The sequence below is a fragment of the Solanum verrucosum genome, unplaced genomic scaffold (assembly GCF_900185275.1).
Source record: "Solanum verrucosum unplaced genomic scaffold, falcon-dt-bn FXZP01000060.1, whole genome shotgun sequence".
NCBI classification, from domain to species: domain Eukaryota; kingdom Viridiplantae; phylum Streptophyta; class Magnoliopsida; order Solanales; family Solanaceae; genus Solanum; species Solanum verrucosum.
This window is the reverse complement of record NW_026020129.1, coordinates 7,658,089-7,730,177: the sequence shown is the minus strand read 5'-3', so window position 1 is coordinate 7,730,177 and position 72,089 is coordinate 7,658,089. Positions and strand designations below refer to the sequence as shown.

Genomic DNA, 72,089 nt, shown 5'->3' with positions numbered 1-72,089 from the left:
CAAATAAATGATTATAATAAGTTTAGTTGAACTGACAGAACACGTTAGTTACCTAATATCATGGCGGCGCTAGACCAACCGCCGGAGGAGGAACGAAGAGCTGGTCGACCTTTGTAATCCCAGGCATCTGGGAGAGTTTTTGTGTCATGTTGTGTCTCAGGAAGTGACATTTTTTTTTTTGTATGTCAAAAGGTTTAAAGAAATTGGAGATATTAAGATTACAAGAGATAGATAGAAAGGTATCCAAGACTATGGTAAGATTCAATTGATTTTATTACCCTTTTATAGCCGTGGATTTGAGGCTATTCATATTGATTTTTATTATTTTAATACCTTAGTTTTATTTATTTTGTTTAGGGTCCATTATAAGTGGGAATTGTAAAGTCCACATGATTGTTTTTTATTTTCTTTTTATTTCTTTTCGGAGGAAATTTCGTGGTCCCTAGCTAGTTTCAAATGATTGATTGTGTTAAATGTTTTCCAGCAAAAAAAAAGAAATGTTAAATGTTTGAACCCATGAACATAAAAGCAAAAAAAATAAAAATAAAAGTGCCTTACTTGAAAGGGATTACATCTTTAGTTTCAGCAATTAAATTAACCATTTAAATATCCTTTTATACTTATTAAATAAAAAAGAGTACTTAAGATCGCTTAAATTAAAATTAGCCGATAAATATATGGCAAAATGTTTTACTTGGGTCAAATCTAAGATCATTTAAGTGAAAGTTTTGTCCGTATCGAAGTATGATCATATATGATAATTGTACTTGGTGAAGAATAGAGTAAGAATGTAGTGTTTGATGACAACCTTTTGAGTATTAGATATTGACAATAAAGAAAGTGATTAGAGTATGGGTTGTGATAAGATGAAGTCGGAATTAGAATTTTTAGTTTATAGGTTTTGAATTAAAATTCGCTTGTTTAATGTAGGGTTCTGAATCGATTATTTATGAATGTTAAATAAATATGAAATTTGAGCCAAAATTATTAAGTTTTGACAAATCTATGGCTCGTATCAACTAGTGTGAGTGGCACTGAAATTCAAACTGACAACCTTTGAGTGATTTTATATAATATCGAAGTATGTGATCATTTTATTTCAAAGTTTAAATTATTTAAATGAATACGTACACTTCAATTTAGCATAATAATTTTAACCTTGAGTATGGCATAGTTAAAATTCTAGATTCTTGTAAATATAGAAGTGGCAATGCAATTTGGTGCAATAATCACAAGATGTTGTATAGTTCCCGGGTGTCTTGTGAGTAAAATATAGCTTTACAAAAATGGGTGATTGATATGAAAATTTGAGGATTTTCAGTATCCATAACATTTTACCTAAAGAGCAAACAAATCATTTGTCTGGCCCAGGAATTTTACAACTTTTTTTGGTATTTTGTTTCTTAGCAACTAATAATTGGCAAAAATTGAAAAAAAAAAACTCAAAAGTCTATAGTTGTTGGTGTCCAAATAAATATTGCACGTCAAAAGATAATTCAACTCCTAAGAACTTTTATGTGGTGACCAGACATTCAAAAAGTGAAGATAGGTAAAGGGAAAGTGGTAGAATGCACCCCAACAATATGGAAAATCACGTTTCTACTTTTTCTTGAAAAGTAATCATTTTAAAATTTAAATAATATATTAATACTAAGTAGTATCTATTTTTTTTTCTTCTGATCAATCGATTTAAAACAATATATTAATAAGAGATTTTTATTTATCGATCTGAAAAGAAAAAACATGTATATATAATTTATTTATTTTCAAATATATATTTTTTTATCGATGCGACTGGTAAAAAAGAAATCATATTACAGTGTTAATAACTTTAACAAGATTCCATGTATTCAAGAAGAAGTGATGATTGATCATCTATTACGAGTTATTGGACAAATGTGAAGAACAATCTATCTTTTTCAGCTCATCTAAATATAAAAGGATGTTTTCTGGTTCATTACTCAATTTTTTTCTTGACTTTTATAATTTTGCATTACTTAAGTATTCTCATATGTAATACCATCATATAATTTATTATAAGCGATTTGATGGTCATAGAATATAATACATAATTCTCCGTAGTTTTATTTTACTAATCTTTGTTAACTAGTAGATGTTCATAACCTCATTAGGAATGATAAGATAAAGTCTAATTTCTCTTACTTATACTAATTAATTTTTATTGAGAATTTATTTTATCATTCATAAAAGACGGTTAGGCACACCATCTAATAATATAAATTCACAAAAAATTAGAGCCGATCGATATTCTCACGTTTTTTCTCCACCATTCTTTGATTAATATTTTTCAAATGTCCACCCACCACCACTTCTATAATTTACCAATGGAGAAAAGGCACATTGGCAAATAGAAAATAATCACTATAAAGCTTTTTGCCAAACTTTAGGAACTGAATAGGGACTAAAGAAAAATTTACAAATTGAAAAATGTGAAATTTCCAGATTTGGACAGCTCAAAAAAAAAGAAGAATATACAAAAAAAGGGGGGGGGGGGGGGGGGGAAAGCTAAAGACAATGGTACTTTATTGAGTGCTTTGACCTTATAAAAAAAGTTGCATTAGCAAATTATGTAACAATTAGCATGTCACACATATTGTTCTACTTTCTAATTTTACTCCAATAATTTGTTTATTGTCGGTATAATTTTGTATACTATTAGATCACTTATGAATTATTTGCAGGTTCTATCATCAATAGATATAAGAAAAATGTTATCGTCCTTTTAGTGTAACGCGGTCCATGTCCATGTCCTTCGAGGTCCAAAAAACATGACCTTTCATGTTCGATCTCTTTCATTACTGTTACTTAAAATTGATTGAAGAAAAGTATCCAATTTTAGGGTAAGCAAACTTATAGGGACACAATTATTCATACAACTCATGCAAACAAAATAATGTTGTGTCTTTATATTCTACGCATCAATTATTAGGATTGCATAATTAAAGGAACAGTAATTTTAATTTCTTGAAAGATTATTCTTAAATCTTGCTTTTTCTGGATGTTATTTATTCTTTCACAAAGGTTTAATCAAAGATTAATTATAGAATTAATGTCTAAATTGGATACTTTCAAGCAAAGGTGGCTACGCAAAGTGACTGAGTATTAAGAATTTTCTTGTTTTGCGACTATAACTTTAATTTGTTGACTAAATTACAAATCATTAATCCAATGTCTAAAATCTGTGGTTCACAACAACTCAAGATTATAAAATGGGAACTATTTTTCTTCTGTTTAATTTATATCCATCAAGCTTGCAATTTAACTAATTATTTTAAGGGGATCTTTCGCAAATCGCCACTATAACAAATTTAGTTACGCTCCATAGCTATAGTTTGCATATTTACGGACTGTAGCTACAGTTTAAGCTGCCTTATTTGTATAATTCGCAGGTTTGTATAATTCGCGGGTACATTTGTATAATTCAATTATTTTTGTATCAACTCGAAATAACGAATTTATACAATTACAAACATCAGAAGTGTAAGCAGTTATACAAATTATATCATACAAATTCCGAATGATACAAAAGTTATACAAAATATATTATACAAATTCTGAATTATACAAACGTGGGAATTATACAAAACTAAAAAAGCTGACCCCTGTAATTATAGTTAAAAGTAGGTGACGAATTGTAATTAAGGCAAACTATATCTATGTTTACTGTAATTAAATAGTATATGTTTGCTTATCCGCGTAATTTTTCCTTAATTACTATCGATGAATTAACCTCCTTAATGCATGATTAATTAAATGCTCTCAAGAGCAGATTAACTACTAATTATTATAATAAAGAAATAGCATAATCAAGTCTGTGTCTTTGGTTATATTAATTTGTTTATGAGTAAGTCGAATAAAAAAGTGTGATATATAGGCTATAGCTGTCTAATATTGATTCTAACTTGTATATTAGGCAGCTCTTGATAAGATCTCAAGAAATAGTGTTTTAGATATTTATTTTTTTAAGAATGTCAAAACGGAGACGTGAAGTTTAATAGAATCTTAGAGACATGACACCCGCTGATTGAATAAGGTATATAAATCGCTAAGAATATCATTTACACCTTTTAGTTAAAAGCTTGTCACGTACCAATCTAAAAGTCTATTAGTCCTTCTTTCTGATATGCTCTCGTCGACTTTTCTGTCATCCTGGCATTACTTATTAGTACTGCTAAAATATAGGGTTTGAAAATAAGAAATTGAATTATCTGACTTTGATAGAGTAGTAAGGCCTCCCTATAATTGTTATAGGTATGATGACAAAATTCCTCTAGAATTTTACAAAGTCTAAGATATTCAAGTCAATTCAGCGATAACTTAAGAACTAAATTGTTTTATATGATGAGTATTTTGAGATGAGGGAAAGAAATTAATGTCCAATATATATTAATTTCATTTCTAAGAAAAAATAAATCCTTTCGTTCTTAGTATAGAGGTTTATTTAGAACAAATCCAACCTTTTTCAACGGGGTATTTTTTCAAATATTAACAAATAAGACCGAACAAAACATCGAATGCACCATGATGGGCATCATGTCTATGGTTGCGATAGTCATTGACATTAGCTTTGGTCGTGATAGCCATCGCACGCTCTATTCATCATGGCATGTGACACAACTTGTTACACATCAAACTTGTCCTCATTTCAATTATTCATTCTCTCTTATACTTCCAAAACAACACTAACTATTTCAAAATTTACCATTCCAATTAAACGTAATTTTCTTCCATCACAATATATAAATAGGGTATTTACTCTAATAGTATATTTGTCAAAGCCCAAACCTATGGCATGTACACCTATGACCTATCATATGGAAAAATTGTCTTATGGTAAAACAATATTAAGAAGTAAAAAATAAAAAAAATAAATGGGAAACGACAACTGGCGCTTAGACAAACTTTATTCCTTCAACTCTGTAGTGACGTTACTATTTTTGGTTCAGTACATACTAAAAAAACACGTGTTTATCAAGTTATTTCCACTATTATCTTCAAAAGCTAACTCAAAAGAATATCACGTCATCATGATTAAATATATGAAGCGTGAATAATATAGAGCAATAAATAAATTAAAGGTTGTTTTTTTTAAAAAATAAATAAATTGAATTCACAGTTTATTCGATTTTCTGGATATTAGACATATTAGCTATACCTATTTAATGTATTTTATTTGTAATACAAATAAATAGTGTATGAACTGAAATTATTGATTTTTTGTTGAACCTGTTTGTTTTTCCGATAAACTTGTTTTTGGATATGTTAAAAATTTGTAAAATGAGTTTGATACTAATTATATAAAAATATGAACTTTCAACATAATTCAACTCAACTAAGTGAGACACTTTCCAATAATAATAAAAAAGGTTCATCATCAATACTTATGCACAAATTATTTTCTGAATTTTAGTAGTTTACTTATCTCTAGAAAGTCAAAATAGACAAACTGATGTGCAATTAAATTATTATTTTTATTAGAAAAGAAACATATTGTATGGGTTTGACTTAAAACCCCCCACTCCTCTTTTCTGTCAATTTTTTTTTTTTTTTTTGTTAGTAGCAACATTTGGTAGGGATTTAACTAACATTCACCACATTTAGGGCAGTTTTTATTTAAAATGTTTTCTAGCATTTATTTGTGGGGTTTATAAGCTTTGATTGTCCTTTAATTTTCATATACACATCTAACAAAGAAAATTACTACTCATAGATATTAGTAGTAAAACAATTAAAAATGATAAAATGAAAAGCCAGTTTATATTTGGAATTTTTACACTACACAAAACACAACAAATTAGCTTTGTAATAAAAAATAACTCTATATTTATTTTCGCTGAATATAAATCGTCGATAATTTGTGAAGATATTTTATTTTTTTATTTCTCATTTGGTATTTCATACTCGTATTGAGTGCGATATAAAGCAACACTTTCATCAGCATTATTTTCATTTCCAGAGACTTGAATCAGAAATTTCTAATTAAGAATGAAGAATCTCAATTATTTGCTACAATCCATGTCGGTAATTGCGAAGATTTGATCATCATAAATTGTAGGGATATATTACAAGTTTACATCCACATAAATCTGACTCATAATCGATTTAAATATTAGGAGTTGACTAATGAAATTTTCGATAAATGTATAAATTATTTTAGAAAAAAACAAATAAAATTAGGTTCTAAAAAGGACCTTATTGGTCGGTTTTAAGTGGGGCCTATTTCGATGTTTGAATTCATCGACCCTTTTTGCTAGTAGTATATTCTTTCTTACCAATCAAACCTATCATCAGAACCAAATAGATTAGAATATTCTTGATCATAATATTAAAAAATATTTACATAATAAAAAGCCCTTTTAAACCAAAAAAAATATATTTATATAATTATATCATGTTAAACTATGTAATCATCCTTAATACACCTCTTTATATGTAAACCTAATCATTTTTCATGGACTAAGTATGTGGATTTTTTTTTTATATGAATGACAGTGAGATTCGATCATAGACATCCGTCTGCTCTGATACCATGTTAAAGAGTATATCTAAAAATTTAAGTTCTTATAGAAAACACACTTTAGTTAATTATTTCTCAATATATCACTTACAAAATACTTATACATGACTCTATTTTATCAATAATGTAAAAACGTAATATGATTTCAAAACAGACAAAGTTAGATTTTGTGATGGACCTTATGAGTTACGATCACTTATTATGATTTTTTTTTATTTTAAAAGAAGCATTTATGTGCTTGCTTATGAAAATGAATATCATGGTATAAACATAATTAAATATTTTAAATATATTATCCCAAAATTTTAAATGAAATCATTACATCTATCAACATAAATTCATATTTTACTATATGAGCATTGTCTTGTTCTCGATTCCCATAAAAGAATCATAATTAGTGAGAATTACGTGCATAGTTCGCAATTCCTCTGAATCAACACCACAAGTCATATTTATTTATTTAAAGTTTTTGAATTATAAAAATAATTAATAGCAGATAGATTCAAAGGGGAATCAAAGATAGAGAAATAAATAAATTATTCTTTGCATATTCTTTGACGAGCTCCAAGAGCCAGCCTGCAGACAGGAAGTGCCAAATGGACGAATCATAACAATTAATTGAAATTAAATTCTTGATCATAGAAATCCACACCAATAATTCTAGTTTCTTAATTTTCATATATTTGAACGAAGTGGTGTAATGGATGAGACAGTTTTTTTTTTTTAATTATATGTCTAAGTTTTTCGAGTCTAAAATATGAAAAAATCTTTGATAATAAACATTTTCTCCTAATAGAACTTATATGGTGTGAATTTAAATTAGTCTGACTTCAATAAATATACCTGACTGATGGGAAACCAAATAAATAATAAAGTACTTATTTTAATGTATTATAGAAGAGAGAGTAGAGAGCAGAGAACTTGCCCTCATGGACCAGCTGACTATAGTTATATATATTATATAATTATTATTTTGAGATTTTTTTGTTGTTATTTATATTTCATGTTTTATCCACTAGTAATAATACATGCATGTCTCTTAGTTCATTGATGACATAAACAGAGTTAGGCACAAAGAAAAACAAAGTTTTATGTGTTAATTTTTTCTAGGATGATCTCATTAATTCTATTTATTTGATAGTCTATACATAATGCTTCCAAATTGCGCAAGCTATATTTCATTTTCAAGAAAATAGTTTATTTAATCAAGTTATCTTGGTGAAGGGTCGTTATGTTAGTTACACCATTTTTCTTTTGGAGTTATCACAATTTCAATATTTTGTTATATTTTTCATCTAACGTTTGATACTGTTTTGGGTTCAATTAGTCCAGATTTATATCGAAAAAATCACTTTTTCCTATAAAAAATGATTCAATTTTTACGATTCAAACTCAAGACTTTTGATTAAATATGAAAGAATGCTTAATCATCAGGATTTCAAAATGGACATTGTATATTAGGACACCATCATGAAATTAGGTTAAGATAAATATTAAAGATGTCATCATTAGTGAGTTGCTTATCATATTTAATTAAATTAAGGCCGCTTTGCATTTCACCACACGTAAGTCAATAACATACAAAAGAACTTTGATTTATAATTTTAATTAGTAAATTTTATTTTCTCTATTTTTTGTTTTGTTTCTGTAGGACCAATAAGAAGCCAAATCTTGTGGTTATAAAGTCATATTAGATTACTTTAAGTCAATTGCTGACGACCTACTCTTCAAGTCACTGTTAATATGTGTACTAGTTGTTAACTAAGTCATAACATTAGTTGAGTTGGCAAAATAATTCACATTTGTTTTCTAACCTCCATGACAATAGGTTACTATTATATTTAATTTTATGGTCAAAGTTAGACATATAAAATACAGGTTCAGCTACATTCAGTATTTTTTGCACAAATCTGAATATTTATATTCGGTTATAAGAACTTTAAAAATTAAACTCGTTAATTATAAATGTTAGTTTTTGCTCTTGATGGTCCGTTTTGGGACGTTTTAATCACCATTTAACTATATGTATATCACAATAATCAAGATTTTGGTTTATCAAACTAATGCACGTGAGATTTCGATAGAAGAGTTGTTTTCACGTGAGTTAGCTCGATGGTAATTATATTATAGAGAATAATTCATTAACCTTAATTAAATGACAAGTAATTAATTAATTATCAACTCCAACAATTATTAATAGACTCTATCCATTTGAGAAGCTGAAAGGGCAACCATAATATTATATTTTAATACTCTCTAGGTTTTATTTTACTTGATTCATATTAACTTGACACACAATAACAATATACTCAATATAGTCTCACAAAATAGGGTTTGAGGAACAGAATAAAATGTATTTACTTTACAGATGCATAGAGAGGTTGTTTCTAATAGACCCTCGAGAAATAATGGGAATACAAAAAAACAACAGATAGAAATAGAAAAGACACACCTCTTACGAAAATATTTATTAGATATTTACATACTAAATTAACTTTATTAATTATGTTTTGGAGTATTATTTAATAATAAGTGTAGAATTGATTAAAAATAATAATGAAGTATTAATTAATTTTGGATTTGTAAGCACAAATGTTTTGCTGTATATATGAAAGTATCATCTTAGGCAGGTCATTAGTAGAATAATTGGCTTGCACTACGCATCTTGTCTCCCTCTAATCTCATTCTGCAACACATAACTATTGTAATTTGTCTCTCCATTTATTTAATTAATTAATCTTTTTGCAACATTAATTAATCTAATAATTAACAGCTTGCTGTTATGAATTATTATTTTGACCATTTCTGATTGAGAGTTTTGTATGTATGATTAGTCTTTTTTATGTTTATTTTGGTAATCATAGAGAATCGAAAATGTGTTTTTTTTTCATCATGATCTATAATGTAATTCAATGTTTGCCTCATTGAAACATTTTCGAATTTCCTCTTCACAATTTTATATTTTCATTTCAATATTTTGATCCAAAGGTCCACTTTCCTTTTTTTAAAAAATAAAATAAAATTGTTGCTTTCCTTTTCTATTCATTGATGATCATGTTCGAGTTTTTTCTTCTTAATTAGTGGCAATTTTTAATTTTTGCTCTTCGTAAAAATATAATTAGTTACAACACTACGTACTTATGTGTTTACATAATAAATTATATAAAAGATAACAAAATTTTGATTAACTAAACTCAGTATTAATTAATGTGGTAAGTTTAGTTGAGCTCGATTCGAATAGACCCCGTACTCATCCGGATGAAAAATTCTAAGAGAGTCCAAGTAAAAGTTATTGGATTTATGTGAACTGATGATGATTGAGCTATCCGTTAGCGACAAAGTGAATCTCATTTTTACCTTTTAGAACAATGCTAAAGATAGAAATCAACAATTATTGACCAAACATTCATCCAATATTGCCTTTGGCTTGTACAATATTGTGACTAATAGAATCTTTTTAGTCAATAGTAAAAGAAGAATCATATTTTTAGAAAAAAAAATGGGTTGCAAATACTTAGTTTTCTAGGATTCTTTTTGTCCGGCTATCTATTATGGAACATCAAAGTAATTAAATTTTAGTCAAGTAGTAAAATTAAATTTCATTCAACAATTTAATGGGGTGTTTGAGTAAGCTAGCAATGTGAAATGGATAGGATATACAAAATTTTAGCAGGTTAAAATAGATTAAGTTAACAAATGATCGGCAAATCATTAATTCAAATATATATCACTTCAGTTGAAATGGACAGAATCAAGATGAACAAAATAAAGAATCATAATCCCAACTGACCCAACTCTTACCAAAATTTTAACTTCCTTTATTTATTTTCTTATAATTTATTTAATTATCAAAATAAAACAAGTTAAATAACATATATAACATCTCAACTTTTTTGTTCAAATAAGCCCAATTAATTTTTAGATGTGCTCAATTAGACATGTCAAAAAATGGATAGAGCTAATAAATAGACAAACATGTACTAATCATTTATCCGCTCAAACTTAAGTAAATTGATCGAGTCACATTTTCAAGAACTAATTTTGTTACGTCTGGATATATGAAGCTAGCATATACACATGAATTTTTTTATGCTTTAAACAGTAATGCCAAAAATATACATGTCAGAAATTTTTGGTATACAACAAGTATACTGATCACAATAGTCCCCTACTTAGGAAGATGACGTTGTCTAAGTTAATAGCAAAAAATCTAATGTGGCCCTTTGGGTTGGCTTGAATTATTGTGACTGTAAAAGAATCAGATTCCAAAATTGACATAGTCGTCTTCACTGTATTCAACTTGCATTGTAACTATAATTTCTTCATCCCCCTTTTTGTGTTTACTGACTTTGTGCCACGAGACAATATGTCGTATGCTAAATTTGTCAATTTATGTCAATTTGCATCTTACAACGTTTACTTCTACTCACTGTGGGTCTATGACAAGACAGCTTTCTTTCAACTTCACAAAAAGAAGAAGAAGCATGGAGGCCTTTCTTTTCTTGTAACTATACATGTGTTATTCTGAATTTACTGACTTGACTAATGCAAATTCACATTGTCTAGGTATTAGAGTGTGTTAAAGCAAAAAGTCTCGCATTGGTGGTTAATAAGATGGGTGGACTCCTTAAAAGGCTTGGGTAATCCTCCTCCCCTTGAGCTAGATTTTGAGGTGTGAGTAATTAGGCCTAAAACCTAATTTAACATGGTATCAGAGCAGGGCCCATCTCACCCAATGTTGAGGCCCAAAAAAATAATCAAAAATTACCTAAAATTGCCCACGCACCAGATGCTAAGCGCTAGGCGTGAGATGGGTCAAAAATTGCCCAAAATTGGTCACGCACTAGATGCTAAGCGCTGGGCATGAGGTGGGGTGTTAAAGCAAAAAGTCCCACATTGGTGGTTAATGAGATGGGTGGGCTCCTTATAAGGCTTGGACAATCCTCCTCCCTTTGAGCTAGCTTTTGGGGTGTGAGTTAGGCCTAAGACCTAATTTAACAGAGTGGGTAAAAGTTCTATATTGTTTAGGGAATGAATTGACGGCCTGCTTATATGGACTTGAGCAATCCTCTCCTCATGAGCTAGCTTTGGGGTTGAGTTAGGCCTAGGTGTCATATCTTTACATGGTATCAGAGTCGGGTTCATTCATGTTTGGGTCCACGCTCCAATTAGGCCTGGACGTGAAGGAGGGTGTTAGAGTGGGTCAAAGTCCCACATTGGCTGGGAATGGACTGTCGATCTTCTTATATGGACTTGGACAATCTTCACCTCATGAGCTCACTTTTGCGGTTGAGTTAGGCTCAGGTTCCGTATCTTTACAGTATGGCGCTATTCCATAGAGTTTATTATAAGAGGTTACTCCATTTCTAGGCTTATAAAAAATTAAATCCTTTTGCTTGAAAATACACTAAGATATTCAACCACAATTCATTTGATTTACTGAGTTTGAAATCTATTTTTCGTATTCATTTAATAGTCATAATTATTATGTTGGGACGAACTCATGATGATAGCTAATGCACTAGGTCCCCCGACTAGTGAAGAAATTCTATCCATTCCACTGTATTAATTAGTGGTGCCTCGAGATCTTTGTTTCAATTTCATGTTTATTTATATTTAGATTTTGATGTCATTCTCATGACTTTTTGATATCAACAACTAGTTCACACTTCATATATCCCTATCGACTATAGTAGCTATAGCTAAGCTATATATTGTAACAGCCAAATGGAATTATTGTCAAAGTAAACAATAAATAGAAATTTGTATTTTGTCCCAAAAGGCCAATGGAAACAACCAAGTGACAAAATAGATTAAAATCGAACTGCGATGTCACATTTTTTTTTTCAATGCCCTCTTAATTGGTTACTTGCTACATAGTTGAATCTTGCATTTTCCACGTTTAATTATGTCAAAATTAAATGAAAGAAAAGATGGCATTTATGTATTTGTTACTTTTTATTGACTAAATGTGTTAGACCTTGGTGATGGGAAAAATTCACAAATAACCATTTTTCAGTTCTTATAACTAAAAAATAACGACAATCTTGAAATTTCAAATTTAATCGAGGAAAGTCCATGTATATCGATTTTACCGTTGTCATTTAACTTGTGCTTGCTTATTGATTATTTCCTTGCATGTCTACTCATTTTGTGATTTCTTCAGACGATATATAGTGTTTGAAGTTAGTTTTAGCAAATTCCAACTTCAGATATTATGCCTAAAATTTCATATACTTGAAGTTCAGACACAAATGATTGAATCAGGCAAAAGAATTCAATCATATATAAAAAATATTTAAAATCTAGGTATGAGTTAAATGACGATATCAAAACAGATTCATGTCCCGTGAAACTTTTTCAATTTAACAAGTGGCAACTTGCACAATTTTTACAGTATAATGACAGCCAGCCTAGTGTAAGCCCAAGTTGCACCAAATTTTCTGTTCATGGGCCCTAAATGGAGTGGGCCTACACTCATGATGGGCCATCTGAAGCATGACTCCTCATCCCAAACATATTAAGATATTTTTGATACTAACTTTATAAAATAATTATGCATTATTGCATATCAAATAATTCAACAACAAATAAACACTTCTGTCGTAAAGTCAATGGTAGCATTCAAAGTAAAATATACAAGTTGAAATGAAAAATTTTAAAAAATAAATGCAAATTTTTGAAAACAAATGAAAAAAGCGCAAGTCAAACTAATTTAATTCATCGTACAAAAAAATGTTTGCTAGTCAAATATAATTATATATATATTATACATTCATCGACTAATATTTGGATTGCTACACCATAAAAATTAATAAAAAGCAAAAACTATCTTGAGGGGTTCTGTTCCCAATTACCTTGCAAATGCCATTTTACATTCCTTTAGGCATATGATGTACTTATATTGCTATATTATAAGCTTTCTTTGACCGTAGAAATAGGTAAAAAAAACCTAACAAGGGCGGATCTAGAGCGTGGCATACATGCTCAACGAAATCAAGTATACGTATAACTTTTGGATCAAAATTTGTATTTGTGTTAAAAAGTTCATTGAATATATATTTTTAATAACTTTAAAAACTAAAACTCTGAACCCATAAATTTCAAATTCTGACTACGCATTTGATAAATATATAAATATATTAGTACCAATTCAAGAAGAACGTAAAAACAAATTATGGCAGCTTTGGCACAGTCTTTAATTAATTATGTTTGTCATGAATTAAATTCAATCTAAAACTGAAAATCATGTAGTTTAGTTAACAAGTTGCTTGTACTCGTAGATAAATATGATCCACTAGAAATTAAAGATTGCAATAGGGACCAAAAAGGCCTACACATCTATGGGGAAAAGAAAAAATCATACAAATAATAGAACAAAATATTATCCATTTTGATGTAGATTCATTCACGGGGTGTGATACATACATATACATACAAAATATACATGGAGAGGGGTGGGGGTGGGAGTGGGGTTTAGGTATTATTTTACAAACCATGAGAGCCAACAGAAAGGAGGGAGGTGGTTTTTATGGATGCTACTAATTATAATTGTCTTCTTGCATTGGGTACATTTAAAGGGGAAATTAATTTAATTATTGTCATAATTAATTATATAATTAGTAAAGATGATATTATTTGACCATATACAACTCATACTTATATATGCCGTCACCATTAAGGTACTACCGACTAATTACTCCTATCTTAGCCTTATTAATATTAATTAATACTCTCTCCGTTTAAGAAAAAATAATCTACTTTGACTTGATACGAAATTTAAGAAAATAAAGAAGACATTTCAATTTTGCGATTTAAATTAAAGTTGTATTAAGTGAACCAAAATGTCTTTTATCTTGTGGCCTTAAATATATCACGTGAAAAACTAAAATAAAAATGTTGTCAAAAAAAAAAAACGAGTCATTCTTTTTTAAATGGACGACAAAAGAAGGTAGGTTTGGGAGTAATAATGAGTTGAACATACTATATATTTATAACTCTCCGTAGGAATTTAGAACATACTATATATTTATAACTCTTGGCAGGAATTTAGAATGTACTATATATTTATAACTCTCAGTAGGAATTTAAGTTATACATATTTTTGTCAAAAATATAGATTTTGACGAAAATAAATATAGGCGGAGCGCGCTAGTATTTTGAATTTTAGGAGTTCTGAATATAAAAGAATATAGTATATTAGGTTTCTTGATAAATGATTTATACAAATTATTAAAAGTGGATTCTTAAAAGCATACACAAAGTTTGAGTTAAAGCTATTGAATTTTATCGAATCCGCATAACCGATGTTCTAGTTGCATTGAATAACAGGTTATTAGATTACTTATATCTTATTTAATAGATGATTAATTAATAATTAAATCTTAGAACATACTTATAACTTATAAGAGTTCAAAATTCCACGAAAATATGTATACACCATTTAATCACTTAAAAAGTAACGACGATTAAATTTATATAGAGACATTAATTAATGGGTAACCTTACATAATTAAGTGTTGAGATGAGCTAGTTCTGTTTAAGATTTGGGTGAATAATTGCAAGTTACAATTCAAAGTTAAATGTGCAAAATCAGATAATAGAGAGGTTAAAAGTGCACGTAAAGAATAATAGACGAACCAAAACGGCAACTTTCTCATAAATATCACTATTATCGAAAAAAATGAGTTTGTTCTCCTTTTCAATCCATTAAAATGAAGTGACACAACTAACTAACCTGAGTTGTGATGCAGTGATGAGACAAATTTATCCTTAACTAGATGTTTTGAATTCAAAATTTGGGTATGAAAAAAATCATGTTGAAAGCGCCACCTTCGAATGGACACTGCAGTGCACGATCCACATTTAGTCGAGGCTTCAATATCGGCTTTGAATACCAGGTGGGAAATCACCCAAAATAATAATAACCTGATTGTGGTGTACTGGTGGATTATTCCACCTTTAATCAAAGGTTTCGAGTATGGGTATGAGGAAAATTTTGTTGGGAGTGTTACTCCTAAATGAGCCCTGCAGGGTGCGATTTGAATAAATTAATTGGAGCTTTAATGCAGACTCTAAATATCGAGTGGAAAATCAAAAAATAAAAAGAAGTGACACTACTTCAATTAAATTGTAAGAAAATACTGAAGAAATTTGAAAAGTAATAAAACGACTTGATAATATTTTTAACGTCTTTAAGGAATTTAAGTCTTTCGTTATGTTGCATAGATTATGGTCGAATTTCTTTAAAATTTATACGATGCCAGAAGAATTCGAATTCCTTTTAAAAACCTCTTCCCCAAATAGCACCTTTGAAAACAACAATCATCTACTTTAATTCAAAAAAACAAACAAACAAACTATTAAGCCCGTTTTAATAAAATAATAATAAAATGTTTTATTAAAATAAATAGACCTGGAAAAACTACATAACTAAGCAAGAATAACTACTACATAGACATAACCTATCGATACTTTTCAAAATATTATCTAACATATTACATATCTATACGTACAGGGTTTTATGAGAAATCTCTTTCCTCTCCTTTCTCACTCGTCACTCTTTACCCTCTCTCCCTCTCTTGGTTTTCTCTTTTCTTTCACATTCCCTTCTCACCCACTTTACAAATCATTGTGTGAATCTTTCTTCTTCTTAATCTCGTGAAAACCTCTTAAAACTTTACTTTTATCTACGTACACGTGTGGTTCTTGACCTTCAATAGTTTCAGGATGGTTGTTGCTTCTTGTTTCATTTTTTATACGATTTAACATTGATTTCAAAATATTCCATTATGGGTTCTTGATATGTTGATCAATGTTTGCATTCTAGATTTAAAATATGTATCAAACTCTTTTTCGCTTTTGAATCTTCTCTACTTCTTAGATTGATACAACCAATTGTATGAGTGTATCTATGTATCATAAAAACTGATACACTAATTATTCTCGCATTTATCTCTATTAGTATCTCACTAGTCTCTCTTTAGATCTCACTAGTCTCTCTACTCTCTCAAAACCGTTGCTATGAATTGTAATTAGACAAATTATAACTACTATTTTGTAATTTTGGTTCCAACTATAGCTATTTACGAAGATATAATCTTGGGCTTTCTTATTTGTTCGAGGCCCAAGTGCATTTTTTTTTTGTTAACAATAATATAGACAAACTTTAATTGCCTTCCAAAACGTTCCTCATATAATTAAACCAAGATGATAAGTGCTAAAAAGGCAAAAACACTTCTACCTTTTTGTAGTTTACCACAAACCTCCTCTCAAATACTAATCAATCAAACACTAATTATTACTCCTTCTGTCTCATTTTATATGTCATCTCTTTCTATAAATATATGAACCACAATACTTCTCATTTTATAAAATTTATGCAAAAATTACCATATTTTGACTATTATACCTTTGATAGAATAGTTAATTAATCTTGAAAATGTATTCATCATTTTTTATAAAGTTGACTTAAGAAAACATTAAATAAGGGTAGAAAGGTAAAATTACATCATTTTTTAATGCAAGTGCAAAGTAAAAATGTGACATATAAAAGGGACGGAGGGAGTAACTAATTTAACATAAATCATTAGTACATAGTTTTATTGTCTGTATTGTGGGTTCCAAGTTTTTGGTTCTGAAAACAGAAAACTTGTCCAATAATTTGGGCTCAAATAAAGCAACTTGGACCAAATACGTTCTCCATAGTTTGTGCGACCATTCATAAACATTTTACTTTTTACTTTTAATATATCAAGAAAAGATAATTATTATTATTTTCATTTTATTCTTAGCATTTGTTACTTAATTCATAAATGGTTTTTCAAGATCTAATTCTAAACATCAATTAATATGATCATTATGATAAAATCATATATATATATATTTCTTAATTAGTGATGTGCAAAGTCCAAAATGACAAGTAAAAATGGACAGAGAGAGTACTTACTAATTAAATATGTCTTCTTGTTGTCACCTACCCTATTAATCACCTAAAAATTAGAGAAGGGGGGGAGGGGGAGTGGGTATGAGTATCTAACTATTTATGGAATTCTTAATTTCAGACCACAACTATAAAAAAGTACTCTGTTCATTTAATTTGTTTGCTACTCCTTTTTCGTTCTTTCTATGTGGATGTGGTTTAAAGTTACGTCAAATCAATTAAGAATATGATTAATCATTAAAAATTTATTATTTGACTAAATTATCTTAAGTTAGAAGTTAGTTAATAACCTTAAATGAGTAATTAATTGACTATATCTCTTCTTGTAGTTAATAAAGGTGACATTAGAAAAAAGTTTAATATCGACTTAGTATATTAAAATGATAAATATCAGAAAGGATCGGGATCAATACTTTTCACCTGAGTCAAATTAATCCTCATTCGAAAATTAAATGGACTAAATCATTCAACTTTAATTTTAAAATCCTAATATTCATATCAAAATAATAAAAGGTGCAATTTTAAATGTTAATGACGATTCACTAAGTTTTAATCTTGTGATGAAAAGAAAAAAAAAAATATCGAGACAAAGGGAATATTTTCCCCGCTCCCTTGGTGACCCACAATTTTAGGTTCGAAGTTGAAGATCGAGGACTTATCATCTCAGCAAGTCTCGTCAGATATTATTACCCTTTTAAGGCCGACTAATCGAAATTCGTCTATCATGTTAGAATCATTAAAGGAGAATCGCTTTATTCTTAATTTTTTTTTTTTTTTATGACAAGGGAAATCCGCAGCCTACTACTCTTTGGGTGCGCGCACAGGGTAAACCCCACGCTCCTATGCAATAGCTCGCAAATCACATAGGAGAGGTAATCCGCACTAGGCAAGCCTGGTGCGACGAGCTCGACCCAGAAGGCAAACCCCTTGCTAGCAAGGGGTTTCGAACTTGAGACCTCCAACATGAAAGTCCTAAGCTCAAACCACTGGGCCACCCCGAAGGGTTTATTCTTACGTACTTATAAGCTGCTCAAATTAACTTAATAACCATTAGAACCTCAAGTATTGTGCACTAATCTACATATATAATCCCCAATTATTTTTAAAACTCAACAAGAAAATATATGTTAAAGAGAAATTAAAAGCAAATATTAGTGAACTAGAAATTCAAGTCAACAAAGAAAAAGAGATGCAATAACAACCCCTTCGTACAAATTAAATCATCAAGTGCTTCACGTACATGACTACAACAAATGCAACTTTAATTAGTCGCCACATAAAATGATAAAAATTCGTCACAAATGATTTTGATCGCCAAACTTAAGGGTCGTTAAGAATAGTCTAGTCGCTAAAACTTATTTTTTTTTGTCACGACCCAAAAGAGAAACATTTGTAGCTTATTAGGCACAAATAAAATCCGATGGGAGTGTTTTGCCACAAGTATTAATAAGCAAGCTTAATGCAATTGGAATATTAATGTTAATTCCAAGAATATTAGCCTTCAATGCAGTGCAAAGACAAATAGCAGCTTCAAGATCCAAAAGTCCACCTAATACCATACAACAATGCGGGTCGGGTGGGGTCCCAATGACCGCTCCGACCGGACCGTTCAACACGTTGGCACATACACCTAGTTTTAGGGCATCCCTAGGGCAATGTCCCTTGGATGGGCTTGGGTTCGGGTTCGGGTAAGGGTTAGGGTTAGGGTTTGGTTTAGGAATTGGTGGATTGGGACAACCAGTCCAGCAACCACTTACAAGGTTAAAGAAAAGAATGTTGAAGAACAAAAAGAGAGTAACTAAGTATCTCTTTGAATCCATGACAAAGTAGAGCTAACTTATGTTTTGTATTGCTACTATGTTTATGAGGTTTAGGGCATAATGAAATTGAGGTGTGTATTTATAGGCAAATTTGTGGCAAAGTTATATACATGATCAGGGTAAGAAATCAAGCTATTCTATCTTTTGAGGAGCCTTTGGATAACATATTAGTATATTATTATTTATTTTGTACAAATGGTATACAATCTATCCCAATTTTTGTAATACTGTTCAAATTTTGAGAGTCAAATTTTTATATTTTAATCGTGAATTTAGCTTGAAAATGTGCCAAACGTCTTTTGAAACAAACTCTTAACCCTCACAAGGTAGGGGTTAAGTTTACATACACATCACCATCCACAGTTCCACTTCTGAGATTACACCAGATATGTTGTTGTTGTTGAAACTAAATCGACATGGAATCTTTAAAAAAAGTTGAACAAAATTTACCTTTTTGGAATCATAATAATCGATCATTCAAAATCTTTATAATGTATTTAATAAATTGTTTGACTTTCAAAACCTAAAGTATATCACATAAATTAAGTCGGAATCGAAGAGAATATATAACTTGAATTCTATTTGAAATAATTAAGAAATGAAGGATAGAATTTTGGCATGCATGCAAAGTTGCAGACATGTGAACTAATGCTAGCCTGGAATAAAAGGTGGCTAATAATTTAAAAGCAGAGAACTATTGGCCCAAATTAATTTGGACAAGCTTTGTGTAGATCTTTTTCTTCAAAGTTGAATGTTTTAGTACTTTGGAGTTTATTTTATTGATTTTTGGGGGGGATCACAACTCTGACCAATAGGCACAATAGGTACAGAAAATACACCCGTGACTTCCCATTGGCCTTGTAGTTTGTGTCATTCTTTCTTAACTTTTGATTCGATCTACTTGTACCTATTGGACTAGGGTCGTAAAGATATGACCCTTAGGGGTCGTTTGGTGTGATGGATAAAGAGAGTTAATTTCGGAATAAATTTTGAGCACCATTTAATTCTTTGTTTGGTTGCACAACATGGGATAACTTATCTCAGGATTAATAATTAGTCCTGGGATAAGTTATCCCTATCTTTGGGTAGAATATATGGATAACTTATCCCGGTATAAGATAGATAAAATGACAAAAGTATCCCTTTAAACTCTTTTTATACCTCATTTTTTTATATCCATGTAAAATCATATATTATTTTAAATATCATGTATAATAATAGTTATGACCTTCACTACTCCTTATTTTTATTATAATAATTCTTCATATTTAAAAAAAAATTACACTATATAAATATAATTTAATTTATGAATTTATTTGACTAATTCTTATGTTTATTTATATTTTAATTTAATTTTCTTACTATCGAATTACATATTTTTAATTGTGTATTCTTTTAGCCACTTGAAAATTTATATTTTATATATCAATTAAAATGAGAGATAAAACGAAATACTACGGTACTGAATACAAGCTTCCCGTGCAGTTTTCTCTGAAATTAGTTTATATTGGTATTCTTTTTAGCTAGATCTTTTGTGTATTTTTTATTTTTTTTTATCTTCTTTTCATCTCATGTATGCTAATTTCGGGAAGAATTCTATTGTTAGTTCACATAAATTTTGAAGGAAATAGTAACATGAAAGATGATTTAAAAATGAAGATAATTACTTTAGTATTTTACAATTTAAGAATGATACGTGTTTAAATGAAGTAACATAAATAATAAATCATTTTGTACTTTTAACAAATTTAGATGAAAATTTTATTCATAAATACATTTGGTACAATTATGGAAATGCACACACAAAAATATTTAAGCTAAATAAGACAAAAGTTTTATTTTTAAGAATATAACTACTGCTTGAAAAGAAAATATATATAAAAAAAACTAAATAAATTGAAGAGTATTTTCGTAAACAAACAACTTATTCTTAGAATTTATGTAATGCATATTGTATTGTAAGCAACCAACCAAACGGTCAATAAGAAATAATCTCAGCATAACTTATCCTAGCATAACTTATCTCATCATAACTAATCCCATCATAACTTGTATTCAAACCAAACGACCCCTGATATCTAACTTAACCCTAAAAACCAACTCATGATGGGAGAATTATCCAAATCCATATAAGAAGACAACTCCAATCTCCAACCAATGTGAGACTTTAACCTACTCTAAAACCCCATTCACGTCTAAGCCCAACTGGAGCGTGGACCGAGAGTCCAAACAAGGATGAACCTGGCTCTGATAACATGTAAGATGTGACACTTGAGTCTAACTCAACCCCAAAAATTAGGTCATGAGGGGAGGATTGTCCAAGTCCATTTTCCAACCAACGTGGGGCTTTAACCCACTCTAACAAAAATGTGGCCTAGTAATCAATGAAGTGGTTGAGAGTCATGAAGTCTTAGTTTCAAAATTCAATGGAGACTATATCCTATCCTTGATGGAAAAAAAATTCACTATTCTTACAGGAGAATCATATGTAGTTTAAGTCCATTGTTGTTAGGGAATGTAAATTGTCCAGTACATGATGTATAGTTGTACATTTGACTTTGTCGACCAATATTACCTTTATGCTAAACGTGGCCCATCCCCAACTCAGAAATTTGGCCCAATAAACACTGAATGCCCAACTATCCTTTGGGAAAATTATGCAAAATAACAAACATTTAGCCTATATTATGTATTATAGCTATAGTTTAAGAAAATTATAATTCACGGCTATAATTTTCCTTATTCTTGTTGTTCGCTTGATTTGTATAAATCTAGAATTTGTATAATTCGGTTCCTGATTATACAAATTCAAAATTTTGTATATGCTTACCCTATTTGTATATGATTTATGAAAAACTCATAATAAATTATCCTATTTTTATATTTGCAAGAGAAATATACAAACGAAGTTCTGAAAAATTCTTAAATGTATACATACAGAATTTGTATATACTTACCCTATTTGTATATTCGCAAACGAAATATACAAACAGGCAAAAATATACAAACCACAACGTTCATAGCAAACATAACTATAGCGATGAAGCGCAATTATTGAAACTATAGATATAGAGCCTTATCGTGTCTAATTATGCTTGCTATTTCCAAAATTTTCTCTTATATAAATAAATTAACAAGACTAGTTTAGTAGGTATAAAACACAATGCCAACGACAATAATTTGAGCTGGGTGATCTTGGCCACATTCATGAAAAGAATATTCTTAATCTAATTAATACCGATGAAGCCCACTTGCTAGCTCCTTCTGACGCCCGTGACTAGATTATTAAACTATAAAATTCCATGATCGTACAATTTATAGATCACAAGTTTGAGTCGCGAAATCAATTATTAATATTAATATTCGTACTCCAAAAAGTGAACGTAGGATATTCTGTGCACCAAGCTTCCCTTCTAAAAATAAGAATTCCATATAAGAGAATCGGCTAGGGCTTTATTATAATTACATATTTCCTTTGCTTTCCTTTTGAGTAGAACACTTTAGTACCATGGGAATTTCCTGTCATGTTTTGAGATTCCAATTGAAATATTTAATTTACACTATGAAGTCATTAAAGTTAAATGCCAGTAATTATCTAAAGAGTTAATTGACTAGTAACCTAGAAAAAAGAAAACAACTTCTTACTATATAGTATATACTAACACTCAAAATATATTATACACTCTGCTGCAATAAATAAAGGATTCAGCGGTAATAATATAATTATCGCTATATTATATTTAGTGTCAATGATAAATATGAGGTAATATAACCAACACTCTATATAAATATCACTAAAGGTTTTAGCGACACTGAATACAAGGGAATTAACTCAATTGTTGTTAAATGTTATTGCGACAATAAATTTTGCTTGCTAAAAAGTAAATTTGTCGCCACTAAATATCTCTTTTATTGTAGTGTCAGTGTATAGATAACATTGATAGAGGCCTAGGGATGAAACAAAACAATACCTGCATAACTCTATCCAGCTACCCAACGATCGCTTAGAATTTACTAAGTTGGAATTAATTAAACAAGGAACATGTCTACCTATATTAATTTAATTCCATCTTGACATATACCTCCAAGATCTACCAGCTTAAAACTCCTTGCTTACACACATGGGGCTAAGAATGTTTTCTAATCATTCTTCTAATCTTCTTGCATATTCATGCAGCCTATAAAATCCCAACCATCATTTTAATTCTTCATCATCTCTTTAGCTAATTACAAATTAAAGTTTTAAGAGTCTAATTAAGATGGCTAAGTCACTTGCCCTATTTCTTCTCTTCAATATCCTTTTCTTCACTGTGGTGAGTGCATGCAACACTTGCCATAAGCCAAAACCAAAACCAAAGCCAAAGCCAACGCCGAAGCCATGCCCCCCTCCTCCTTATTCAAAAGAAGGCAAATGCCCCAAAGATGCCTTGAAATTAGGTGTTTGTGCTAATGTGCTTAGTGGTTTGTTAAATGTAACACTTGGCACTCCACCTGTAAAACCATGCTGTAGTCTTATTGGAAATCTTGTGGATTTGGAGGCTGCTGTTTGTCTTTGCACTGCACTTAAGGCTAATATTTTGGGGATTAACCTTAATATCCCTATTTCACTTAGCTTACTTCTTAATGTTTGTAGCAAGGATGTTCCAAAGGGATTCATTTGTGCTTAAATGGTGATATTCATTTGTTTAGCAATTTCTGATGTTCTATTTGTTTATGCACTAAACATCTTGTTAGGTGCAAGGTTGTGATTTGTTTTGGATTGCTCATTGTTGGAATGACACCTCTTTGTGTGCCCTTTGGAAATAAATAATAAATATCCTAGTATCACTTTCAGTTTGTATCCCTCTCTACTAGTGACAGAGTCAGAATTTTCATTAAAAGATTTAAAATATGAAAAACTAGATACATAAAGAAGCCAATGAGGTCTAATATCTACTATATATACTTAAAAGGTACTCCCTCAGTCCCTCATTACTTGTCCACTTTTTGAATTGACACACCTATTAAGAAAATACTTATTAACATAGTGAGTTTACCATTTTACCCCTATTAATTATGAAGTGCATGAATTAAAAACTTAAGATTTTCAAGAAGTTGTACCTTTTTCAAAGTAATTAATTGAGGGTATAATAGGTAAAAAGAAATTGTCTTTTCTTGATTTGTCAAAATGGACAAGTAATTAGAGACAACAAAAAAAAAAAAAAGTGGACAAGTAATTAGGGACAGAGAAAGATGATTGGTGAGTATAACTTTCTGCCAAATAAACCCCCTTTATAATTCTCTTAGTAGTTCGATTGGTTGGCTACTTAACTCTTTACTTTATTGGTGACAGTCGGCTTCCTTTTATAATTCTCTCCACATTTTCCCTTAACTCCCCTGCCCAGAATTTTTTATTTTAAAAAAAGGTTTACGAACTTTTTTCGATTCATCATATTGATATAGGAAGAAATAAAACTTTTTTTTTTTATATACTTTTGAATATCTATAATTTTAATTTAATTTTTTTTAATTAATCTAATCCAATTTAACTTCAAAGTTTAATCAAATTAACTCTCAGAAACGAAAAGTGTCAAAAAGAAAAGCAACTTGGACAAATTTTATTATGCGATTTTGCGCTCTCTCTATATGTGTTTTGACATTCTTAAGTAGTGTAGAATGTCTAACATTGACTCTTTTACAAATTCAAAGTATGGGTTGATAATATATTTCATTATAGTTTTATGATTCATAGTATCTTTTATACTTAAATACTTTTAATTACAAATTTATAATTCTAATTAATAGGATCTATTCATTAAAAAGAATTGATTCAATATATTTTTATGTACTTATAAGTACACTATTGGATTTGAAGTAGATTTCAGATCAATTTATATTTAGTCCCGGGAGTACCTCATTAAATTTAGTTGCTTTAGACTTTATAGAGAATTAATAGCATCTTGGGCATTTATATTTTATATTAAAATATGGAGTTATATAGAGATTTAAATGTCTTGATCATAGTATAATATAATAAAAAGCAACATGCATAGAAGAAATTTTAGCCCATCAATAGTATACTCCATGTCCTTCTAATATCAAAACATTTTAACATAAACTTCAAAAGATGATCACATTTATTTCATGAAAAGAAGGCAATAACTATTGCCTCCCATCTAAACAACTAGTATAAGCATACAAAACATCAAACACACTGAAAGAAATTAAACTCTATGAATTGGAAATTTGGCTTATTTGCATTGGAAGTTCTTGGGTGCATATTTGCCACAATTGTTGAGCAACAAGCTGAGTGAAAGTGGGATATTTAGATTAATTCCCAACACATTGGCTTTAAGAGCAGTGCAAAGGCAAACAGCAGCATCAAGGTCAACAAGTCCTTCAATTAGAGAGCAACATTTAGTCTTAGCTGGACTACTTCCTATAACAAGGTGCAATAAGTCACCCAACAAATTGGCACAAGCATTTAGCTTAAGTGTGTCCTTTGGGCACTTACCCTTTGATGATGGGGTGGAGGGGGTAGGGGTAGGGTAGTGGGGTTTGGGGTGTGGGGGTGGTGGGCATGGGACATTAGTGGAACTAACCATAGTGAAAAAAAGAATGTTCAATGTGAGAACAAGGGCAATTGAGTATGCACCAAACTTAGACATTTTTAAAAGTTAAGAAATTAGCACTCTCAACAATTTAATGTGGTTAATTAGTAGTGAAAATGTTGTTTGTTTGGTGTTTGAGATTATGAAATGAGTGGCTATTTATAGATGGAAATTCTGATTTTTTTTTTTTTTTTTTTTTTCTATTTTTCAAAAAATTGAGAAAGTCCCATGTGGATATGTAGAGAATATTGTGTAGACAAGGAGCTGGCAAATGCAACTTGAGATACTACTATTCTTTAATTATAAATCTGTATTTTGGTGGATTTTATTAGTTGTCTAATATGATCTTCTTCCTCAAAAATAAATTATTTATCCTTTATTTCCACATGCATGGGACTTAAATTATTTGAACATTGTTCTTGAATATGTTGGACCTGTGCCAAAACCTGGATCCCATCAAGATTAATTCTTACAAGTATATTTTTGTAACAAATATGGTTACAACATGCAAGATATGATAAATAATGAACGGTCAAAACAGTAAATTATATTAATCGTATAAAAGTTTTATATATCATCTTGTCATTATATATAATTTAAATTAATCTTTTTAACATAACTACATATGTTCTTATATGCAAATTAAACTTAGTTACCTAACACTAAAAGACAAAGTAATTAATTATGGCTCTAGAGCAGGATGATATATTGTAGAGAATGACATGCATGCATAATAAATAATTAAAATTAGGAAAAATTAAGCCGTGATTTCACATATTAATAATGTGCTAATGATTAATTAGCCTTAGGAACAAGTGCTATCATCATGGGTCCTGTGATCAATATTTTATGCTCGAGTTAATAACGTGATTAATACAGGAATATAGATGGTAACGTGGTACGCCATTCTATGATAACAATATAATATTATTTTATTTTTGCATATTACGGTTGACTTAGTTATTACTATATATTAATTTAAAATTATTATAAAAAAATATAAATTTTAAGTTCTAAATCCGTTATTAATTTCGAGCAATTGAGACACTTCTCATCGTCCTCCATCGTTTAGGTACACAAAATTCAAAACTATATCTCATTAATTAGGGCTCACCATTTCAAGTCAATGCATTCATTTCCATTTTATCGGAAAAAATAAATAATCTGAAATGTTGTTTTCGTAAAAAAAAATTAACTTATTTAATTTGTGCAACTAGTTGAATACTTTTTCCGTCTTAAAATACTTGTCATATTTTATTTTTTGAGAATCAAATTATATGAACCTTCATCAATACTACAAAAAAAATATTTTCATCATCATAATGAAATGAAATGTAATATTTTTTATATAGTTTTTGAATATCTAATTTTAATATCAGTATTAAATTAATTTAATTTTATCTAATGTAACTTTAAAATATGATAATTATTTTGAGACAGGAATAACTAGATAGTCTAATGTCATCACTTTTCTCTTTTGTAGAGGAGATTGTGTGGCCTATATATGTTCAAGTTTTTCATCAATATATGTGTGAAGTCAATATTAGAAGCACAATATGGAAAAAGAAAATTACTAGGAAGAACAATAATATTCTTTTTGCTACCAAAAAAATAATAATATTCTTTTGGGTCAAAGTGTGCATACTGATATTAATTAAGGTTCTCAATTAATTTTATATCTATTTTTAGCGCACACTATAATGTGTGGTATTGATAGATCGTGGCAAAAAAAATTGAAAAAATCACCGAAAATATTGACAATTTTTATCGTCAAAGATGCAAATGCAAAATTATGATTGGATAAGTATATTATTTAAATATTTTCAACCTTAACTTTTTATTTGGCGATTCATAATCATAGGAACATATATCCTTTAACACTATTCGTGTTTTTATTCGATATTCAATATTTTTCATATTCAAGGCTCTAATTTATAGAGATTCAGTCTCATCCGCTACAACATATCTATTGATGAGTGTTCATATATTGAAAGAAAACTACATAGTTGCTCGTCGGGTTTGAAAAAACATGTCGGCCTTGAACTATTACATATTCTAGAATGTACGAATTTTAGATTAAAATTTTGGAGATAGTTCCTAAAATAAAATCCTCATATAATAAGGACTTTTCTAATAGTGACAGGAATAGACACTTTTTTTTGTATTTAGTTCATTTATTCAAAGTAAACTATCATGGTTTGGAAAATAAAAATAAATTGTACTTAAATTTTGAAAATTTAATGAAAACAACTTGATCCACTATGCTATTTATTTGTTTGTTTTGTTGTTTTATGCATAAACTGCGCAATAGCTGCCTAGAAATTCAACCAATTGTGACAGGACAGCTCCCATTCTTCTTTATCCATTTTTTATTTTAATTTCCTTAATCTTTTGGTGTAGACAAGATCTAGAGATAATAATAATAATAATAATAATAATAATAATAATAATAATAATAATAATACTATTATTATTATTTTAAAAAAACTAATTACGGATAAATTATACTACTAAACAATAAAAAAATATGATAATTTTATTTATTGACGGATTATCAAGATATCATATTAGGTTCGAGCTCTTTAATGATAAAATCACAACAGATTTTAAAGCTATTTTAAAAATCTACACTATATATTAACAGTGAATTATACATGTATTAAAATTATATAGCTATAAATGATAAATATTTTCTAAATATGATGTATTTTAGGTAAGTTACCCTTAACTCATTTCCCAGCCCAAACTTGTTTTTACTTGCTTTTGGGCTTACTGGACTATTTTTCATGGGCCAATTTTAGGGTCTTCATTTAAGACATAGCCGTATGTATAAAATGTTTCATCCATTTAAATTAATGTCAGGCATTTTTTATTGTAACGGGAAAAATTACTGAAATACACGTCTTATGTTTCCCTTATTTCTAATATTTCCTTTTATTTCTAAAAATCTCTAAAATCCCTTATTTCTCTCCTAATTCTAAATTATTTTATAATGTATCCGAGTTACATATTATGTATTCAATTTATTTTATAATGTATCCGAGCTACATATTATGTATCCAGTTTATTTTACTTTTTTAGGGATTAATATAATTACAAACTAAATAGGGATAGATTGTAATTTCATATTAAAACTATGTGATTCCTAAAATTTATACAAATAATAATCGTATCTGAAATTTAGCATCAAGTTTCTTCTTTTTTTTTGCATGAATTTTTAGGGTTATTAAAAAGAAAAAGTTAGATGCCCAATATTTTCGTAGCATATTACTAATTGAGTATAGTTCATATATTTTATTAGTGTAAATGGTTTTACATTATTAGATCACTTGGATAATTTTATATGTAACCGTCGGTAAAAAGAGATTGTAAAAACTTATCCATTCGGTTGTTTACACCAAATAGTATCAATTTATCATAGTTAAGTAATTGAACGAGATAATATTTATTTATTAAAAATATATACAAACATATGACATATATATATTAATTTGATATAAACATCCTGCATAAATAATTTTTTATCAAATGAGATAAATTATTAACTAGGAAAATAAGGTAAGTTACCTACTAAAACATGTTAAAAGACCCGTTAGTGAGCGTTCTATTCCCTATCTTGTAATCTCCTCTTCCATCCTTTGCCCATTTTTTATTTTTAGTTTTTAAGAAAGTACATAAAATAAATCATTAATACTAAAAAAAAAAAAAAGATACTGATCAAGTACCATGGCATTCTGGGCAAAAATCACGGGCTAGAAAAAAAAAACAAATAAAATTCCTAGATTTTGGAACTCAACAAGAGGAACATGGCAACTTGTTTTCCTTCTTCACAAGTGCCTTGATGCTTCCAAGATGTACAAAAATATGCTACACTAATTCTTAGCCAGCCTAAATTCCTGACCTTTTTTTGTTTTGGTTCCCGTTGGTATTTGATATCTGTATTGGGGCATGACTAAATTTGAGTTCGCGCATTGATCAGTTGGATTGAGTGAATGAGGGAAGGTTGCCCCAGGGTACCGATATTGCATTTTCTGAGACTCGAATCTAAGATCTCTAAATAAGGGTGGAGCTGACACATCCAGGATAAAAGTTTTGTTGGTTCAGCATTTAAAGTTTTTATCTTTAATTTGAACTCATTATATCAGTTCATATTTACTATTTATTAAAAATCTCATTAATCTTTACTCATAAATTATATACATCGCAACCAAAAGTATTGGATTCAGATAGATGAATCCGATAACAAAGTGTTACATTCACTTCTGATGAAGGAATCTCAATCATTCCATTACAATCCATGTTGGTTAAATTTGTGACTTACACATGGTTAAAAAATGTTTTTGTTGTTATTATTTTAATCTTCCCTCCTTATACATGAACCCTATAAAAACCCAACCATATTAATACATTCTTCATCATTTCTCTAAATAGCAAATTAAATCAATTGCAAAATGGCTAAGTCACTTGCCTTTTTTCTTGTATTTAATGTCCTTTTTTTCACTATGGTCAGTGCATGCTACACTTGCCCTGGCCCAATTAAACCAAATCCAAAACCAATACCAACACCAAGTCCATCTCCTAATTCTCAAACCAAATGCCCAAAAGATGCCTTAAAATTAGGTATTTGTGCTAATGTGCTTAATGGTTTATTAAATGTAACACTTGGAACTCCACCTGTAAAACCATGTTGTAGTCTTATTGGAAATCTTGTGGATTTGGAAGCTGCTGTTTGTCTTTGCACTGCACTTAAGGCTAATATTTTGGGGATTAACCTTAATATCCCTATTTCACTAAGCTTACTTCTTAATGTTTGTAGCAAGGAGGCTCCAAAGGAATTTATTTGTCCTTAAATGACTTTTAATTAGTTGAGTTAATTGCTTCTACATTTTTCATTTGTTCCCACATTTCCCATGGGGTTAATTTATTTTCGATTTTTCGTTGGAATTAAATAGCGCGGCTTGCGCTATTAGTGTTTGTACGTCTCGTTGAATTAATATATTTCTAGTTAGTGTGACCTTATTATACTCTCTAAGTGAACTATTTTACTTGTCCAGTATTCGGAAAAAAACATTCACTTTTACTTATTTCTTTAACATATTAAAAAAAAAAAAATTATTTCCCATGATTTATCCTTAATATTCATTACTTATTCTCAAATTATTTTTTAAGATCTAATATTAAACGTCTATGATAAAATACTTACATATTAATCGTTATTTCTTAAAGAGCGTGAAAAATTTAAAATAAACAAGTAAAACTGAACGGACAAGTTTTTGTTTATTTCGTCACTTGTTTTACTTGATAAATAAGAAATTTACTAAATTGTACGCGGGAGGGAAAAAATGTTCTTGCTGCACCTGGTACGTACTTAATTACTTCAAAATCACATGGATTTATCATGGTTAAATAATAAATTAAAGTGAGAATATCTATTAATTTAATTATATAATATAATGTAACAACCTCACGGGAAGAGTTGGACGTCAATGTAAGGTTCCACTGAATCTAGAAAACGTTGATTCAAACTTTATATTTATATTAAGAAATTCACCTAATTTAAATAAAAATAAAATTTACATCCTAATAATTACTAATATATATTATCGCGCTATAAGTCTATAACAATGTCTCTTTTTAATCTGTTTTTATTGTCTGATGTAGTTTTTGGGGTTATAACATGGGTATTTATGATTATTCTTTTTTTGTAACATTCTCACAAAATCTAACAAATAGAGTTAATTAAAAAATTATTTAACAAAGATTAAAAGTATTCATTTTTGATAAATTTAAAGGACGAAAACTACTCAAAAATATATTTAAGAGACTAGTCGTACTTTTGTAGTTTTTGCCATGTGTAGATTATTGTGTTTTCAATTATCACATTATTTTTTATGTTTGTTAGTGTTCCTTTTTTGTAGAGTCGTCGTTACAACAAAAATAACTTTTAGTGGCAATAAATATACACATTAACAAAGAGAGCTAAAACATTACCGACATTAGTTAATTGTCATTGGATCCAATGTCGCTAAAGTTTTTAGGAACATTTACAAAGAGTGTTATTTGCTGCTAAAAATACATTTTTAGTGGAAATTAAATTATTGTCATGAATTAATTGTCGCTAAAGATAATTTTTTATGTAGTGAATTTTACACCGTTTTTCTTATTAATGACTATGTTTTATTCATTATTTTCTTCTTTCTTTTCTTGAATTAAATATACTTCAGCCGAAGATCTTTCAGAAACAATTTCTCTATCTCCACGATCTTCATTGTTTTATTTTACAGTGTGGGACCCTTGGTACCTTCCTATTATGTCCGTGACTCAAGAAAGTCCTTAGATTCCCACTACACCTATCAAAAGATGCAAGTTGATCCATATACTTCAACAAAGAAATGACCATATTTTCGACTAATTATATAATTATTCTATTTTCCCAGATTTAACTAACACAAAAATCCAAATATTAGAAGCATAAATTCTGCTAAACCTATTCTCATTTGTTGATCCAGATCAAGGGAATTAAATGACTAAGCATGATTTGACCTCATTTTTGCCTTTTAGGTAAAAGTGACAATCTTACAGAATTTAAGATAAGCAATTATCAATAATACAACCAGAAAAAAACAAATTAAAAAATAATTAGAGAATGCAATCATGCATCTCTTTAATTAACTTTAATCAAATGTCCCTACTCTTTATTTTAACCACTTTTGGTACTTCTAGAGGAAGAATATTGTACAAGACATAAGCAAGGAAAAATTGAACTTCATCTTACTTATGGCAAAGGCTAGAGATTAAATGAACAACGCCAAACCTAAAAATAAAATTGAAAAACTACAAAACCAATAAAAAAATATATATACATTAATTAATATCACTACACAAAGAAGAAAAATGGACAATTTTTGTCGCTAAATAACAAAAAATTATCTCTAGTTCATTTTAACGAGGGATTCTTCTTTTTATTATTTATTCTTTACTTTAGTGATGTTCACCCCAAAATATTGTGGAAAAGTAAAAAGAATAAAAATAATACAAGAAGCTAGTTAACTTCAAATGCTCATATATTTCAGGTAAAAGGGTGTTTAATTATTCTTAATTGAAACCAAACTAGTACTAATATATATTTTAGAACACATAAATCTGAAATAGCACTGTCAATTCCTTTTTTCATTTTTCGTTGCCACTAACACAAATTCCTTTTTAATTCTAAGAACGTAATTCTTTTATAGTTGACAATATTAGTCTATATACTAAGCCAATAGCTTATAATTTATAAAATTAAAGTGTATTTAACATTTTTTAAAAATAAGAATTAGTTATGAAATACTAGAAAATATGGAATTAGCTATGAAGTTTGTCGGTAATCCCTAGCTAAATAGATTTTCCTATAATTAGTCGCTAATCCATAGCTAAAATAGGATTAGTATAAATTTTTAATTGTTTAGCTACAAAATTTTGTCTATCGCTAATTCCTTGTATTACAGTAGATTCATCACTAATCTGTCGCTAAATAGCTCACAACTAAGAGGTAATTGGTATAGCTAATAGGTAGATCTAGTAAAGTTACATTTTTCATCTTAAATATGCAAATTTCTTTTCTTATATTTTGTCCACTATACGTGTAGACTGGCGAAGAACATGGCAATTTGCAACACTTCATGTCTATGATAATATATACATTTGTAAAGAGATTTGAATAATTATCCATGCCAGCTAAAACTTAATTTTAGTATTATTTATTATATATTTTACATGACTATGATGTTTAATTTTGCAATCCTATAAATAGCCACCTCCTATAATCTTTTTCAATATCAACCAAAGCCAAAGACAAATCTACTTTAAACTTCTAAAGTTAGAAAATACTATGGCTTCTAAGAGAACTACTTCCCTTGCTCTTTTTGTCCTTGTGAACCTTCTTTTTTTCACTCTTGTGAGTGCATGTGGCACTTGTCCTAGTCCTAAACCAAAGCCAAAGCCAAAGCCAAAGCCAACCCCGAGCCCTAGCTCAAAAGGCAAGTGCCCTATTGATACACTAAAATTAGGTGTTTGTGCTAATGTTCTTGGAAATTTGCTTGGAGTTGTACTTGGAAATCCTCCAAAGAAACCTTGTTGCTCTCTAATTGAAGGACTTGTTGATCTCGAGGCTGCTCTTTGTCTTTGCACTGCCATTAAAGCAAATATTCTTGGGATTAACCTTAATGTCCCTCTTTCTATAAGCCTTCTTCTTAATGTTTGTGGCAAAAAAGCTCCATCTGGCTTTCAATGCCCTAATTAGTGAACAAACAAACAATAACTACTACGTCTCAGTCCCAAATAAGTTGGGGTCAGCTATATGAATCTTCGTTCCGTCACTACTATATAGTTTGATTTGAGTTTTTTGGATTTTTATTTTGTTTTGCTTATGAGCAATGTTCTAGTGTGTGTAACTTCTTGTTTCCTTTGTAGCTTGAAATAAGTAATTCCTATTTGTATTTCCTAATGTACTTTTTGTACTTCACAATATATAGAAGTCTATTTTGTGGTAAAGGTTATTATTTTTCTCTATATCTCCTTATGTCAATTAAAAAAAAAGTGTATTGTCATAGTTATTTAATGCTCTATTCATATTTCTAATGGGAGTTATTAATAATGTATAAACAACATTGTCACCTCTATTAACTATAATTAATTTATTGAGATGTGTCACGACCCAAAAATGGACGTGATGGCACTCGTCTTATCCCACCAAGACAAGTCAGCCTAACACTCACCCATTACAATAAAATGCGGAAATTTCATAATTAACTTAAAAATACCCCAAAATCTGGTTGTCACGTGCACAAGCCTCTAAAGTATTACAATTGAATCAAAAGGAAAATACAAGTCTCATATGACATTGTTTCTAGAGTAGAACAAGATCATAAACAGGAGTAAGAAGGATCGCTGAGAAGACAAACAACTGCCTTACAAATCTCCCAGAAGCCTCGAAAAAGAAGAGAATAACAAGTACCACAAAAATCCAGGCTCATAACCTACAAAAATTTGTAGAAGCAAAGGGTGAGTACCAAACCACACGGTACTCAACAAGTAAACCTCTAAACACGAGCTAAGGGGATAGAATACAAGTACTCCTTACACCCCAACCGAACCTTCACAACTACAATCTGTATAAAACCAGCCCAACCTAACAGTTCAAAGTTTACAAAGCACATAGTTCAACACAACACTCTAACAATTTCATATCTTCAACAACAAGCTCAATAATTCATCAGTCACAAGTTCCATAGAAAGGCACTCACAAGATCAGCAACACACAAGATCAAGTTCACCAATAATAAAGAAGTGCAATGCAATGAAATGCAATGTCAAGTATAGTGATGCATGTCTGACCTAATGATACACACCCGCTGTCTCTCAGTCCGGGACCCATGGGGGACATATCTGTCCATGCATCCATCGCGGCGTGCGATACGACCCTCAATAATAGTAACCATCGCGGCGCGCGATACGTCCCTCGAAATATAGTATCCGCCGCGGCGCGCGACACATCCCTCGAATTATATAGTATCCATCGCGGCGCGCGATACGTCCCTCGAAATGGTACATCCTCTTTATTTTCTTATTCTTTCTCAATGCACATAACACTTGTCAGAACCATGTCTCAGAACAATGCAAATGACATGTTCACACAAATAATGAGGAGATGACCATTTTCATAACATTGCACAATTCACAACAAGACAATCAAGATACAACATCAACAATGATTTAACAAGCCTTTCAAACAATTCCCAACACATCACACAAACAATTGATCACATTGCCTTTTATTATCCCTTTTTCATCATTAGAATTAATCAATGTGGACAAGTCAACCCATCACCAAGCCTCATTACCCTAAACACATATTACAAGAAAATACATGAATTCCATACACTTAACAAGGGTTTAGAAATCCACTTGCCTCAATTAATCAACAATCACTTCGGGACTTGAGTCTTCCCCTTTTGTTGAGCTTTCAAATCCATAAAATCTATTCAAATAAATAATGATATAAGATTTCAAAACTAACAACACTCATATTACTATGTGTCTAGTCTAGACACAGAACTCACTCAAATTTATAATCAAATTCCTAAGTTCGATGCCAATTAACATGTCAACCCTCCTATTTTTCCAAGTTTCAAGCTTAGAATTAAGTTTCAACTTCTCCTATATCATAAATCGAGAACTAGATCATCATATAAATATATTACCAACATGGATACAACCCACCAAAATAGTAACAATTATGCAGAAATTACACACACGCCTCCTTTTTATCACTTTAGTTTTCCCAGTGATTAATTGTCCAATAATCATCCCAAAATGGCAATTGACGGCATATCAATAATTTAATACCCTTAAATGAATTTCGCTTAATGTCATCGTTACGTTGTAATGTTCCACTGTTTCTTGTCCCCTAAATTCTCAAAGTCACCAAGAACTATTATACTAATATAATATTATGACTTCACAACCTTCAATTCCTTACTATTATACTAATATAATAATAATAAATGTTGATTGCCTTCACCAAACTCCAAAACCAATTAGCATCAATTCGGTCAACTATATATATATATATATATATATATATATATATATATATATATATATAGGTGCAATTAATGTTGGCATATGAAAGAGCATTTAATGCAGTTATATGCAAATTTGCAAGGATAACTTGAAATCGACTTACAGGAGAGGAGAGGAACAACTTGCCCTTTCCGTATTCACGCCGCGTCCGCACAGGTGAGTGCTGCCTTCTCTTTCTTTTCTTTTCTAAATTATGACCCAATAATTCTCAACCCTAAAAATTATTTTCCTATATGGGTCAAGCTATATTAAACTAATTATAAACTTAACCCATTAAGCATTAACTAAAATTAGTTATTTAATAATTAACCATCAATTAGTTGACTCTAGTTAAATGGATATTCAAAATTTCCACTAATGACTTTCCGGGTCATTACAAGATGACTGAAAAACACAAATTTTAAGTGCTTAATTACTCTAAAATAAGCAGAAGGTAGATCCAACTTCAATGAGCATAATAATAAACAAAGCTAGCTAGCTAACATATTTAGTAGAACTCAATAATATAATTTTAATTTACATATTTAAAAATATTCACTTAATACGTATAAATAATTTATCTTGGATCCACCTCTATTGGAGATTTGTACGTTCTAGCAAGAGATTTCATGACTACATCCTAGATTTCAACAAAACAACAATAAAGTCTACCGTACCGTACGTAAATTAACCTAGATTTTGTACTTTCTCAGTTAATTTTTATTTGTCTATTTTAGACTTTGCATGTTTTTAAGAATAATGATTGATATAAGAGTATTTTAATTATTTTAGTATTAGATTTTAAAAAAAGATTTAGATAATAAGTAATTAATGTTAAGGATAAATATGAATTTTTAAAAATTATTTTCTCTTGATATGTTAAAAATGACAATGAAAAATAAAAATTTATTTTTAAAATAATAGATAAATAAAAGTGAACGAAAAAAATAGTAAATGTCCGATGTTTTCCGAGAATGATTAGATAATAATCAGTGTCTTATTCTCATTGACATTTTACCATGAAAGGATTATTTTTTGGTTGTCCTTTATAATTTTTATTTTATTTTATATATGTTGTATAAGATATATTTTTACACCTAAAAGATCTTAAAATAACATATAAATGATATTTACAAGGTTATTTTTTTCTATTTAAATTGAGCTATGTTCTTTCTTCCACTTCCTCCCTTCAAAATTTGGAGTCATAGTTTTTCTACAGTTTTTACTACCTATGATAGACTAGATTGAATTAAAAAATGAACATGTTTGAAAAATAACTCGCTCAAAAATTTGTCTTATAATTTGAGTTAAATAATGAATCATAATTCGATCGGCACATAACTTGTGGTTATTTTTTATTTATTTGCTATTTAAAAAAATAATTACCAAAACTAAACTAAAAAAGATTTTAAAAAAAACAATAATAAAAGCTTTCTTTTATTATATTATTATTGACTATATATATCTGACAAATGAATTTAAAAACTCAAAAACTTTTCATGTTTTGGTAAGTTCTTTTATGAGTCTATGTGCAACCCAAACTAGTCAAATCTTTTACTTTTAAAAATATGATATGCCCAAAATTATCTTCCAATGTAATTTTCAAACCTATATATATATTCATCTTAACTCCCCTATGTCATTAGTAATCTTAATTTGTTTTTCCTATTTATTAGTACACTACGCGCTATGATTAGATAGGACCTAGGAAGTTTGGCCTTCAATGAAAGATTATACTCCATCATTTATGCATGATAAATAATATATTTTATGTATATATATAGTAGAGACTGAAGCTCCTTCGACTTTTTTATAAATTTTTTTTTGTATATCTTGAATTTTTTAGTATAAATCTTGATTCTGCCACTAATGACGGGTTAAACAAGTCGTTATGCATGGTTTTAATTTGACAAAGACTCATGCTTTTATGTCCATTCAAGTCATTTCAGTTTTTCCTTTTTTTTATTTTTATTTTTTGGGTGGGGAGAGTAGACCTAAGAAAGTGATATTTTCATAAATGGGACCAATGTGCTTTAGTAGAACTATAATTAGCCACAAGTATAGTTCATGCATTATTCCTATATATATATATATAGTACAAATACAAATTATAGGTGGATATTAATCTTTAGACTTAGTAATTGATCTTGACGTCCAACATTCTTTTTCGTCTTTCCCTTTGTTTTACTTTCTTGTTACGCGGTTCGACAATTTGGCCACTTGAAGGCTAAAATTACGACTATATAGTATGGGGTCCTTCTACGTTGACTAAATTATTCTGAGATTATTACTATTAAGACTAATTTATACCATTTAGGAGACGGGAAAAATATTTTAAAGTTGAATCGTATAGGATGATATATTTTTCTATGATTAAGTAGATCAGATTAAATTTAAATTGCGTATAGTATAAATTTATACCGTTAAGCGTCAACCAAATCCAATATAAATTTTATCTCATGCGTAATTTTAGGATATCCGACCTTAGCCTGCACCAAACGACATCTAATTGACATATATTAGGTTTTTGCTGGAAAAATGATGAATTTCAATTTTTGCAACTTTGTTTGTTTGCAATGTTTTTCTAGTTCAAAACGTGAAAAACTACCAAAAAAATTTGCAAATATTGTAGTTCACTCAAAGCGAAACTTACGTATCCAACAACTTTTAGTATACAATTTAAATATGGTCTTGCTACTATACTTTACTAGATTCAGCTGTTTATCGCTCTGATTAGCTATGGAAAAAAAAATCTAACAACTTTTTTTTATGTGATCGAGTTAAGAAAGATACTAATTGAAGTTTAGAGAATTTAACATAAGAACCCACGCCAATATTATTATCAAGTTAATTTCTCGAATCAAATTTTGTGGGAGCAAATTAAAGTACCAAACATAACAAAGACACAAATTAAAAAAAAAAAAAAAAAACAAGACTTAAGAACTCATAATTATTTGCATTTTAGCTCTTACGTACCTTACAAAATATTACAAACAAAAGACCAAACATAATTTAAAAAAACCTAGTAATTCAAACAAGAGGAGGACAAACAAAACCAGGAGGAGGAGTTAAACCACATGTTGCAAGAACTGAAAGTGCAAGAGGAAGGAAAATATTAAGGTTTAGAAGTTTAAGCCTTATAGTTGTGCATAGACAAATAGCAGCTTCTAGCTCTAGCAATCCTTGTAATACTGGGCAACATATATGTTCCACTGGATTTCCTATCCCAATATGCACTAATCCTCCAAGTACATCAAGACAAAGCCCAAGTTTCAATGCATCTATAGGACACGTGGCGGGTGGAGGTGGAACAATACCTGGTATGCCTCCACCTCCGCCTCCGCCAGGTGGTGCACCTCCACCAGGAGGTGTGTAAGGAGGATATCCGCCACCACCACCACCAGATGGTGGCGGGAATCCTCCTCCACCTCCAGGAGGATTTGTTATTGGTGGGAAATTACCGGGAGGGTTTATGATTGGTGGAATAATGCCAGGTGGCCGTGTGATTGGCGGAATAATGCCAGGTGGATTGACAATAGGCGGTAAAATGCCAGGTGGCGGGCGAGTGATTGGAGGTGATATGACAGGTGGCGGAAAGACGATAGGTGGCAAAACCCTAGGAGGTGGTCCACCATGATGAGGTGGCGGTTTGGTGGTCGGTGGGTGTGGACGTGGAGTCGATGGTGGAGGGCGGGGCCTACTGGGAGACTTAGGTGGATGAGGGTGATGATGTGGCGGGTGCGGAGCACCTCCAGGTGGACTAGGTCGTTGATAAGGAGGAGTACATGGGCATTGACCATATGAAGCATAAGCTGGTGGTAACAAGCACATTGACATGAAAATCATACAAATGAACAACATTGCTGAAATCTTTGATGAACCCATAGCTATTTTCTTTTTTATAATACCAAAAAATTATTGTTCAACTCTTTATTCCATTTTTTTTTAATGTTATGTTGTTGAATTTTGACATAGACTACAGATTTTATAGATGTATTGTATGTGTAACCCGTGAAGGAATTAATTCCATGAGAGAGCAACACGTATGTGAAGGAATGCCAAAGTGATTAGGTGTATTGTAAAATTGAAATTGGAAACTTTATCTTTGTTTGCAAACTTCAATATCCAATCCGTGAGTTCTGATTATATAGTCCGTGAATAGTCTTTTTTGTTTAAGTACTATTTCACACAGTGTCCATTTTGCACACATTTTAAGGCACTTTACTTATACGGGATCGTTTAGTGTGATGGATAAAAATAATAATTTAGAGATAACCTTTTAGTACCCCTTGTCGTTTGATGTTACATATTGTGTTTTGAAGTTTATCCTAATCTATTTATACGTTGAATCCCTTCATATGCTAAGTCTGAAAGGGAAAATTTGATCTTCTTTACCGGTCGATTCATGGATTGTGATGATCTTAAATTTGAGTCCTGAAAATGAAAAATATATTTATGAAAGTGTAGCCCTAATAATAGCTTTATAATCATGTTCAATTCAAATTTAATTGGATCCTTATACATTTCAATATAATTATCTAACATGTGATAGGAAAACAAAAAAAAAGTCAATCTTCTTTTTTATCATGCAAGATTTTCTCCCCCTAATATAAAGTATTAGCATAAAATCTCAGACTGATTGAAACTTTTATTGAATTGTCTTATAGCTAGCTTGCTGGCAAAATATATAAACATATAAATAACAAAGAGTAAATAACAGAGAGGGAATTTTAATTTTATCACCTGAGATTCTAGTTATTTTAAGTTATTGAGTTCTAATTTAATAATTTATATATATTTAATGATTTTTTTAAAATAAATAAAAAATTTAAATCACAAATACTGAATTCAACTAAATCCGTAAATTATAGTCGGTAACTCCGCCCTTGCACCAAGGCATCATGTGAACCTTGTTTTGATTTCTTTCACTTCGAGGTTTCAGACTGGCAAAGGGACCAAACAAAGAAACTTTTATTTTGGCCATTACACCAAAGACAAATAAGTATGAAAAAAATAATTAATGATAATTATTACCACTCCATCTATTGACTTTTATATTTAATAAACATTACATATATTTGTTAGTTTGTATACATTTTAAGTTTGAAGACATTAATTCATTGTTATTTGATTCTTAGTCAGTTGGTTCGATGAAAAATGAGGAGAAAATTATATTTTATAGCACAAATTTCTTACTGATTCGGAAAAAATCTTTAATAGTGAGAGGAAGCTTACATCTCAAAAGAAAGATGGATAAGCTCAATCTTCAATAAAGGAAAAGATCAGCAAAACATAATCTCTTGATCCATTACAGGAATATGTTTTTCCAATTTGGAAAGTTGTCATCTATTTAGTTGAAAATGGTCCTTCATCTCTTTTTATATAATTGATTAAAAGATGTATAGAAGGTACTATTAATTTATATCCTATCGTCTGATAATTAATAACCATCAACATAGATATCGTCATCAGAGTCGAACTTAGGATTAAGAGTTTGAGCGTTTTACAATCACTTCTTTATCACTGAACCGGGTCGATAAGTTAATATACATAATATATATATATATATATATATATATATATATATATATATATATATATATAAATATATATATATATATATATATATTTAATTTCTAGTAAAAATACAGAATCCACGAACCCCCACCTAGCTCCGCCTCTGATCGTCTTAACCCACCATATTCTTCGTTTTGAACTGTTAATTAATTGAGAATTATGGATAAAAGAAATAATGACTTAATTATATCTTGTTGGACAATATCATGTTGGGTCTAAACAAAAGTCTCATATTAGTAGCTAAATAAAGAAAGTTATATATAATGTGTAAGAATTAATTAATGTTTTTAATGGTGTAAGTTTTTTTCCGAAAAATTATGCGGTCTTGATTCAAAACGAATAGTTGTTTGCATATGAATAAATGTAACATTTAGCTAATCTCTAATTTTGGAGGAAGACTGATCTGTTTGAATTAGACTTATAACTTAGGATTAATTATAAGTTCTTTGTATTGGATGATAATTTATTTAGAGCATAAATTCTTAAAATAATATTTTTTAATTAGATTTGGGTTTATTTAAATTATTCCCTAATTAGTCCAAATTACAGTTTTTTTCATTTTTGGAGTCACAAAATGTTGTCTCACTTTCAACAATCCTGCTACTTTCAAGCATTTCTGTGGTTTACATTTGCTACTGTTCCCATTTTTGTAGTTACTATATTTTTAAGTTTACTTTCTTAGCTTAACAAATCCAAGAAAATAAGAAAAAATCTCAACACTCTTTCCCTCAAAAATTTATCCTAAACAATTTTCTGTTTTATCACTTTTCTCTTTCTTGTTGAGCTTCACTCGAAAACATGCATGCATGGCATTCATTAATGTTGACGTAGTAGCAGAGCTAGAAATTCTAATAAGAGAATTCAAAAAGCTATAAAAATATCATACGTGTGATTTGAACCTAAAACCTAATTAAGTACGATAATTTTTGGGTCACGTTTGATCAGTATGGCGGAAGAGATAATAATAGCGAACGCGGAGGATAAAATCTATGATTCGATAGTATGTTACGCACCAACGATGATAACTACGAGTGGAATATGGCAAGGTGATAATCCACTTGATTATTCATTGCCACTCTTTATTGTGCAATTGACATTGGTGGTTGTCATCACTCGACTACTAGTTTTTATCTTGAAACCTATTCGTCAACCTCGTGTTATTGCTGAGATTCTTGTAAGTGATTTATTACGATTCTTCTAAAATTTAATTATATGATCGCACTTTCAATTTTTCATTATTTGTCAATGTACATTGGTTAATAAGTGGAACACCTTGGTGTAACAATACAAATTATTGTCGTGTGACCAGAGGTCATGAATTCAAGTATTAGAGAAAACCTCATGTAGAATGTAAAACTGCATATAATAATAAAGATAATTAATGATCATATCGATATTAATGAATCGTCTTTTGTGCCAGACCGAATGGATTGAATGATCATATCAATATAAATGAATCGTCTTTCTGCTAAACATGATGAATTAAACTTATAATGAATCGTCTTAATTTGTACTAGACCGGATGGATATTGAATGATCATATTGATATAAATGAGTTGCTAAACATAATGGATTGAACTCGTAATTTGTATGGAAGGAATTGAATAGCATAATTGTTGTTATTATATACTATGCTCATACACTAATCTTGTGCAAAAAATGATGGCAGGGTGGTGTAATTTTGGGTCCATCAGTATTGGGAAGAAGTAGCACATTTGCTAATACAATATTTCCTCAAAGAAGTGTTATGGTACTTGAAACAATGGCAAATATTGGTCTTCTTTACTTCCTCTTTCTAATAGGAGTAGAAATGGACATTGCTGTTCTTCGTCGAAATAGTAAAAAATCGTTGCTTATAGCAATGGCAGGGATGATATTGCCATGTATAATAGGAAGTTCATTTTCCGTCTTATTGCATGATAAATCACAAAACACAAAAGAAGGAACTTTCATTCTCTTCCTTGGCCTCGCGCTTTCTGTTACTTCATTTCCTGTTCTTGCTAGAATCCTCGCGGAGCTCAAACTTATCAACTCTGAAATTGGGAGAATCGCGATGTCTGCTTCACTTATTAATGATATGTTAGCATGGATTGTGTTAGCTTTTGCAATCGCCTTTACTGAGAATAAAGACATGAGTTTGGCTACTCTTTGGGTGATCCTATCAAGTATTGCATTCATTTGTGTTTGTTTTTTCGTCATTAGGCCATTGATTGGAAGGAGAATAAGTCAGACTCCAGAAGGCGAATCGATTAGTGAGTTCAATATATGTCTCATTCTAACAGGAGTTATGATATCTGGATTCATAACTGATGTTATTGGAACACATTCTGTTTTTGGTGCTTTTGTGTTTGGTTTGATCATACCTAGTGGTCCTCTTGGTTTAACACTTATAGAAAGGCTAGAAGACTTCGTATCGGGGCTTTTGTTACCTCTTTTTTTCGCCATTAGTGGTCTCAAAACAGAGATTTCTGCTATTGATAGTGCTGCAACATGGGGAGTTTTGTGTGTTGTTATAATCTTGGCTTGTGCTGGTAAAGTTATAGGTGTTGTCATTGTAACACTATATTACAAAATGCCATTTCATGAAGGCCTTTCTCTTGGTCTTCTCATGAATGCAAAAGGCCTTGTTGAGATTATTGTTCTCAATGTTGGTAAAGACCAAAAGGTAATCAACATATACCTCTCTCTGTCTCAGTTTACGTGACACACTTTCCTTTTTAGTCCGTCCCAGAACACAAACTTCAAAAGTTGATGTGTACTTTCATTTATTTGTTATCAACACAAAAATGAGTACTAAATACTTACATGTAAATGCAGGTTCTTGATGAGAAATCTTTTGCTATAATGGTGATTGTAGCAATTGGGATGACTGCAGTCATCACTCCTATTGTGACAATTGTCTATAAACCATCAAGAAATTTCACCCCATATAAGAGAAGAACAGTTCAGAAAACAAAGTTGGATAGGGAATTTCGAGTGCTCGTTAGCATCCACACACCTAAAGCTGTTCCAACAATTATAAGTCTTCTTGAAGCATCATGTCCTACGAAGAAATCACCGATATGTATATATGTCCTACACCTTGTAGAACTCACTGGACGTGCATCTGGAATGCTTATTGTCCATAACATGCGTAAAATAGGAAGGCCAGCTATGAACAGGACTCAAGCTCAATCTGATCATATCATCAATGCATTTGAGAACTTTGAGAAAAGTGCAGGATGCGTCTACGTGCAGCCTCTCACTGCTATCTCCCCTTACTCCACTATGCATGAAGACATATGCGTTTTAGCTGAGGAAAAACGCGTAGCACTAATCATAATCCCTTTCCACAAGCAACAAACAGTTGATGGTGGACTAGAAACTACAAACTCATCATTCCGAACAATTAACCAGAATGTATTAGCAAATGCACCTTGCTCCGTTGGGATACTAGTAGATAGAGGGTTAACAGGATCAACAAGGTCAACAATGAACCAAATTTCACACCATGTTGCAGTGTTATTCTTTGGAGGACCAGATGATCGCGAAGCATTAGCTTATGCTTGGAGAATGAGTGAACACCCGAACATTAACCTAACAGTTATGCGTTTCCTCCCTGGAGATACAACAATTGAAGCAAGAAAATCAAACAGTGGGAATGACTATAGTGTACTAACAGTTGAAACAGAACGCGATAGGGAAAAACAGTTAGATGAGGAATATGTAACAGAATTCAGGACAAAAACAGGAAATGATGGATCAATAGTATACATTGAAAGAATAGTGAATCATGGAGAAGAGACAGTAGGAGCAATAAGGTCAATAGATAACTCACACGACTTGTTCATAGTGGGTAGAGGACAAGGGACAAGCTCCCCGTTAACAGCAGGGCTAACTGATTGGAGTGAATGCCCAGAGCTAGGTGCCATTGGTGATCTCTTAGCTTCATCAGATTTCGCGATGAAAGCATCAGCATTGGTGGTGCAACAATATGTAGGTATGGGATCCGGGGATCCATTAATCACTCCGGATAGTCCTAGCGTGCATTATGAACCCTTCAACCTCGATCATTCAACTCATAGACAACAACAACAACAACAATGAAAACTTGCTAGGACTGATCACATCAATATCAATTTTATTTTTTTTACCTATTCATGAATTTTGTTAATTGTAAATGCTTCCTACTCTAGAGATCAATCTTTGATGTATTTATAAGTCTTTCAATTGTAAGAGTAAAGTGAAGATAATCATGAAACTACTTTATTTTTCTTTGTTGTTTACATAATCAAACTTCAAACTGGTTTTGATTTATCTCGATAAGTATATTCACTTCATTAAATTCAAATCAAAGAAATTGAGTACTAAAAGATATTGATAATGGCAGGTTATAGAGTATTTGTGCTGAAAAGTACTAACATCCGTTAACTAACTAGTGGACGTAACTTTACTAAAAACGACGAAGGTAAATTATGAGCCACTATATTATACTGAAAAGCGACCGACGAATTCAGTAGTTAAATAATAAAATTCATCACTAAGATTACTTAGCTATTGATTATCAGAAATTATGTTAGCTACTAGCAATTAATCATAAATTAACAACGAATTTCATAGCAACTATTTCCGAAAAAAATTGTAGTGTATAATTACAAGGCTTTGAACATAAACCTCCTTTTTTTTTTAACCTTAGATAATCACTTAATCGTATCAAATTAACATGTTTTCGTTTATATACCTAGAGTCGGATAATTTCATTATCTTATACTGTATTGTTAAAAACTTTTTATCATCCTACCTGATTATCTTTCGGAAATAATTTTTCAAGATAGGAATAAGATCTACTTATACATATTTTTTAAGGCTCATTCATAAAATCACACTAAATATATTGTTATTGTAATTGTTGTTGGCCGACCTAAATACTGTACTCAGCTGAAATAAACATAGTAATTTGATAATTTGGCTGTTTTTGTTGGCGTTTATTTAAAAAGTAAGATACTACTATACATAAATAATTTAATCATCGACAAAACTTAACATGTGAACCTAATCAATCGACAAGCTTGAGGCATCATTTATGGACTTTTTGTCATCAAGAATTTGTTTTTGTGTTCTTAATTTTTTGGCATCTAATTAAACTTTCAAAACTTCACTTAATTAGTCTATTTCTCAGCAATCAGCTGCATCATGTCCCTCTAATTTCGTCTGAATTTAAGTTATATACAATGTTTTTGTAAAAAGGATCAATTATAATATTTTTGAACCCTTAATTTTAATTATTGTGATATATGATTTAATATATTTAATCTTCAGTTAAATTAAAATGTATGCTTTAGTCCCTTATTGAAGGAAATATGCATATTTAAATATTTTTTATTAGAGTTATATTACCATCATTTATAAAGTTTTATAGTACAAACCTAACCTAACATATGCATGAGCAATTAAGTGGTGAAATAGTTCATAATTATGATAAATTTGTGAATATTCACAAACAAAAAGATCAAAAGTGCACATTTTACTCAATCAAAATTTAAGAGTGCTTAATCAAATATCACAAGACTAAATTAGAATTTATCAATAATTGAGGGACCAAAAGAGTTATTAACTCGTATAAAGATATTTATATATAAGTCTCCTAAAAATTGTGTGGAATTTAGGTTATTGAAAACAAAACAAAAAATTGTTATAATAAGTAAAAGTAATATGATAATATAAAAAATCTTTACACTACGATATATATAAATTTTATTCCCTTCCATAACCAATAGTTAAATTCCTTCTCCTACTCCTAGCCCCTTACCACTATTATATGTTATAGGGCATTAATTAAAATTGTCATGTAACGTTATAGATCGACAAAAGTTTCACAATACTAAATTGTGGTCCTATATATACCCTATGTTAATAAACATTTGTGTAGTGTGGTTAAATCTAGAACTTCCTTAAAATTGTGGTTTAATTTCCTTTACCAGCCATGTGTCATTTCTGCAAAAGATTGAGATAAATTGAACATGTATGGGGTATATTTTTATAATTTCTTATCTAAACAATTCACAGGATATTCACTATGATTTTTTAAAAAAAATAATAATTATATTCATAAGATATTTTGAGATCTGGAAAAAATCGAACGATGTTATAATATTGTAATGATAATTAAGAAACAAAACAGGTTGAGGAAAGTTAATGACTTCCTGGCAACAGACTTAAGTGCTAAAGAAAAGAATTAGAGGAAAGTTTTCAGGAAATTAAATGAATAAGCAAGTGTGCTTTATCGCGCATGTTGTAGTGAAATGATTGAAATATGTTTATTCTTAATTAGATATTTCAGAAATACTATTTTCTAATAATTTACTTTTACATAAAATGAATTCAAACAAGATATATGTGAAAAACACATTAAAAGAAAACCTATACATACAATTTTCCTATGAATAAGTTTTGTCATTGATAGAGAACACTTTAGTACCCATAATAGAGGATCTTTTTGATACAAATTTAAATTAATTGGATTAGTAAATAATATTCATTATGTAATTAATCTTGAATTTTGAGCTGTTTTTGCTTTGTAATATATATGCAAGTTTGGAACTAGAACATTATATTATAAAGAGAAAATTGAGGACGTATCTATCCTTTTTTTCCCAAGTTTTATTTGGCAAGGTAATTAGTCCAAATCCCTCCGTACGACTTGCTTTTCAAATTAATTCTTTTTGTCATGCGGAGGAACTTTCGGAGAAATTTTAGTAGTTCGATTGTTTGGTATTTAATAAAAAATTGATTTTCTATCTCGTAATCTCCTCCTTCAACCTTCATTTTTTTTTAAAAATAAGTGAGCTCCCCATAGTAGTTATGATTTTGAGAGAGTTTAATAATTTTGACTCGAGCTTTATAAATGGCTACTTGATTTATTGATTAATTCATGTCTTTGTCATATCAAGAGTTTAACTAACATACATCAATGGTGTAAATAATGAATAGTTTACACTATCTAATTATTTTTATCTGTTATAATATATGTAATTTATCTTATTTTCAAAATTATATATCTCACTTTTTACAGTAAAAATATATAATGCGTGACATGATAAATTGATATTATAAATATTTTTATATTATCAATGTATAACTTAAACTTAAATATAAAAAATGCCTACATCATATATATAAACTCACACAAATATATTTCATTTATCACTCATGATTAAAATGGAATCATACAACAAAAAGAAAGCCAACAACTATTGACTTCCTTCTAACCAATCAAAATAAACTACATATAGTAACTCCTTTGAAAATAAACAACTACATATAAGCATACAAAACACCAAACACACACACTCAAACAAAAAGAAACAAAATACACTATATATGAGAGTGGACATTTTTTTGCAAAGTGGAGAAATTTGGCTATAGCATAATAAATTATGCACATTGGAAGTCCTTAGGGACATATTTGCCACAATTGTTGAGTAACAAGCTGAGGGAAAGTGGAACATTTAGATTAATTCCCAACACATTAGCTTTAAGGGCAGTGCAAAGACAAACAGCAGCATCAAGATCAGCAAGTCCATGAATTAAAGAGCAACATTTAGTCTTGGCTGGGCTACTTCCAATAACAAGGTGCACTAAGTCATTTAGCAAATTGGCACAAGCATTTAGCTTTAGTGTGTCCTTTGGGCACTTTCCCTTTGATGATGGGGTGGAGGGGGTAGAGGGGGTGGAGGGAGTGGAGGGGGTAGAGGGGGTGGAGGGAGTGGAGGGGGTGGAGGGAGTGGAGGGGGTAGAGGGGGTGGAGGGAGTGGAGGGGGTAGGGGTAGGGTGGGGTTTGGGGTGTGATTTGTGGTGTGGGGGTGGTGGACATGGGACATAAGTGGAACTAACCATAGTGAAGAAAAGAATGTTCAATGTGAGAACAAGGGCAATTGAGGATGCACCAAACTTGGCCATATTTTGAAAGTTAAAGAAATTAACTCTCTCAACAATTGGATGTGGCTAAGTTGTGAAAAATGGTGTTTGTTTGGTGTTTGGAATGATGAAATGAGAGGGTATTTATAGATGGAAATGATGAATTTTTTTGGCTATTTTTTTGGAAATATTTTAATGGAGAATTGAGTGGCCCATGTTGGGGTATTGCATAACAATTGTAAGAGAATATCAAGGCACTCATTTAGTTAGACTTCAATATGAATATTGAATATTGAACACCAAATAGAAAAACAAAAAAAAAGGTCTCTAGCGACACAACTACTTGAGATCAGACTATTATACTAACATGGATCATGGTAAAATGGTAATTGAGATTTCTTCAACATTAATTAAAGGTCTTGAATGCGAGTCTCGAGATAGAAAAAAGCACCGCCTCAAGAAATGAATTTTTCGATGTGCAAATTTGAATTTGATCAGATTTTAATACAAATATCAAACACCGAACAGAAAAGGAAAAAAAAAAAAGAGATAAGGCCATTATGAATTTTAAACTTGGGAATTTTGTGGATTTTGTTGATCATTTATTATTTATTTCTTGAATTAGAATAAACATTTATCCTTCCATTTTCACATGGGACTTGCATTATTTTGCTTAATGATTTGCACATCAACCTCTGTACATGTTGGACCTGTGTATCAAGATCTGAATCTCGTGATAAAGTGTTTGTGTTAATGTTTTTGGCTCAAATTTTTGAAAAGATTTTGTCTATGTTCTCAATTACTTGTTACATAGACAAATTATAACAATAATAATATATTTGTAGTGTAATTCTATAAAGTGAGATCGATCTGGGAAGGGTAGAATGTACACAAATCTTATCCCTACTTCTATTTCCTTGGTCTCAATTTGTGGATTATACCGAGTATGTTGTTGTAATTTGTTTATGTAATGGGCAATTGAATATGTCACATATGCATATAAGTAGTAAAAGCTTAGACTTGTTTTAATTGAAGTTTTTAGTGATTAACTTATTTACGTAATAGACAACTGAAAATATGTATAGAAATTTTTCCTAAATTTGAGCCGAAGAGGTTTAATAGAAACACTCTATCATGCACTCTGATATTTAATCGAAACAGACTGTATTTCGAATGTCTAAATGAAATATATATATATATATATATATATATATATATATATATTATATATATATATATATATATATAAAGCCCCGAATATCAATTTGTTGTTGTGGCATGTTTCAATGGCCAGTATTACTATTTTTCTATATTTTCAGAATTTTCAATTTTTACCTTTATTTTCTGTTCAAAAATATGTTTAAAAAATTATTCTCTTCCCTCATTATGAGCCTTCATAATATTTATTTCTTCCAAAAGTAATGATACAATGACTATAAATGTACAATAACTAAAAAGGAAATGTTAATTTTGCTTAGTTTAATTAGATTAAGTTACTGCTAAATCGACAGTAACTAAAATTAACCAAAAAAATAATGTTAATTTGAGTATAGCATTAACTTAAAAAGGAACGTGAATTTTGCTTAATTTAATTAAACGACAATAACTAAAATTAACCAAAAAATTAATGTTAATTTGAGTATAGCATTAACTTAAAAAGCACCGTGAATTTTGCTTAATTAAATTAAATTAAATTACTGCTAAAATTGACACTAACTAAAACTAACCAAAAAGGAACATTAATTTGATTAGCGTAAGTTTTCTTATACCAAAATAACTAATGACTAAAAATTAGCACTAATTAAGAGATTTTAATTTTCTTAATTGTGAAACTAATGATTAGCTGTAAGTTTTCTTCCTTTCCGTTTTTTCATCAACAGTTTCTTTATTTTCAATTATATTAATTAGTATGTATTAATCTTTGAGTAATTATATTTTAATTAATTTTGTATCTTTTCATATTCTATATTTTTGTACTATATATAGATTGGAAGTGTATTTTTTTTTCTTCATGTAGTAGCTTGCTTACTATATTTGTTTTTAACTATATTGTTAGTCTAACATATTTTTCTTTCTTTTTTTTCCGGAGTTGGTCATTATAATAGACATGATTTGATGATAAGGAATAAGATTTGAAGAATGTGGAATGCGATTTATTTTAAGATAAAAGGTGAATTGATTTATAATTTTTCACTTTTCACATATGACACTCAGATGACACTAATTAAATTCTCTTTGGTATGTTAAATCTCTTATTTGACTTCTTGATCACCTTAATTCTCATAATGTATTGTGAAATTATGTATGTTGAATTTATTTATTTTTTTGATAGAATGTGTTTGGCAAGTGGACTAACTAATGTGGAATACAAAGTCATTCATGAGACAAAGAACAAATTGAGATGCTTGATGAGAAAATTTGTGGGGGAAAACTAGGGATTCACGTACAAGTAGGAGTTGAGAATTTATCTCGATAGTAATCATAAATTTTCACAATATTTTGTTACATTAGATTTTGTATGGCAATTACAAGACTCCTCTTACTTGGTGAAGTTATTCCTAAATTAGAAGATCAATCATTCTCTCTATTGTCACCATAGAAGTGTGCTAAGTGAGTTTAGAAAGCATAATTATGCAAGTTTTTAATAGAGATGCCAAGAGTAAGTTTCATTGTTTAGACAACTACATTATTGTACATTCATCAATTTTTTGAAGAAAAATATTTGTGCTCTTTTGAATATATTGTCTCAAACCCTATATCAAATATGCATAATAATGTCATATGTACTTCACTTTGTTAAAAAATATGTTGTGTGTTTGTGTTTTTATGGTTTTAGTTTTTGTCATTTTTCTTTTATTTGAAATGCAAATTTACTTATTTTTAAATGCGGTTCATCTAACACTAATAAAAATATTATTTTTGTGTTTTAATCAATATAACAAAATTAAAATTTATTTCCGTTATATGAAGTTATAAAAATATTTTTTTTAATTTATTGATTTTCTTATAAATGCGGTCAAATTCACTAGTTAATTGATAAATTTTAAAAGTTCTCGATATATTCAGTAAATTTGTTTTACTTTTATTAGTGTGCTTTTATATTAGCTGCACAAATATCATGCCATATTTAAGATTATAATTTCTAACTTTGCCTTTAACCAAACACCACACATAAATTGAAATGATTTTTTTTGGCTTCTAATATTGCAAAGAATAAAAAGTAAAAGCCTATAATCCCTCGCTAGCCAAGACTTTATATATGCTTTTCATCATATCTTACCCTCTATAGTTAATTAAGAATAAAGTTAAACTCCTTAATTCCCATAATTTAATGTCCATTCATTATAATTAGAAAGAAGATAGGGAAAAAGTGTGTTTTTGATGCGTATAGGTATATATCTTACCATCTATAGTTAATTACGTACTGACTATAATGCTACTAAATTAATACATATGTTTATTATACACTAAAATTAGTGCAATTTACCTAACACTAAACATAAAAAATAATAGCTCCAAAAACAGGGCTAATAATTAATATTCCATATAAAGACAGAATGTCACGCTATTATGAAGTCATGATATCACAAATTATTTCTAGGGTTCAATATTTACGATTTTTAGTATTAAACTTGTTATAATTTTACCATTATAAATTAATTATCTAATATTTATTGTAATTTTAATAAATATTTATATACACATAAATTTATGTTTATCATATCAAAAGTATTTAAGTTCATCTTGAATGGGTACCAATAGTCCAATACATTGGATCTGCCTCCGCTCTTTGCAGTAGCAGTCCTTATATATCGTATTATCATATGGTCAAAAGAAATAATCCCAAAATGAAAGTTGGTTGGTACATTTTTTTTAGTATTTATACAATTCGACCAAATTTAAGCCTAATATATACCTAGGTAGTTCACATCTAAACAAGATTTTATTTTTTTTAATCTAAACAACAATAAAATTTTAACTAACTAGAATTTAGAGCTAATTAGATGTCATCTTTTACATAGGGACAGATTTATTTTAGGCCGAGGTGTCATGTGATACTGTTTCGTCGAATTTTTTTATTAAATGTATATACAGTATCTGCTTAAACTCAAAATTATCAATAGGTTCACAGTTTTGAAACGATGAAAAATTCTTTAACTTAGAATACTTTCATACATTCCCTTTCTCCTAAACAGTAATAACTTTTTTTTAGAAAAATAAAAATAAATAAATTATAGGTTAAGCACAAAGTCCACTTCCCCATGAAATAAGTTGTAATTTTTATTTTATTTTTTAAGTCGTCTAATGGTGCTCAAATTATATAAAAACAAAAGGCCAATAATATTTTACCCCATTACTAAAATTAAATCGTGGATCGGATAACTATAGACTTCATTTTCAATCAAATTAAATAGGATCATTTTATATATATAATTAATATTTGTCGCATATTGTAAATCACCAAATTCCTATCAATCAGATATATAAAAAGGACAAAAAAGATATAATGTCACTTTTGATGAACTTCTAGACACTTATTGAGGTATCTTAATTATGCATGAAAACCAACAAATAGTGAATTCATGTGGTTTACATTAAATATTCAAAAATAAAGTTATAAAAAAGTACTATTTCTTGCAATAATTCTTAAACCCGTGACTCAAAAGTCCAAAATATTGTTTATTTTTTATTTAAAGTACGTATTATGAGAGATAATAAATGTCTAAATACAAGTTTAAAGAAATCATTTAATCGCGTATTAGGAGCTAATAGTTTGATGATCTCATAATAGGTTTAATTTATTTTTTTAAAAATATATTACATCGATTGTAAGGGTAGAAAAATAGAAAAGAGAATTACAAGATAGGATTAACTAGCTATATAATTCTAAAGTAAAAATACGAAGCAAACAACATTTACAGATTAGCTCAATTGACAGATATTGGATGATTAGCATCTACATAAAATTCAAAAATAGCCATTTTTTGAAATCCATGATATGATATAGATTTCAAACTTAATAGTAAAACTCCATCTCAATATCCTGGATTATTGATTACAATTATCCTAGATTTTTCACTTATTTAAGTTTGAAATCTTTGACACTTATCATGGTGTTTCTACATTAAAAGTGGCTTTTTAACGAATTTTCACACTTGCTATTTTTCAAAGAGATTAGCGCCATATAGTTTTGACCTTGTGTTTTAAGTCACATTTTTTACCTCAGAATTCCTCTATGAATCTATAAAAGGTATTAAAAAAAGTCAAGCAAATTTTAGTTTATGATATTTAAGTGGAGAAGGATATATATAAGAATAGGTCGATCATTCCCGAATTTCAAAAGGTTGGCTCCAGATCGATTTTCTCACAAATTAAAGAAAAATGAAGAAAACAAAATTGAAAATCCAATTATGTGTATTTCACATTGACACTAATCAAGGGATGTGCTTTCAATTTCATTGACTATGTGCTAAAGGTAGTAGCCCTAAACAACCACACATTTACTCAAGTTGCAACAATGCGTTAAAATTTAACGCGGAATCCCATTTGTTTGAAAACCACAAGTCTTTTTTATACTCTTTTTTTTCTAGTAAAAACAAATTAATGCATTGACTAGGACTTTTAATTTGTACCTTAATTAGATGATACTACTTTGTGTGTTTTATGAAACTTTGAGTAAGCTCAATCAAGAAAATATCTAAGATTTTGTATGGACTTAACGGTTTACTTTGGATGTGACAAGTAAATGAGGCATGAGACTACCGACTATACTATAGTCCAAAAATAAAAACATTTGTATTCCGCGTTGAAAGTATTGGGTTCGTATAATTTATAAATTCAATATCGACTAGTTGCATCCTCCCCTTAACTCATGACAGCAGCTTGTACCATCTGCTGAAGTAGGCGAAAGGGTGTGTTAGAGTGACAAGGCATTGTTTACTAGAAACATAATGCATTCTACTTTGTGACGGAGTCAGAAATTTTAAAATAATCCAAAAACACCCAACTTGAAATCCAAACGTATAAAAAAAATACATTTTAAAATGTTATTCAAAATTCATGTAGTTTGACTTTTGAGAAGAAAAATGTAAGAAGTAAAAAGAAAGGTGTGTATATCTCTAGTCACTGAAATTCAAATCAATAAGAAAGAAAATACATCATTTTGTTTTATCTTTAGTAGAAATTTTCTGGATCCGGCTCCTCTCCATTACCTCTTCTCTCTATTTCGTCAAGTGCACATCTAAATGAGAGACATGCGTCTTATTTAAATTTTAAAGGTCAAGATTATACTACATTAACAAATATTATAATCATAGTTAAGTCAACCAATTTTGAAAAACTACTCCCTAAATATGATAAAAACAAGATATTTTCTATAAATTTTGATATTCATTAATTTCATCTTATATTTTTATATTCAAATATTAAAATTTTCTTTTATTCCCAACAAACAAATTTTAAAACATATTTCTTTTCCCCCTTCAAACACAGTACGTAGCCACACTTTCTCCTCTTACTAAAGTATGGTAATTTTGATATTTCACATTTGTAATTCTAATAATTTCTCGTTTTGTTTTATTTCCCACTCTTTTATTTTAATGTTTTTGCCTACATTGATAATTTATTCACCTCCTTTTTTTCGTTTCTCAGCATATAGAATATTTTAAGAACAAAGTTTATTATCACAAAAAATTGTTTAGTTGATTCTCACCTTAAAAATCATATAATTTAATATTTAAATACAAAAATATAAAATGAAATTAATGAATATCAAAATTTATAGAAAATATCTTGTTCTTAACACATTTAGGGAGTAGTTTTCCAAAATTGGTTGACTTAACTATGGTTATAATATTTATTAATGTAGTATAATCTTGACCTTTAAAATTTAAATAGAACACATGTCTCTCATCTAGATATGCACTTGACGAAATGGAGAGAAGGGATAATGGAGGGGAGCCAAATCCAAATTTTCTTTCAAAAACCAGTCTCTCTCTAGTAAAATCTGTGTAACATTCTACCCTCCTTAAACCGAATGCAGGCAGAATCTATAGATTAGGCAGAATTTATCATAATCGATGATTCTCAGTCTCCCTTATGATTTATAATGACATTTCCAATACCACATGTCATGTTAATTTGAACATGTACATGAATTGGTCAAAAACAAGAGGTGAGGAAAAGATTTTATCGTAGTAACCATGGAAAAGCAACAATTTCAATAATAATTGTTTGATCTCAAAAAGACTGTCAATCTACTAACCTTATAAGTTTATGACTAATATCTCAGAACTAGCCAAATCAAACTCTCAGATATGAAAAGATTCAGCAGAAATGCGACAAAAGCAAAGTAATGTAAGTTTGTTGGTTGCAAACGTCGAACCAAGATTTATTTTGCACTGTTTCAAGCCTTATAGTTGATTATACATTAGAAGAAAAGCAGGAAACACATTTGTGGATTCAACTGCAACTAGATTCAAGCTCAAGGTTCTCCTCCGAGCTCCACTCTTAAGTTGTCATATGGATAGACCTTTGGTGTCTGCTCATACCAAAAACAGAAAAGGTTAGTCAATAAAAATGAAGATGATGGGGAAAATTAAAAGCACAAGTTGTATGATGATCAAACGACGAGGGGTTGCAAGCAGTTAGGACCGACTAAATATAAAAGTAAAGGCAGGTTGACACAGTATGTAATCACTGGAGGGAGTATTTATATTTGATAATTGGATTGCTCAGAAGTAGTGATTGTGGTAAAGGTGAGCATTGCTTACTGAAAGGCAGCTCTAATTGCACCTTGCAAGGAAGGAGAGAGAGACCAAGTGTCCTACCCGTACCCATTTCACATCACCCACAAAGGAAGTAGGGGGTGATTCAATCACTTTTGCCCACTAGTAAGGTGAAAGTCATTTCTACCTCTCTAAAATGTTTCTCTTGTGACTAAGGATATTGATAAGTGCCAGTACAGCTTAAAGCACAATCTCGAATGACATTCCCGCCCAGGTGATTTGGAAATAAGCAAATGATAAATATAATCAGTATGTTACAGACAGTTACTACGATACAGCTTTTGAAACATCTAGACAGTATCATACACTTCTAGTACAGCCTGTGGAACTAACTAGTGAGTGTAGTGTCAAATCATCAGCTGCTCTAAATAAAAGCCAAGAGCAGTCCATGTTGTAGAAATGATTTAAGGAATTAGATTCCAAAGAAGGGAACTCTAGTTCACATCCGTCACTCTGAAATCTTGACTTCTGAAACCATTTTAATCACTTGAATGAAAAGTTTATGTGATAAGCACAATAGGTCAGCAACAACCGGTATCCATTGTACATTAACATAGCCTCATTCAGACAGTGAATCGTCATGCCCAAAAATAATAGAATCTAAAATTTCTACTATATCATTCTAGGTGAGTGAAACAGTTTGGTCTCTTCCTTGATTCTAAATGCTCTCACCTTTATCTTTTAGAATGGGAAAGGGTCAAAGATGTCCTTGGCATATTGAATATGGCTTAAAATTACCCTCTTTCCACCTATTGGACCGAAATTGCCCTTGACGTTGAATTTAAGCCTCAAATCACCCCCTCCTTTTAACGGAACAGATGTGGAAAATATGAAAATTAAATATGAGGTATTGATTTGTTGATCCACATATAATTAGCCAATTCATTCACAACCTAACCCATTAATCCAAACATGTTTTTAGAAGACCCCCACAACTTCATCCTCTTCATTCACCTCAGACCAAGATGATGCATATCAAAGAACTCTTTGAAATCTGTATACTCAGAAATAATTTGACGAGTATATAAATAAATTATTAATACCTCCTATGGCCTTCTATAATTTGTTTTGCTTCCCAAATCTTTATATTCAAATGGAACCTCCCCCCTTTCTTCGTTTCTCCACCTAAACTCTCTATTGAATTATCCACAGGTACATTCTTCTTCTTAGTCATTTTCTTCAATTAGGGTTATGTTACAAATCCACCTTCAAGATTTTTGTTCTTTTTTCCTATTTTATAATCAACTCAATTATATTTCCATCAGGTTAAGAATCCATTCATCATTCAAGAGATTTTGATATTTTGTCACTATGAAGGCATCCCAATGGTTCTGCCTTCAATTGTAATTGCATCAGAAGAGTGGGGAAAAAAAACAGAGAAACTTTTGATTTGTTGTAGTTCTTTCCAAAATGTCAGTCTCTTTCAGCATCAAAGACAATTAGGCATTTAGTTATACAGCAGTACGGGATTAGGCAACCATGCTCAAGTTCAATGCTTGAGTGGCATTGCTGGTGTTCCTTCATATTATCATGGGTATGATGCTGGCAGCAAGGTGATTAAGTCTTCGTCATCGAGAGAATCAAGAGGATGAAGTGGTGCGGGTCTTTTTAAAATGGGTTCGGGTTCATGGGTTGGGTGGTAAATAGATTGGATCTAACTAGTAACTACATATGGACCAATAAATTAATGCCACATATTTAAATAAAAAGACCATATATTCCATATTTGCTTCCGTTACAAGGGGCAATTTTAAGCTTGAATTTAATGCTAAGGGTAACTCTGGTTCAATAGGTAGGTAGGAGGGAAATTTTAAGTCATTTTCAATACGTTGCTGGTATTTTTGACCCTTTCCCATTTTCAGGATAGAACTTTCTTCAATCCTGCAAACGCACACCCTTAAACTCCAACTAGTACCTTATGACATATTGAACACAGAGATTTGTTCTCTAAAACAATAAGCTAATGAGCTTCTTTCAGCAAATCAAAATCAACAGCAAACAACTTAATGAATACAACAAAATTGTCGATAAAGCTAGCGCATGACTAGTATTAGTATAGAGCATCTAGCCTTGAATTTACTGCACAATATAAATTAAACAAAGGATATGATGCAAGACGTTTCTTTGTATATTCTTTCAGCAAACATTTCTCATCTTTTAGCACTTCATCATGGAAACGAAATACATTTAATTGAGTAAAAACTTAGGCTTCTTCAATGACCTATAATCTAACCGAGTAAACATAAACTTTGGTGAAGAAAACGGGATTTCACTAAAACAGCATCCAGAGGATGAAAAAAAAAATTTGACCGAACCAGTACAAGGTATATCTACTAATCTTAGGAAAAGATTCTTCTTAGGAAAACATCTTCCTAAGTATTTAACACTACCAAACAGGAGAACATAGGAAGACGCTTTCCGAAAACATTTTTCTTCATACCAAACACGAAAGGAGCAATGAGGAAAATTGCCATGGAAAAACAATGTAGGATAGAAAGCTCTAATTGAACAAATTCAGGTGAAGAATTCTAACCACAAGCTACTAGTGCTTGCAGCCCCAGAATTAGGAAGCAATTTAGGTTAAGAAAAGGAAAATCCTTAAGGTGGTGCATAGAAAAAATGAAGATACTACCTCTACTGATACTTGAAGTACTAGACATTTTCACCATCCTACCGGAGACGGCCTTTTCTTTTTAAGAAATAACCAAAGGCATTATAACTAGTGGTGGATTACTGGATTGACTATAGGTGGTAAAACCTCCGGCAATCCTCCTCATCACTGATGGTTCAGCTTAAGGCGCATGTGCACCAGGAGGCGGACGTAAGAATTGACAGGGTTATAGACCGGAGAATCAGGCAGATGCTCTGATGTGGTAGTTGGGAACTGCGCATTTTTCAAGTTTGGTAAGACAAAGTGTGTGGATACTTTGGCCAAGAACAAGTAATACTCTTTGCTTGATTTTCGATCCTAGCATCACATCATTCTGTTATAGTACCTCAATATTTCAACAGAACCTTTTCCAGCCAATAAGGAGAAGATCACATAACAAACTCTAATATAATCCACATGATGCTGGTCATTTAGCCACAGAATAAAGAAACCACAGCCACAAAAGAGTTTTTTAGTAAAGTTACCCTTTACTCAACCAAAAGAAAAAGGAGTTCTTTAGTTTTATCAAAAAAAAAAGAAAAAGAAAAAGGAGTTGTTTAGTATTCGTCCAACACTAAGATCAACAAACAGCTTAAAGTAACTTTACCACAAATCGACACAGTAAACAACATACAAGTCCGTCCATAGTAAAAACACACACAACAAAATGCAACTCGCATCTGGACAACATGTACAGTAAAGTCATCAAAGCATAACATTCTTTTTTTGATAAGTATGTCAACAAAGCATAACTGATTCACACTAATAAAGGAAAAATAGAATTGGAATTCAATAAATGTAGACTTACAAATGGAATTTTGGAGGCTTTATCATTCCAAACAGCTAACAGTCCAATCCCCACAAAACAACTCAACCCACCGCACAACCAAGCCAATGCTTCATACTGACATTAAAAGCAGTTCAAGAATCTTCAATTATCTTATATAAATAACTTGACTAGCAAAAATGAAAAACTTGAAATCGTGAACTGTAAAAGCCATGAAGATAATTCAAATACTAATCCCCTTTCCAACAGATACAAAATCCTAAAATTTCACATATAGAAGTCTTCAAGTTCCAGATTATAATTAATTTGACGTACAAACTAAAGGGTGAAACAATGAATTGGGGATTCGTATACAAATCTTGAGCCAAAAAATCTAACCTTTCCAACAGATATAAAATCTTCATGATTTAATCTACTATCAAAAATAAAAATTGTAAAAGAATAAACATGGGATTCAAATAGGGATCCTAATCAGAATATCAAACCTTTCTAACATCAAGCAAATCTACAATTAACATTGAACCTAATTTGACGAAAAATGAAAAATTGTAAACGATAGAAAATGAAATGGGGATTTAACAACAAATATTAAATTAGAACAAAAAATCTAACCTTTCCAACGGTATCTGCTATGCGATCGATACAAGGCTCGGGAAAAGGAGTACCATTGTCCCATGTAAGTTCATCATTCACATGAAGCTACAATCACAACGAAACAAAATTAAAACTAAATTAGGGTTTGCCAATCAAATTTAAAAAAAAAAAACAAATGGAACCTAAGGACGTATTAAGTACTGTATGTATTTATACTATAGGCATTACCGGCTTATCAGGCACAATATGTTTACCGACGGGAAGGCCCATGCCGGCGCGTGTTCGAAGAGAGGATGCGACGGACCGGGCGACGACACCGTTTCCGCCCATTATGCGAGTAGCTACATTACTCAATCTTCCGGCCATTTTCCGATGATCGGAATCGCTCGTATCTCGCCAATAGTTCTTCGGAATTCAACGATTTGTGATTCAGTTCAATGTTCTTTACCTAGTAGAGATTGTGTTACTGTACTTAGGCAATGAACCCAAACGACGTCGTTTAGTAGTTTCTCTATTTTATCTTTTGATCCTACTTCTAAGTGTGACTTCCATTAACAGCACCAAAGTTTACTAGTGTACACAAAATCGTCCCAAATGTTTTTAAAAAAACATTTTGAATGTAAACTCTATAATTTTTGTCCAAACTTGTATATATATTAAGAAATTCGCTAAATATATATAAATATTTGAACGTAAACTTGATTATTATTGTAATATTAATATGAATGAACTTGAGGTTGTTATAAGAATTCATAATCTTGAATCTCCATAGGAATTGATGTGCCTTTGCTAGAGGTGGACTCAGTGGCGGAGCCACCATATCTTTAGGGGTTCATCCGAACCCTCTTCGACGGAAAATTATATTATTTTTACATGGTTAAAATATTTTTTTAGGTATATATAGTAGATGCCGAACCCCCTTCAGCTACATCGTGTGTTTATTTCTTCAGATTTTGAACCTCTTATTGAAAATTTTGGCTCCGCCATTGAGTGGACTAATACTCTTGAAGATATTTATATTTACAAATGATGATTAGGATGCATTTATCTTAATTCCCTTTACTTTAACTAGAGCAAAATGCCTCTGCTAATTTAAAAGTAACTTTTAAATCATAACAAGTTGTTCAATGACAAGTATATATAGATAATTTTTCAAATGGTCACTAATCAGCTAATAATTATTTTCTCAAAAAGTCATCCAACTTTATTTAGTAAAACAAAAGTCACTCAATTAATGATAATTATCTCAAAAAGTCGCTCAAAATACAAAGCATATGAACTTAGAACTTAGAACTTAGAAGTATGATAAAATCAAATTTCTATAAAGTGGCATAAGAGGTTCTGTTACAATTTATTTCAAAGTTAGCACCACAGAGCACTAGCTAGCAGGTAGCCAATATGTCATATGACTAACTGCTATAAGGATATTACAAACAAAACAAAATTCAACAAACTGCTAGTGCTATTTTTTCAAATTCCCAACTGACTCTGCACTTCCAAAATAGTCTTAGCAGAGTTCCTAAGTTGCTCAATTTCTTCATCAGTAAGATGCACATTCGTCACGCCCAAAACCCCACTTCTACCAAGCTGTGCAGGCAAGCTCAAAAACACATCGCCACCATCAATGCCATAGAATCCCTTTGCAAGAACCGAAACAGGATGAATCCTTCTTTGATCGCGAAGGATTGTTCGAGCCAAGTTAGCAACAGAGTAGCCAATTGCCCATGATGTGTAACCTTTCAAACTAATCACTTCATATGCACTGTGCACAACTTCTTGGTGGATTTTTTCCAGTGTCTCTTTTTCCAAAGCAATTTGTTGCCTCTCAAGGAAACTGAGGACTGGCACTCCTCCTACACTAATGCCTGACCAAAGTGCCACTGAGCTATCACCATGCTCTCCAACAATGTATGCCTAGAAATATATAAATATCAGATAAGTACATTACTTTCACTTAAACAATACACACAGAACATAAGATACTTATATTCTAGTGGTATTAATCAGATGTTAAATTCGACTCAAATGCTTTGTAAATTCAATGGGAAGATCAAATTTCAATTACTATATTGTGGATTTACACTACGTATGTTGTTGTAATGTGTTAGCTCATTTCTATCTGTCGAACTCGGAAAATAGGAGTTTTTTTCCCTTCCTACTTGGGAAATAGGATGCCTTCTATTTCAATGTAAGTGTCTTGTTTACTCCCTAACTCCCTCCATCCAAAAATAATTCTCTTTAGTAATATCGGATGGAGGGAATACCTTTTATTTACTCTTATTTTTCTTGATAGACGTGAAACAAGAAAGTATATTTTTAACTATTCCCTCTATTTCTAAATCTTTGTCACAATTTCACTTTTTAGAGCCAAACAACATGAACTTTTGACACTTATTTCTTCATCATTATATTGCTATGAGAGCATTGCAGTTTGTAATACTTTTGTATATTTTTTAAATACTTTAATTTTAATTTTGAAATATTGAATTAATCTAATCTAATATAGCTTTAAAATTTAGTTAGATTAAACTCTCGAGAAGTGTAATTTAGTTAGATTAACTCTCAAAAAGCGAAATGTGACAACTAATTTAAGAAAAGCAACAACTAGATCTTCTTATATTTTCGTATAGGAATGTCAATTTCTATATTTACAGTAATTTTTCACTTACAACATTCTATGACAATATTGAAGACACAATATTCAAAATGCATTTTAACGCATTATATAAATTTTTAGTTTAAACATACCAAATTCATAAAGTCTTTCTTTAATTTCTTAAATTTCACAATCAGTCAAACTAAGACAATTGAAATGAAACGGAGCTGGTAACATAAGCCATTTCTAAAAACAAAAATAGAAATTTAAATTAAGTAGTTGGAAAATGAAGCACTAACCTGGACATCCTGGGCATTAACATCAAGATGATCCGCAATCAAAAACCGAAATCTAGAGGAATCCAAATTCGTTCCCGACCCGATAACCCGATTCGACGGAAACCCAGACAATTTCCAAGCAACATACGTCAGCACATCGACCGGATTCGAAACTACTAGAAGCGTAGTCTCCGGCGAATACTTCACCAACGGCGGAACAATATTCTTAAACAGAGCCACATTCCTCTGCAACAAATTCAACCTACTCTCACCCGTATTCTGTCGGGCACCTGCAGTTACAATACAAAGATCCGATCCGGAAGTAACCAAGTAATCAGTCGATGCGTTGATCTTCGTACGCGGCAGAAACGCTGCCGCGTGCTGAAGATCCAGCATTTCTCCTCGAAGCTTGTCGGATTTTGTGTCGACGAGTGCAAGCTCGTCGACTAGGTCTTGTGTTAGGATTGTTTGTGCAATTGCCATACCGACGTTTCCAACGCCGATGACGGAGATTTTGGTGTGGCGTTTTGTGGGTGAAGGAGGGGCAGCATTGGAAATTGACTTGAAAAAAACTTGGCTTAAGTCTAGACCACCAGGGCCAAGTGATGAAGATGAAGTACTCTTTTGCATGATTAATTGTAATATTGTATTGTGTATTTTCTAGTAGAGAAATTAAGGTTTTTGGTGAATGAAGGAGGCAAATGGTGTAGTTATATAGAGAGATTGGCGAGGGAAAGAGAACAAAATAATGGGAAAGTTGGTGCAATGTATTGGATTTTTCAACGGTCAATCTTCCGAGAAGCATTGGAAAAAAAAAAAAACAATTTTTTTTTGATCTCTATATCAAAAAAAAATAGTAAGTATATTATTTATAATTACAACGATGTTGTCCGTTTTTATTTTGTGAAAGTTTTCGAAACTAAATAGGATAGAAAAATTGATAAGGAAAATAGACGTAATTATACCTAAAAGAACAGTGATAAAAAGCTCATTCATTTTAGTGGATTCATTGTTTATGCGAAAATGTACTTGGAAACGGCTATTTTACTTCGAGATGCACTAGTCCAAAATTTTCATTATAGGTGAGAACTAAGAACTAACCGAAGGAAAAGAGACTTTCGGCTACTTAATTTTAGCAAATCAAAAAGGTTTATTAGTATTTCTTTTTTTCATACTATCCTTAGTATTAAATAACGATATGATCAAATTTAAAATTCAAAGTATTATTAATAAGATTAGTTGAATAAAATAAATCTCTAATTAAAATTTTCCAATGCGTTAAAACGAAGGGAGTATTGTGATATCTTTTCAATTGAGTTGAGTTTTTACGGGTAGTCAAAATATCAGGTCTAATTTTAGTAAAGAAAATAAAGCTTACATGTAATATAATATAACAATTGGTGGGATTTTAAAGACTTAAAAATTGAGACGGTGCATTTTTTCATTTGATAACTTATAATGCGGCCATTAATTTGTTCCATGTTTAATGCTTCAAAACTAGGGGTGGTTTCAGGGTTGGCTATAGATTTGTACATCTATTACTTTAACTATTAACTTTGTTGAGTTAAATATATTAACTAATAAGCAAACGAGTTGACAGAAAGGCAAAAACATGTATTTATTCACTTTTTTAGATAATATATGTAATGAACGAATATCATAATGTGTTTATAATAAGATGTATTATGAAATGACATTATTAATATGTAGTGATATTGTGCAGAGTTAACTATCAATAGGTATTATCCATTGTTGTAGTTAATCTAATCTCATAATGTAAAATTTTTTTGTACTATTGGCACAAAAAACAAATTAGTAAAGAATAATGCAGCGAGTTTTCAAATGGTGGGGTAAGCTAAATAAAGACGACTATCTAGAAAAGTAAAATAGATTTGTTGCTACCCAATTCTAGAAAAATCACGTCAAATACGTAAAAGAGGTCTACTTATTTCACAAGAAAATCATTTTATTCGAGAAGTTTTCTTTTTGAGTGTGACTAGGGGTGCGCATCGGTCGGTTCGGTTCGGTTTTAGGTGTTATTGGTTCGGTTATCGGTTTTCGGTTTTCGGTTTGTAAATACTTCAAACCGATAACCAAACCAATAACATATTTCTTATCGGTTTTTGGTTAATCGGTTTATGGTACTTAACGGTTCGATTTTCAGTTTAACCAATAAGAAAATACCATATGATTTTTCCAACATTTGGCATGAAAGTAATAATCATAAAAGTAACAATCATTTTTCTTGCAAGTTTAGACACTAGACACATTCAAAGGAAAAAGTGTGAAAGTAACAATCGTTTAACCATTAACAAAAAGTGTGAAAGTAACAATCGTTTAACCATTAACAATAAGACTAGTAAATTTAGTATAGTCTTATTGGGTTATCGGTTTAACCATTAACAAAAATTATAAAATCGGAAACCGAACCAATAACCCAATAAAAAATTTTGCAAAACCGTTTAAAAACCGTTAGCCCAATAACCCAATATCAATAAACCAATAGTGTTTTTTTCGGTTCGATTTATTGGTTAAATCGGTTTTTGCACACCCCTAAGTGTGACTATATTCGAATAATAAGTTGTATTCATATTAAGATTTATATCCTAGATTCACCTCTTTATAATAGTACATACATATTCTCAATGTCCCTCTTAATATGCCCATGTCTCTTACTTCCTCTGTTTAGATTTATATGATTTATTATTCTTTTTAGTCGGTCTCAAAAAAATGACACGCCTCTATATTAAGTAACAATTTGATTTTAAAATATCAATTTTACCTTTAATGAATTAATTTATAGTTATACAAATTTTTATTATTCATTTTAGGTTACAAGTTTTAAAACTCTTCATTTCTTTCTTAAAATTTGTGCCAGAGTCAAACTATCTCACATAAAATGGAAAGGAGGGAGTGTAAAATAAAAATAAATCAGAACATTCCAATTCTCAACAGTTTTATCCTATGTCATTTATTAACATAATAACACTCATTATAAACCATTTTTATATTATAAGGCCCATTACCTCATTACATGTTAAAATAGCAGCATATTAGGCACACAATGGTCAAATTAGAGCAGTGCTTATAAGAAATATTGATGACTAAAGAAAAAAAACAAGTGTGGAGAAAATCAAAATAGCTAGCTAGCGTACATTGGAATTACGATTAATTATTTAATTTTCCTTTATAAACACGGTTTATTAATATGTGTTTTTCGTAAAATTCAACCATGAAAAAGTAGTAGAAGTTGCTTTTGTACAGTAACATTATTATAGAATATTATGCCCACTGATTAATTAAAACTAGGCCGTTGTTTTGCATTGTTTCTGTCAGCGGTATCAGTAAAATAAAAATAAAAATCCATGGTTTGTCAAAAAGCCTAAAGCCTGTTAGGACCAAAATAATTAGGTATAATGCAAAAGCTAGCAAAATAAACCTCGAAAGATCATGACTAAGAAGACAAAAGAGAAATATATCAAAAGACACAAAGATTTAATGTGGTTCGGTCAACCGACCTACATCCACAAAGGAGATGAGCAATCCACTATATAAATATGAGAGAAAAATATAGAGAAAAATAACTTCAATCAATTCACTCAGAATACATGGGAGGTCCACACAAGTGATAACATATCAAACGTGTGTCCCACAAATGCTCCCCTAACCAAAACTCTCAAAGCTCCTAGGACTACATTATCAATGTTGATTATGTTAGAAGAAACAAGTCTCTATTTATAGAGTTCTAAACTTTTCCTAGGACTAGCCAATCCTAAACCTTTTTTTAAAAAGAAAACCTATTTATAGTAAGAAACTCACGGCAAATAATACCCAACAAAGCGAAGGTTTTTTTTTTCTCGAAACCCATCATGGATCGCGCCTGTCTCCACTATTTTCTTCTTTGCCTTGATCATTCCTTCAATTAATATCAATATCAATATGTTTGAACATTAGTTCTTTGAGTATTTATAAAATAAAATTTCCAGATGAAGTGGTGTTGTGTGACATCATTTTCACTAAGACACACCTATTTCTATGGTGATCCATAATTGATCTTCAAATTCTAAACCTGCCTCTCCGCTAGCTATCGTAAACGTGACTAGCTAGGATCTCCTTCATGACCTCTATACCTTTGCTTTTCTTTTCCAGCTAAAAGATCATAAAAAATGGTCATTGTTTTCACCTTTTCGAGATGTAAACAAAATAATGCAAATTAAACATATTTCCAAATTTAAGGGTCCGTTTGGGTTATAGAACTCTCTCTTGCACATTGATATTGTCTCCTTGAAGAAAATTGGTGAAATAATTTTAGACATAATTAGACTATTAAAAGGAAATTAATGGTAATGCTATAATAAAACGATCTTTTTTATATATTATTTTAGGAGGATGAATAATTAAATATTATTTCCACTTATTTTCAGCGTAACTTAATTAAATCTTTTACAGTAATCTATCAATTGATGGCAAAGATGTCTCTCGTCTTTCCTTTATAATATTACTATACTAATTTTTAGACTTTAGTTATAGGTAAGTATGAGGTGCCAAGTAATAACAAAATAAATAAAAACTTACGTAATATGACAAATATATATTTAGATTGTTTAAATTAAGATACATAACTATAGTTTCAAAAAGGAATCGACTGGGGCACATAAGTTGTGAACATGTGATTTAACTCAATATAAAGTCAAGAATCGTACTAAGGGTTGACATGCCGCAAATTCTTTTGAAGGAGGGGTGCCTTCGAGAAAATATACATATGGTGCAATGTGGCTATCGTTAATTGTTACTTGGTACCATAAGGTATTGGGGTAATTAAGTCCCACGGTAAACGTATGCACCATGAATTCGGATTTGTTCATCAAGAAATCGACACCTTAATAACAAGGGAAACCAAAAATAATGTAATAATACTCATTTATTCAATTTGTTTATCTTACTTCCTTTTAGAGTACACTCTAAGGGGTCGTTTGGTACAAGGATTAATAATGCAAGGATTAGTAATGCAAAGATTAATAGTGCATGGATTAGTAGCGCAGGAATTGTTTTTACCAAGTGTTTTGTTCATTATTTCCCATCTCATCTTGTGTTTGGATTAAAACTTTATGAAAAACTTCTTTCCAACTATACCCTTGAATTATTATGCAATTGGGTTAAGGTAAATAATTGTCGGACATTTTATTTTTTTATGGCCTTCTAAGTTTTAACTAGATATGAGAAGAACAATTTTGTTGTCATGTTTGCCTTTTTTTTCACTTAAATTATTTGAGGATAAATAATTGTCATCTTAGTAAATTGATCACTAACAAAATGTCAATTTTTAATTTTAAAAAATAAAATAAACTATCAACTTTTAAAATTGAAAAGACAGTAAAGAATAGTAAAATTAAATAAACCATCTACATTTACACATAAAAATTGCAAGTTGTAATTTTAATATGTATTCAATTCTATAAATTGTTCAAAATACAGATAATTAGAAAACTGCACAAACATATATATATATATATATATATATATATATATATATCTTCAATTAAGATCACAAACGTCATGTGGTGATATATTTACTTTTTTTAATTAGTTAATGTTAAATAACTCACATCTCAAATATTGTATTAATTTGTATTGGATTTATTTAGTAACAAACAACTCTCTCTAAATAATTTGTAAGCTAATTTATTTAAATAAATTTACTAGTACAAATATAAAACACAAAATAAAGAAAATAATTAAAATGATTTGAGGGATATTTTTGTCTTTACATAGACTTATCCCATGATATTATATCTTTAGAGAAAATGATCAAAATGGTCCTTAATATATAGAGGTTCCAAATAGTCCTTCATCATGTATATGAAAAGATAATCATTTTAGTCCTTAACCCTAAAACTAACTAAAAAAATAAAATAAAAACTATTTAATTTTAACAGTGGGGTCCCACAACATGTCAAACTTTTTTAAAAAATAATAATAATTAAAAATTAGTAAAACCCCTTCTTCCTCAATCTATTTTCTTTCACCATCACCACGACACCCCTGCTTCCTCAACTTCTTTCTTTCACAAGGTCATACTCCGTATCCTTGTAAGACAAATAATACACACTACATTCATTTCTTATCTTTCGCCAGAACAAAAATTTGAGCAGCTCCTATATTCTTATATAAGAAGAAGAAAACAAAGATCACTAAAACAAACGTGAACCAATTAAATTAGTTAAAAGACTCCATTTCTCCTTGAGATCACCATAAATCAATTCCTTTTAAGTTGTAACTAATTTTCTTTTTGTTTTGTCCTTTTCAAAATTAGTACTACATCTGTTTCACAAAGAATGACCTTATTTCCTTTTTAGTTAGTTTCAAAAAGAATGACTTCTTTTTTTTTGGTAAGATTTTAATTTTAACTTTCCACGTGGCATGTTTAAGGCCACAAAATTAAAGAACGATTTTGTACATTTGACATAACTTTAATTTAGGACCACATATTCAAAAGTCTTCTTTATTTTCTTAAACTTCGTGCCAAGTCAAACTAGACCATTTTTTGTGAAACAGAAGAAGTAGTATTTTTTTCCAGCATCATTATTCATTCCATTTTTCAAATAAAATGATTAAAACTGAATGGACAGAGCTAGAAAATAAAAATCTTAAGAAACTTTGGTGTCTGTATGAGAGGATTTTATCAGTGGAAATAAAAATAGATCATTGAAAATTGTAAAAAAAATGGTTGAAGAATAGCGATGGAGGAGAAGAGATTACGGAAGAAAGAGGGAGGAAGAAGGGTTCCACCAAGTGTGGGACCCATTGTTAAATTTAACAGTTTTTTTTTAAAAAAAATTAGTTAGTTTTAGGGGCAAGGACTAAAATGACAATCTTTTCATATAGGCGGAATGGTCTGAGAGACCCTTGTACTTGACTTGATTTGTAAGTTGGATCCCTGTACTTATGACTTTGCCAACTAAACCCTTAAACTCATTCAAACACAATATTTTAGACCTCTTTCTCATCAGGTGTGCGTGTAATACACTCATTTTACACATGAAATACCACGTCATTTTTTAATGACACGTCATTATTATTATTGTTTTTCTAATGACACATCAGAAATTAAATATTTAAAAATAAATAATATTTAAAAAAATGCAATTTTTTTTTCTCTCTCTCATTTTTCTCATTTCACCTCTTCCCACTTCATCTTCTTTGTTCCCACCTTCTATCATTTTCATTCCAAAAATAAAAACCACCATTTTTATCTTTTTCAATCACAAAATGTAATAGATTATAATTAGTTCTTGCACCTGCTTTAGGGTTCTATTTATTTTGATTTGATAAAAAGAGATATCAAGAAAACTTCTAATTAGAAAAAAAAATACTTATATGTAAATTCAAGAAATAGATATTAAAGAATTAAGTTTATAAAAATGGTGAATGG

The 72,089-nt window shown here is 30.3% G+C and overlaps 11 protein-coding genes across 11 annotated transcripts in view; 4 read left to right on the top strand and 7 right to left on the bottom strand.

The window, feature by feature from the left end:
- LOC125826472 (protein NRT1/ PTR FAMILY 6.3-like) overlaps positions 1-255 on the bottom strand; it is a 4,433-nt gene extending 4,178 nt beyond the window's left edge. Inside the window, exon 1 of the mRNA XM_049505810.1 lies at positions 53-255. Coding sequence (XP_049361767.1) covers positions 53-170 — 118 coding nt within the window. The 5' untranslated portion in view covers positions 171-255. The remainder of the gene's footprint in view (positions 1-52) is intronic.
- Positions 256-18,806: 18,551 nt separating this feature from the next.
- On the bottom strand, positions 18,807-19,343 carry LOC125826493 (14 kDa proline-rich protein DC2.15-like). The gene has a single exon (XM_049505840.1). It carries the CDS (start codon positions 19,298-19,300, stop codon positions 18,881-18,883), a length of 420 nt encoding a protein of 139 aa, XP_049361797.1. The 5' UTR covers positions 19,301-19,343; the 3' UTR covers positions 18,807-18,880.
- Positions 19,344-23,542: 4,199 nt separating this feature from the next.
- On the top strand, positions 23,543-24,124 carry LOC125826497 (14 kDa proline-rich protein DC2.15-like). Its single transcript, XM_049505845.1, has one exon. The coding sequence runs from the start codon at positions 23,560-23,562 to the stop codon at positions 23,965-23,967; it is 408 nt and encodes a 135-aa protein (XP_049361802.1). The 5' UTR covers positions 23,543-23,559; the 3' UTR covers positions 23,968-24,124.
- Positions 24,125-25,462: 1,338 nt separating this feature from the next.
- Positions 25,463-25,996, bottom strand: LOC125826495 (14 kDa proline-rich protein DC2.15-like). Its single transcript, XM_049505843.1, has one exon. The coding sequence runs from the start codon at positions 25,945-25,947 to the stop codon at positions 25,531-25,533; it is 417 nt and encodes a 138-aa protein (XP_049361800.1). The 5' UTR covers positions 25,948-25,996; the 3' UTR covers positions 25,463-25,530.
- Positions 25,997-30,341: 4,345 nt separating this feature from the next.
- LOC125826498 (14 kDa proline-rich protein DC2.15-like) lies at positions 30,342-30,909 on the top strand. The gene has a single exon (XM_049505846.1). It carries the CDS (start codon positions 30,342-30,344, stop codon positions 30,738-30,740), a length of 399 nt encoding a protein of 132 aa, XP_049361803.1. The 3' UTR covers positions 30,741-30,909.
- Positions 30,910-33,712: 2,803 nt separating this feature from the next.
- On the top strand, positions 33,713-34,422 carry LOC125826789 (14 kDa proline-rich protein DC2.15-like). The gene has a single exon (XM_049506131.1). The coding sequence runs from the start codon at positions 33,761-33,763 to the stop codon at positions 34,169-34,171; it is 411 nt and encodes a 136-aa protein (XP_049362088.1). The 5' UTR covers positions 33,713-33,760; the 3' UTR covers positions 34,172-34,422.
- A 5,041-nt stretch (positions 34,423-39,463) lies between these two features.
- Positions 39,464-40,419, bottom strand: LOC125826781 (36.4 kDa proline-rich protein). The gene has a single exon (XM_049506118.1). It carries the CDS (start codon positions 40,375-40,377, stop codon positions 39,523-39,525), a length of 855 nt encoding a protein of 284 aa, XP_049362075.1. The 5' UTR covers positions 40,378-40,419; the 3' UTR covers positions 39,464-39,522.
- Positions 40,420-43,015: 2,596 nt separating this feature from the next.
- On the top strand, positions 43,016-46,155 carry LOC125826699 (cation/H(+) antiporter 15-like). Its single transcript, XM_049506049.1, has 3 exons — positions 43,016-43,243; positions 43,739-44,734; positions 44,887-46,155. The coding sequence occupies exons 1-3, from the start codon at positions 43,016-43,018 to the stop codon at positions 46,153-46,155; spliced, it is 2,493 nt and encodes an 830-aa protein (XP_049362006.1).
- A 3,327-nt stretch (positions 46,156-49,482) lies between these two features.
- LOC125826433 (14 kDa proline-rich protein DC2.15-like) lies at positions 49,483-50,060 on the bottom strand. Its single transcript, XM_049505762.1, has 2 exons — positions 49,866-50,060; positions 49,483-49,781 (listed from the first exon to the last, which is right to left on the bottom strand). The coding sequence occupies exons 1-2, from the start codon at positions 50,005-50,007 to the stop codon at positions 49,483-49,485; spliced, it is 441 nt and encodes a 146-aa protein (XP_049361719.1). The 5' UTR covers positions 50,008-50,060.
- Positions 50,061-57,262: 7,202 nt separating this feature from the next.
- LOC125826874 (NADH dehydrogenase [ubiquinone] 1 beta subcomplex subunit 8, mitochondrial) lies at positions 57,263-62,277 on the bottom strand. The gene is made up of 4 exons (XM_049506215.1): positions 62,012-62,277; positions 61,802-61,888; positions 61,211-61,306; positions 57,263-57,505 (listed from the first exon to the last, which is right to left on the bottom strand). The coding sequence occupies exons 1-4, from the start codon at positions 62,147-62,149 to the stop codon at positions 57,449-57,451; spliced, it is 378 nt and encodes a 125-aa protein (XP_049362172.1). The 5' UTR covers positions 62,150-62,277; the 3' UTR covers positions 57,263-57,448.
- Positions 62,278-63,067: 790 nt separating this feature from the next.
- On the bottom strand, positions 63,068-65,312 carry LOC125827054 (L-lactate dehydrogenase B-like). The gene is made up of 2 exons (XM_049506412.1): positions 64,679-65,312; positions 63,068-63,697 (listed from the first exon to the last, which is right to left on the bottom strand). Exons 1-2 carry the CDS (start codon positions 65,285-65,287, stop codon positions 63,254-63,256), a joined length of 1,053 nt encoding a protein of 350 aa, XP_049362369.1. The 5' UTR covers positions 65,288-65,312; the 3' UTR covers positions 63,068-63,253.
- Between the last annotated feature and the right edge of the window lie 6,777 nt (positions 65,313-72,089).

What these genes read in the sequence shown, in the direction of transcription:
- LOC125826493 (XM_049505840.1), bottom strand. Translation starts at nt 19,300, where the DNA reads ATGGATTCAAAGAGATACTTAGTTACTCTCTTTTTGTTCTTCAACATT.
- LOC125826497 (XM_049505845.1), top strand. Translation starts at nt 23,560, where the DNA reads ATGGCTAAGTCACTTGCCCTATTTCTTCTCTTCAATATCCTTTTCTTC.
- LOC125826495 (XM_049505843.1), bottom strand. Translation starts at nt 25,947, where the DNA reads ATGTCTAAGTTTGGTGCATACTCAATTGCCCTTGTTCTCACATTGAAC.
- LOC125826498 (XM_049505846.1), top strand. Translation starts at nt 30,342, where the DNA reads ATGGCTAAGTCACTTGCCTTTTTTCTTGTATTTAATGTCCTTTTTTTC.
- LOC125826789 (XM_049506131.1), top strand. Translation starts at nt 33,761, where the DNA reads ATGGCTTCTAAGAGAACTACTTCCCTTGCTCTTTTTGTCCTTGTGAAC.
- LOC125826781 (XM_049506118.1), bottom strand. Translation starts at nt 40,377, where the DNA reads ATGGGTTCATCAAAGATTTCAGCAATGTTGTTCATTTGTATGATTTTC.
- LOC125826699 (XM_049506049.1), top strand. Translation starts at nt 43,016, where the DNA reads ATGGCGGAAGAGATAATAATAGCGAACGCGGAGGATAAAATCTATGAT. An exon ending in GTGTTATTGCTGAGATTCTT is followed by an intron (nt 43,244 to 43,738) that starts GTAAGTGATTTA and finishes AAATGATGGCAG; the next exon opens with GGTGGTGTAATTTTGGGTCC. An exon ending in ATGTTGGTAAAGACCAAAAG is followed by an intron (nt 44,735 to 44,886) that starts GTAATCAACATA and finishes ATGTAAATGCAG; the next exon opens with GTTCTTGATGAGAAATCTTT.
- LOC125826433 (XM_049505762.1), bottom strand. Translation starts at nt 50,007, where the DNA reads ATGGCCAAGTTTGGTGCATCCTCAATTGCCCTTGTTCTCACATTGAAC. An exon ending in ACCCCACCCTACCCCTACCC is followed by an intron (nt 49,782 to 49,865) that starts CCTCCACTCCCT and finishes CCTCCACTCCCT; the next exon opens with CCACCCCCTCTACCCCCTCC.
- LOC125826874 (XM_049506215.1), bottom strand. Translation starts at nt 62,149, where the DNA reads ATGGCCGGAAGATTGAGTAATGTAGCTACTCGCATAATGGGCGGAAAC. An exon ending in TAGCAGATACCGTTGGAAAG is followed by an intron (nt 61,307 to 61,801) that starts GTTAGATTTTTT and finishes TTTTAATGTCAG; the next exon opens with TATGAAGCATTGGCTTGGTT. An exon ending in AAGCCTCCAAAATTCCATTT is followed by an intron (nt 57,506 to 61,210) that starts GTAAGTCTACAT and finishes TGGTATGAGCAG; the next exon opens with ACACCAAAGGTCTATCCATA.
- LOC125827054 (XM_049506412.1), bottom strand. Translation starts at nt 65,287, where the DNA reads ATGCAAAAGAGTACTTCATCTTCATCACTTGGCCCTGGTGGTCTAGAC. An exon ending in TTAATGCCCAGGATGTCCAG is followed by an intron (nt 63,698 to 64,678) that starts GTTAGTGCTTCA and finishes ATATATTTCTAG; the next exon opens with GCATACATTGTTGGAGAGCA.